General features: G+C 38.5%; 3 protein-coding genes across 8 annotated transcripts; all 3 read right to left on the bottom strand.

The window, feature by feature from the left end:
- Positions 1-1110: 1110 nt before the first annotated feature.
- LOC308695023 (uncharacterized protein) lies at positions 1111-4928 on the bottom strand (the record flags this gene model as incomplete). The annotated part of the gene is made up of 3 exons (XM_081372927.1): positions 1111-2602; positions 3048-3179; positions 4850-4928. The coding sequence occupies 3 exons, from the start codon at positions 4926-4928 to the stop codon at positions 1713-1715; spliced, it is 1101 nt and encodes a 366-aa protein (XP_081229053.1). The 3' UTR covers positions 1111-1712.
- Positions 4929-7976: 3048 nt separating this feature from the next.
- LOC308687575 (uncharacterized protein) lies at positions 7977-21584 on the bottom strand. 6 transcript variants are annotated; one of them, XM_081360195.1, is made up of 6 exons: positions 21522-21575; positions 20262-20452; positions 17185-17331; positions 13341-14808; positions 9897-9990; positions 7977-9634 (listed from the first exon to the last, which is right to left on the bottom strand). In XM_081360195.1, exons 4-5 carry the CDS (start codon positions 14801-14803, stop codon positions 9924-9926), a joined length of 1530 nt encoding a protein of 509 aa, XP_081216321.1. In that variant the 5' UTR covers positions 14804-14808; positions 17185-17331; positions 20262-20452; positions 21522-21575; the 3' UTR covers positions 7977-9634; positions 9897-9923. The 6 variants fall into 6 exon arrangements, with proteins under 6 accessions (XP_081216321.1, XP_081216322.1, XP_081216319.1 ...); XM_081360196.1 differs by having other exon boundaries at positions 20262-20447; positions 21522-21566; XM_081360194.1 differs by having other exon boundaries at positions 9256-9634; positions 9897-9993; positions 21522-21584.
- Positions 21585-28461: 6877 nt separating this feature from the next.
- On the bottom strand, positions 28462-41899 carry LOC308687566 (uncharacterized protein). Its single transcript, XM_081360180.1, has 5 exons — positions 41886-41899; positions 40606-40847; positions 36536-37871; positions 29100-29193; positions 28462-28823 (listed from the first exon to the last, which is right to left on the bottom strand). The coding sequence occupies exons 2-4, from the start codon at positions 40826-40828 to the stop codon at positions 29127-29129; spliced, it is 1626 nt and encodes a 541-aa protein (XP_081216306.1). The 5' UTR covers positions 40829-40847; positions 41886-41899; the 3' UTR covers positions 28462-28823; positions 29100-29126.
- Between the last annotated feature and the right edge of the window lie 30190 nt (positions 41900-72089).

Genomic DNA, 72089 nt, shown 5'->3' on the forward strand with positions numbered 1-72089 from the left:
TCCTATGCTTTCTTAGTCTTATTCTAATAAAAGGTAAAAACATCAGAAAAAAAAAAATTATTATATATATATATATATATATATATATATATATAAATACACTCATGGTATTATAATAAGTGTGGTTTTTGTGTGCTCTTTTACTGTCACATGATGGTCACACACATCTTAAAGATACGTCTTCCACAAAAGCAAGGCATCAGATTGTGTATGATATTGAGTTTGTTGATGGTCTTCGCTGTAGAATCTGAAGTTCAGCTGGATTCAGTCAAACTGGAGGTAGAATAGCATAAGACGAGAGCAGGAGGAAGCTTTCCTTATACACTCCATCTAAACAAGACACTAACGAAATTAGCATTGATTAATACTAGTACTACTAAAAAATTGCATGTTCATTGTTGATCACTTTTATCACACATTTTTAAAAACAACAAAAACTCTCTGAAAGTGTTACATATGAGGTGGTGATCTCAAGATGCATGTACAGAAAGTACAATAGAAATACTTTAATGTTAATCACAGAAAATACTCTCAAGGGAATAAAGTAACAATAACATTTGTTTTTTAAATTCCCCATGGGCGAATTCCCCACCTCGGCTACGCAGAGAAGGTACTATTTTTTTTTTTTAAGTTTAATTTTACAATTATTTCAAATACTCTTTGTTTGCATTAAAACCATGTCAATCTGCAAAACAAAACGTGGTTTCTGCATAAAATTCATTTTCACAGTTAATTAGGGATGTTTTTAAGGAACAACCACATCCACTTTTAAATCCAATATGGGTTTATATTTTAGTGAAATGTTATGGAAATGTCAGATGAGGGATGAAATAACAGTTTAAGTCCGTAAACTGGCACGGACCACATTACAAAACGTTAGTGGACGAAAAGAACGAACAACTCAAACCCGAAGACTCAAGAGGTGAACTAATTATTTGTGTTTCCTCTAGATCTGAGTTGTTAGTTCAACACATCATATCCCCTTAAGCTGAAGCTATCCAGCCTTTACAGGTTTAAACGAGAACACATCAAAACACAACAACACAGCAAACACAGATAAGGGTTACTAATGTAGACAAACAGCCGTCTCATTCTATCTCAGTCATGTGTGGAGGAAAGTATAGTTTATTAGGGAATTAAAGAGCCAACCCAAAAAGCAATTATAATACTTAATGGTTTTCAGATATTATGACAGTAATATCATGATGGTATGATATTATATTTTGCATCTGGGTTTTCTAAATAAATCATAAATGGAAGAACAATTATCATTTTAAAAACAAAAATGAAGAACAAAATAAAAATAAATTGTGTTACAGCCTCTTCTTCAGCTTAAGCGTTTACTTTCCTTCATGAAAGAGTAAGCACAATACTGAGATATATTTGGATTATAAGACAAGTGACCATATATATGAAACTCATAAGCACGCACAACAAAATAATTTATATCATGAAGCAAAATGATATACAAGATTAAACTTTTTGACATTGTTCTTGCGAAGGAACTTTGATCTGAATCCACAGTTGAATCTGCTGGTTTTAAATATTAACTTTAGTCACTGTGAAAACTTAAGAAAAAGTTTCTTAGTCATGTTGGTTATGGCTGGTTATGAAAGATTTATCCAGATTATATTTTATTGCTTGATGCATTATTGTGTCACATTTGGCGAATACATAGTATCAAACCTGAAAGTGTTGGATCTGAAGAGGATCTACTTACAGTGAACGTGTTTTGTATGTTTGAGTAGAGAAGATGGATGATTGAAACACTTCCCACATGCAGTGCAGGGATACGGCTTTTCTCCAGTGTGAATAATCCGGTGCAGTTTTAAATGTGCAGCTGTAATAAAAGTCTTCTCACACTCAAAGCACACATACTCTCTCACACCAGTGTGGATTTTCTGATGTGCACGTAAATATGGCAGCAGTGAAAAACTCTTTCCACACACAGAACATGAATGCGGCTTCTCCTTCGTATGAACTCTCAGGTGTGTCTTCAGGACTGAATTCGATAAAAATGTTTTGCCACATTGATCACATGTGAAGGGCTTCTCTCCGGTGTGGATTTTTATGTGTTCCTTAAGGTGTGTTGATTTAGTAAAGCTCTTTCCACACTGATCACAAATGAACGGTCTCTCTCCAGTGTGAACTCTCATGTGATCCGTAAGAGATGCTTTAACTGTGAAACTCTTTCCGCACTTATCACAAGTGTGCGGCTTCTCTCCAGAGTGGTTCCTCTCATGTCTGTTCAGAGATGTCGACCGACTGAATCTCTTGTCACAGTGTGAACACTTGAAAGGTTTCTCGCCTGTATGAACTTTGTTGTGTTCCTTAAGTCTTCCTTTTTTTACGAAACTCTTCCCGCACTGATCACACGTGAACGGCTTCTCTCCAGTGTGAACACTCATGTGAATCTCAAGATTGCGTTTGGTTGTGTAACTCTTTCCACACTGAGTGCAGGTGAACGATTTCTTGGCTCTTCTTTTCTTTAAATCTTTCTGTTTGGTTTGAAAGTTACTCAAAGGTTTTTCTCCAGTTTTTACATTATTTTTCTCCTCAACTTCAATCAATTCTTCATTCTCCTCGTTTTCTTCAATCAAATCTGAAACAAAGATAAACACGATTAATTTTCACTAACTCAAAAAAAAAAAAATTAAAATGAGAAAAGTGAAGGACATAAAGGTGAGCCCTGATGCAACAGTGGACATTAGGCCATTTCTATTTTAAAAAATCCTAAACAATGCTGATGCATTTTTAGTAAGTATACATCCCTGCAACTTAACCTGAATGAGGTACATTGATCTTACAATTATTATTTTAAACATATTATAGGCACAAATCCCATGTTTCTATGGGGAGAACAATTAAATATGTTTGATCAACTACACAATTATCTAATATACATTTTGTCAGGATTGTCTTTCCACAGTTCATAGAAAGTGTCCCTTATTATTTATTGCTATATTGCTAGATTATTCAACAGCTGTAAAGATTTTTCTTATTACAACAAATCTAAATCTAAAACTGTTTGAAGAATAAACACCAACCTCTTTGTTCTTCAGGATCTTCAGTGTGTTTCATTCTGCAGGGTTCTGGATCACTCATGTTCTCACTGTCCTCTTTAATAAACTCAGTCTTTGCAGATTTCAGCTCTTCCTGATGCTCGTCTTCACTTGCAGCTGATGGGAATTTACAGCATTTATTGGAGAACTGCTGTGGGAGGAGCTTCACTGATGATGTGATTGCTGTGGGAGGAGCTTCACTGATGATGTGATTGCTGTGGGAGTAGCTTCACTGATGATGTGATTGTTGTGGGAGGAGCTGATCTGCCAAAATCAAAAATATATAATTTAATGAGTTTTTTTTTTAATATATATACTAATTGACACATCTAAGAATTTATGTCTGTCTGTCTATTGTAAAGTAACTGGTGCTAATTCACAAATCCAGTGTATTGTTCATCCTAACATTATTCTGCTTCTTCGTTTAAATATATTTAAAATTTTGAAAATAAAATAATGAAAATCCTTACAAATATAAAATGGTAAGAAAAACAGTTGAAAGCATAAACACAGAAATAAATGTACATATTTGTAATCATCAAATACCCTCAGTCTGCTGACATCAATGAAATGAGCTTTAAGTGTCAATTCACAGGAGATCTGAAGACATCAGCATAATAAATGAGGTGAAAACAGGAACTATTGTCATGAAATAAAGAGTGTTTTCAGCAGATATGTTAATATTGATGAGCCTCAGACTATCAACACTCATTCAACAAGCCATTCAGGATCATCAGCAGATCATCGTAACACTTTATTTTACAGTGTCTTTGTTGCATATGTTACATGTACTTACCATAGTAATAACAGTAAATGATGCACAATTACATGAAACTAACCCTCAACCAAACCCTAATCCTACCCTAACCCTATAGTAAGTACATGTAGTTGCTTAATATTACTCAGAACTTAAATATAGAATTACACTGTAACAATGACACCTTAAAATAAAGTGTAACCAAAAGTGGCTAAAGTCTCTTCTGTCCTCACGTACGGTGGCTAAAGATGAAGACTGCTTTTACAGATTTAAGAGAAAGTCTGGATAACAAAGGTTAAGTAAATTCAGCATTTAAACTAAAAATAACCTTAGAAATGCTCCTAGCATCAAATATTTTAGATTGCTGTAATGGTTCTAATTTGGAAAGTAAAGATTTACATTTTAACATTTGTGAATGAATTTAAAAATACATCATGTCTAAGTTACAGTCTTAAGACGGCTCTTGAAAAGATTATGGTAACACTTTATTAAAAGCCTTTATGTATAATGCATTATAAAGGTATTCATAATATATGTTATAATGCATTATCTGTCACAGTGTCTGGTTTATGTTCCCTGGGTCACCACTAGATGTCCTCCTTCCCCACGGTGTCTGTCACTATTCTGAACTGCATTTCCCACAATTCCTGTCTGTCACTGATTGTCAATTGTCTTTCAGCTGTTTCTCGTCACCTTGTCAGAACTTGTGTATATATACCCTGTCTGTTTTAGTGTTGGTCACGGAGTCGTTGTATATGGTCACCACACTTCTGAGGTCTGTCTTTCTTGCTAGTTTCTTGTTTTGTTTATTTGTATTGGATTGCTAACTTGGATTTTGACCTTGCCTGGACGACTATGAGTTGGATTACCCTTTAATAAACACCACTTTCATACTGCTCTTGGATCTCCTGATTCCTGTGTGTATTCGTGACAGAACGACTCCGTCACAGAAGGATCCAGCGGTATGTTTTCGGGCTTCTCTTCCCCGGCCGCCGAGCGGGAGAGGAGAGATTTGTTTAGGTGAACCCGCCTGGTAGTTTTCCGTGGGACCCGTGGAGGTCGCGGAGGACTGGTGGGTCGAGGGGGAGTCCAGCACCGCTCTCCACCATGGCCCCCCTTCGACTCTGGGATGGTGGAGGATCAAGTGGTGCCACCGTCTCGCCGTCGCAGACGGAGAGGGGACAAGATGGCCGCTGGTGAGCCTGTGTCTTTGGACAAGATGGCCGCCGCCGAGCCTGTGTCTTCGGACAAGATGGCCGCCGCCGAGCCTGTGTCTTCGGACAAGATGGCCGCCGCCGAGCCTGTTCACGTCACATTTTCCGAGCCTGTGTCTTCGGACAAGATGGCCGCCGCTGAGCCTGGGTCTTTGGACAAGATGGCCACCGCTGAGCCTGGGTCTTTGGACAAGATGGCCACCGCTGAGCCTGGGTCTTTGGACAAGATGGCCGCTGCCGAGCCTGGGTCTTTGGACAAGATGGCCACCGCTGAGCCTGGGTCTTTGGACAAGATGGCCACCGCTGAGCCTGGGTCTTTGGACAAGATGGCCACCGCTGAGCCTGGGTCTTTGGACAAGATGGCCGCTGCCGAGCCGGAGCCAGTGTCTGTTCCTGAGCCGGAGCCAGTGTCTGTTCCTGAGCCGGAGCCAGTGTCTGTTCCTGAGCCGGAGCCAGTGTCTGTTCCTGAGCCGGAGCCAGTGTCTGTTCCTGAGCCGGAGCCAGTGTCTGTTCCTGAGCCGGAGCCAGTGTCTGTTCCTGAGCCGGAGCCAGTGTCTGTTCCTGAGCCGGAGCCTGTGTCTGTTCCTGAGCCTGTGTTTGTGTTTGTGTCTGTGTCTGTGTCTGTGTCTGTTCCTGAGCCTGAGCCTGAGCCTGTGTCTGTGTCTGTGTCTGTGTTTGTGTCTGTGTTTGTGTCTGTGTTTGTGTCTGTGTTTGTGTCTGTGTCTGTGTTTGTGTCTGTGTTTGTGTCTGTGTTTGTGTTTGTGTCTGTGTTTGTGTCTGTGTCTGTTCCTGAACCTGAGCCTGTGGTGCCAGTTCCAGTGCCTGAGCCGGTGGTGCCAGTTCCAGTGCCTGAGCCGGTGGTGCCAGTTCCAGTGCCTGAGCCGGTGGTGCCAGTTCCAGTGCCCAGGCCGGTGGTGCCAGTTCCAGTGCCCGAGCCGGTGGTGCCAGTTCCAGTGCCCGAGCCGGTGGTGCCAGTTCCAGTGCCTGAGCCGGTGGTGCCAGTTCCAGTGCCCGAGCCGGTGGTGCCAGTTCCAGTAGTTCCAGTGCCTGAGCCGGTGGTGCCAGTTCCAGTGCCTGAGCGGGTGGTACCAGTTCCAGTGCCAGTTCCAGTGCCTGAGCCGTTGGTGCCAGTTCCAGTTCCTGAGCCATTGGTGTCTGTTCCAGTTCCTGTGGCGTGGCCGCCCGAGGGGTCTTCACCGCCCTGGCCGCCCGAGGGGTCTTCACCGCCGTGGCCGCCCGAGGGGTCTTCACCGCCGTGGCCGCCCGAGGGGTCTTCACCGCCGTGGCCGCCCGAGGGGTCTTCACCGCCGTGGCCGCCCGAGGGGTCTTCACCGCCGTGGCCGCCCGAGGGGTCTTCACCGCCGTGGCCGCCCGAGGGGTCTTCACCGCCGTGGCCGCCCGAGGGAAAGTCTCCACCCTGGCCGCCCGATGGACGATCTGCTCCGCCCTGGCCGCCCGATGAATGGTCTGCTCTGCCTTGGCCGCCTGAAGGAAAGTCTCCGCCCTGGCCGCCCGATGGGCCGTCTGCTTCATCCTGGCCGTCCGATGGACTGTCTGTTTCGCCTTGGCAGCTGGCTAAACCGTCATCCTCTGTTCCTGTTCCCCTTCATGGACCTGGCCCCCCATCCCTCCCCCTGATCCTCCACCGTTCCACCTCCCTCCTGAGCTCTTGTTTTGTTTGTTTTTTTGTGGGTCTTGGAGCGTCTGGTAGCCGCTCCGTAGAGGGGGGGGGTTATGTCACAGTGTCTGGTTTATGTTCCCTGGGTCACCACTAGATGTCCTCCTTCCCCACGGTGTCTGTCACTATTCTGAACTGCATTTACCACAATTCCTGTCTGTCACTGATTGTTCATTGTCTTTCAGCTGTTTCTCGTCACCTTGTCAGCACTTGTGTATATATACCCTGTCTGTTTTAGTGTTGGTCACGGAGTCGTTGTATATGGTCACCACACTTCTGAGGTCTGTCTTTCTTGCTAGTTTCTTGTTTTGTTTATTTGTATTGGATTGCTAACTTGGATTTTGACCTTGCCTGGACGACTATGAGTTGGATTACCCTTTAATAAACACCACTTTCATACTGCTCTTGGATCTCCTGATTCCTGTGTGTATTCGTGACATTATCTTTTTATTAAATAATCGTAACCAAAGTTATGATAAATTATAACATTTATAATATTTGCAGATTCCTAGTTACAACTGAAATACATAAGTATTATATTATAACTGTGGTTACAATTAATCATGAGACCATACAATTCATTAAATGTGCATTATAAAGGCTTAAAGTAAAGTATTATCCAACATTTAAATGATATTATAACAAACATCTGAATCTGTTTCCCACAGGGATCTGATGATCCTGATTCGCTAAATCAATACTCTACAGTATGTGAACGAGCGGCACTTTGTTTCTTCACAAGGAGGATTAAAGCTGATTTCCAGACCCTTTACTCCCTCCGTTCCTCTGTGGTGAAACGAGCTGCTAAACTCCATCTGATCTACTGAGATCATCACAACCTTACAAAACAAGGCACTTTCAAAGAAAAAAAATATTTTCTACATTTCACGTCTGCTCTGGTTATTTCTTGGATTGAATTCACTTCAATCATACCTGATTAATGAATGTAATAAAGTTTGATCTCGTTACCTAATCTGCCTAACAGGGCAGGGTTCGCCTAACACTCAGAAATGAGAAAACAAACAATAGCCGTTTGAACTCTTCTCCACTTTATTATATGCAACACATGAGATCACTAACTCTAAAACCCCCGCGACACTTCAGTACCAAAAGTGCACATGACCCATGCCTATCTACGGCATTTCTCGAGATGAAAAATACATTGCATACACGCATGTATACAACGACCATCAGTACATCCAGAATTAATGCATCATAACATAATCCAACAAAGTCTGTTACACAATATAAATGTATTTTTATTTGTCGTTTTGTCGATCTAACACAAAAAGTGCTTCTCCCCATTTTTTGGAAACAACTGTCTCCATTTGTTCATTATGCAACAAAGATTGCTAAAGTCAACAGATTTTACTAACAGACTAACCAATCTCGGTGTAAAAATAAATAATGACGCTTTCATCTTCGTTAAGTAATTTTGTCCCCCTAGTAATTTGTATCCCAGACAGCAACATAGTGTCGGCCCAGATCCGGCCCACATCTGGTAGCACTAGGTTGCTATCTGGGTCTGAATCTCAGGTGAAAATTGTCTTTTAGACCCACCTATAAAACATTGTCATCTCCTTACCGTAGCCTGATTCACAGCGGTAAGCTTTTAATGGGTTCTAATTTGAGTGGTACTGGTAGGTTTCCACAGGAAATATGAGCTTGCCGCAGTTCGTCTCTGCGTCATTACGTTAAGTCTGTATACATAAAGGAGGAGTCCCAGCTAGTAGGCTATTCTGCGTGTGAGGTTGCTGCAGGTGGCCGATCATATATAGCCTTAAATACATACAGTCACGTAGTGTTGATAACAATAACAATTTGAGAACAAAGTATAAAAATGACAATTTGCACGGTTTGACGTGATCTGAGCTAACTTTGCGATCGTTAGATTTAATCACCAGTTGATCAGAACAAAAGTGGTTGACGTTACTTACTTGTTCAGATGACATTTTCCTTCTTATTTTGGACGCGTGTTGGAGAAGCGTGTGCAGATAAATGAAGATATGAAGTAAATGAAGATATAAACAAACCCAAGAATTTATGATTTCTGCGCTTTTCACATTCACAATATAATGTGTTTTAATTCATCTAATAGCTACTTTTTTATTAAATGCAGCATAAACTAGTTTCAGAGCTCTGTACAGGTCATTACACAAAAAACATCTGCAGCGTTTTAACTGGAAAGTTAGTTTACATATTTATATAAACAATAACCATTGGGGAACATTCTATATTTGGTAACTATTTCTATGTTAATATAAAACATTTCTATGTTGTTAAAACTAACTATCCTGCAATGTTTTGGGAATATTATTTTATTGTTGCAACAAAATAAAAAGAGCATTCCTAGAACATTATTATTTAGTTCCCAAAACAATAACCAAACAGGAACCAAATACCAATGTTAGGGGGACGTTCTGTGTTTGCTGGGAAGCCCCTGAAGCAAACGTAATACTTGGCTTTCAGAACTGAAAATTATGGAATTATTCCTGAAGCAAGAAGAATCAGCAGACAATAAAATTGGACAATAAAAACAAGCTTTGGATACAATTATGATTTTAATCAATCATTACTTCAAGTACAAACATTTATACAAATTAAAACTAATGAGACAGATCTCAAACAATGAATGAGTAACAATTAATTTCAGATTCATGTCTCTGTTAAAAGTGTTACGGCCTCTTCTTCAGCTCCTGAACATGAAAGTGTTTTTTCCGGTGTAATATTTCTGGTGCTCTTCTTCTGAATGAGAATGCAGAAGTGATTTCAGAACGAAGGCCCGAGTGAAACTCTTCCCGCATTGATCACATGTGTAAAGTTTCTCTCTGCTGTGGATCCTCTTGTGAACCTTCAGACTTGATTTACATGTGAAGAGCTTTTTAGGCTTCTATTTTTCCTTTCTCGTTCATGTCCATCGGGTCTAAAAGAAACATTAAATCAAGTGAGATTTCAAATGAGAGACAAACGTGAAATGAAAAGTGAAGCTCAAAGTCAAGATCACTGATGAGTTCAATAGTAATTTTAATCCCATCAAATCTGGTCGACAACTGATGTGCACGATTATGATCTATTTTAATGCCATGAAGATGATTTGTGTTATAAAACACTAGTTTGGTCATGAAACAATGTAAATCTGTTCTTCATCATGAAGAATGAATGAGGAATCAAGAATAAACACCAACCTCTTTGTTCTTCAGTATCATGATGTTTCATTCTGCAGGTTCTGGATCACTGGCGATCTCTCGGTCCTCTCCTTCCAGATGCTTTCTGGCAGTTCTGCTAAACACAAACAAGTTTCATTTCCTACAGACATGATGCGAGAGGAATAATCAATATTTCAAGTACTAAGGCTAATCACAAAAATAGTGACCTTGAACATGTAACCTAACAGTGTTGTTCAATAAAACCCAAATTATTACTTACTTTGATACTTTATTTGAACCAATTATTGCTTGTTATTATATATTTGTATTTTAATGGCTGTTGTTTCACTTGGATCTATCTTTATTAACACATTTTTGTTCGATTACTCGATTTATCGGTGGAATAATTGGCAAACTAATTCATTACTAAAATAATCGATAGCTGCAGCCCTACTTTACTTTTGCTTTAAAAAAGGATTTCATAAAAATTTGGATTTCATTTAGTGTTTCACTACTGAAGTCCTGTTTATTTTTTCCATCTAGCTGTGCTGAACAGAAGCCCAGAACATGAGGATATATTGACATTCAGAACATGACTTTCTCAGACTTATTATTGTTATTACTAATATTTATTGTTATTTTATTTTTATTTTATGTTTGAATACAAATTTTTACTAAATTAGTTGATAGATTAATTGATACAAAAATAGTTGTTAGTGGCAGCCCTAGAAAAAAAACTATTATGTAGTGGAAATGGCTTATAAATTAATAAGCGGTCCTCTGCCGCCATCTACTGTTTATAGTACTTTTTAAAGCTACACTGTGTAATTTTTTTAGTTGATTATTAGCAAAAAACACTTAGTTCTTTCAAAAATATATGTTCTCATTAATGTATATTTACTTCTTTCAAGTAATAAAGTATTCTCGTTAGTTTATAATCTACCATTGAAAGTACATACGGGTGAGGGGTTCGAATGTCGGTCGCCATGTTGCCCCTCCATCTTGAAACTACATTAGCCAAAGAGGGACATACCTGTAAATTCAAGCTTCGCCTTTCGCGCTTTACACTCAGTGACACAGAGACGAATGCGAGGGGGATATTACTCGTGACTGCCGGCAGATTTGAAAGATTGCTGATGGAGGATCACGCCTATTTGAGGACATGTAACGTTAGCAGAGTCGCCAAGGAAGCGAAAGAGAGAATTAAAACGTCAACGCGACAGACAAATCAGCAAGACCAAAGTCAATACTGGAGTAACTTTTCCCAGATGGAAAGAGCTCATGAGGAGCAAAGATTTTAAAACAGACGTGTAGTTGCCTGCTTTCTTCTCGACAGGTAATTCAGCCTATTTGTGTAAATTCGAAGTTTTATAGTTGCTTGACTAACCATTGCATGGTTGTGGATAACGCCAGAACGACCTCTAGTATAACTTGTGTTACTTTTCCTCACGTCAATGGTGAAAAAGTATTGTTTACCTTGTAACATAAATCTGTGCTGTGACGGATCACAGGTGACGAATAGTTTTAAAGGCGCAATTGGACGAAGTCGAACTGGAAGCCATGTTAATCTTGGAATAATACGGCCACCGTAGGAGTTAAAACGCTCTCGAAATTGAAAGGAACAGAAACTAATATTCACTGGGTAGTCATATACAATTTCACCACTAGATGGGGGAAAATATCACACAGTGTAGCTTTAAATAAATATGTTGGTTTGCCAAGTATAAGTTTTCCTAGATTTTGAAGTGTTTAGTTTTACAAATGCGGACAATCTTTGAAGCATGAACAAATCATGGTTTTGGTAATCACATAAAAATAACATTAAAACTGGATAATATTTAAAAAAATGAAGTGCTGGAAAAAGTGTGAAGGACTTGAAAGTCCTTGATTAGTGCTTGAATTTTACTCTCAAAAGAATGTACGAACCCTGAAACGAATAATGTAAAACCATTTGTCTATTTCTGCCACAATACCATGGTTATAGTTAGCATTACTACATTAAATCCACAGGGAATATTGGTGATTTGTGGACTTAAAAGCCATATAACTTGAACTTGTTCGTTCATGGCACAATGTTTCTCCTGGCTTCCAAGTCAGTGCTATTTGATCTGATATACAGTATATGTTTAATAACAGAGAAGTGTTGGGTGAGTAAATCATGGACTAATTAAATTTTTGGGGTGAAATATCCCTTTAATTCAGTATTAACAGATGAGGAAGACAGACGGTGGATGTGACACTCTGTTTATTTTTTCATCTAACTGTGCTGAACAGAAGCCCAGAACATGTGGACATATTGACATTCAGAACATGCTGACTTTCTCAGACTTATTATTTTTCATTTTATGTTTGTATACACATTTTTACTAAATTAGTCAATAGATTAATCGATACAAAAATAGTCGTTAGTGGCAGCCCTAGAAAAAACTATTATCGAGTGGACATGGCTTATAAGTCAGTAAGCGGTCCTCTGCCGCCATCTACTGTTTATAGTACATTTTTAAATAAGTATGCAAGGAGAAGTGTTGGGTGAGTAAATCATGGGCTAATTTTCCTTTTTGGGTGAAATATCCCTTTAATTGCCGTCTAAAGGTTACACGGTTGATGATGGACCCTGTTTATCATGACATTTTCTTTTTACTTGTTTTTTTTAGATTTATTTTTATTGTTTCTAACATGTCCTGTTCTGTAGAGTTGCTCTTTATTTATAGTTTTTATACTGTAGTGTACATACAACCAGTAAAACATGTCCTGTTCTGTAGACATGGTTATTATGTATTCATGTCTTACTAGTGATGTTACGTATGACACTGAAGCTTCGATGCGCGTATCACATAAGCGACACAATTTGTAGTGAAGCCCCGTATCGTGGCGTGTATTGGTTTACTAGAGTCACGTGATCGATGACAAACGAAGCCTCACTTTCTGTCCAATCACGTGCGCGTTTCCTCTTTGGGTGAGAGAGAGAGAGAGAGAGAGAGAAGGCCTACATTAAATTTTATTGAATCATATAAGCTTATAAGCTATTATATTTTATTATCACACTTTAATGGGAAAATGAATTTATTTAATGAACAAATCAAACACAAACATGTAAGGCTTTTATTTGTGCACATAACATTGAAACTATGGAGTGTGTTGTGGTTGCTTCATCTGCCAGAGCTTCTAACACAGGCTTCTGGCTGCTTTATTTTAAATAAGCACCAGGTGGCGCTGTTCTCAGCGCTGTTCTCGATACTCTCGAAGCTTTGAATCTTTTCCTGGAACAGTCAGGGGAAAGCCTCAGTGATTCATGAGGCTTCATTTCCCCATCCCTATGTTGTACCAGTCCAATATGACTGTCAGTTTAAATAAACCTTGTGTTTATTTGTTATGAATCTATTTTGATACGTTTTCCCATAACTTTTGTAATTTTACGCGTTTAAAATATCAAAATTAATATCAATATCACTATCACATTTGGTCAATATCGTTCACCCCTACCTTGATCTCTGACTGCGGTGATGTGGTTTCTCCACTGCATGGATCTTCATGTGTTGCTTCAGATCACTTTTAACAGAGAAACTCTTTCCACACTGATCACACGTGTGCGGCTTCTCTCCAGTGTGGATCCTCTCATGTTTTATCAGATGATCTGACTGACTGAATCTCTTGTCACAGTGTGAACACTTGTAAGGTTTTTCTCCAGTGTGGATCCTCTCATGTGTTTTCAGATTTATTAAATGACTGAATCTCTTGTCACAGTGTGAACACTTGTAAGGTTTTTCTCCTGTGTGAATTCTCTGGTGCTGTTTTAAACTGTCCGCTCTAGTAAAAGTCTTCTCACACTCAAAGCACATGTACTCTCTCACACCAGTGTGGATTTTCTGATGTGCATGTAAATGACCCAGTTGTGAAAAACTCTTTCCACACACAGAACATGAATGTGGCTTCTCCTTCATATGAACTGTCAGGTGTGACTTCAGGTTTGATGCACAGACAAATGTTTTGCCGCATTGATCACATGTGTACGGCTTCTCTCCGGTGTGAACTCTCATGTGGCGCTCAATATGTTGTTTGTTTGAGAATCTCTTTTCACACTGATCACACATGAATGGCTTCTCTCCAGTGTGGAACCTCATGTGACCATTAAGATTTTGTTTGTTTGAGAAACTCTTCCCACACTGATCACAAGGGAATGGTTTCTCTCCAGTGTGGATCCTCTCGTGTGTTGTTTTATCTGCCGACTGAATGAATCTCTTGTCACAGTGTGAACACTTGTAAGGTTTTTCTCCAGTGTGTATCCTCTCATGTTTTTTCAGATCTGATGACTGACTGAATCTCTTGTCACAGTGTGAACACTTGTAAGGTTTTTCTCCAGTGTGAATTCTCTGGTGCTGTTTTAAACTGTCCGCTCTAGTAAAAGTCTTCTCACACTCAAAGCACATGTACTCTCTCACACCAGTGTGGATTTTCTGATGTGCATGTAAAGTTTGCAGCAGTGAAAAACTCTTTCCACACACAGAACATGAATGCGGCTTCTCCTTCGTATGAACTGTCAGGTGTGTCTTCAGGGCTGATGCACAGACAAATGTTTTGCTGCATTGATCACATGTGTACGGCTTCTCTCCGGTGTGAATCCTCATGTGTAATTTATGGTGTGAAGATTGACTGAAATCTTTCCCACATTGATCACACTTAAATGGCTTCTCTTCAGTGTGAACTCTCGTGTGAACATCAAGATTCTGTTTGGTTGTGAAACTCTTCCCACACTGATGGCATACATACGGCTTCTCTCCAGTGTGAACTCTCATGTGTCGCTCAAAACTTTGTTTGCTTAATAAACTCTTTCCACACTGAGTGCAGGTGAAAGATTTCTTGGCTCTTCTTTTCTTTAAAAATGTCTTTTTAGTCTTTGAGCGACTCAAAGGTTTTTCTCCAGGTTTGACATGATGTTCCTCTTCCATCAGGTCTTGACATGAAAGAAAAAAATATTAAATTTCATTTTCAGTACATTAACATAATTAAAAGAGAAATATAAAGTGAAAGGACATGAAATTGAACCCTGATGTAATAGTAGAAAGTAGACGGTTATAAAATATTATGATAATTTGATGCCTTTTTATAAATTGATTATATGTCCTTGAAACTTTCCATGAATGAGGTAAATTTATCTTCCAATTATTATTTTTAAAACATAGGCACGAATCCCATGTTTCTTTAACAAAATATATTAAATATATATGATAAATTACACAATTATCTAACATGATATTAACATTAAAGGGGGGGTGAAATGCTCATTTTCACTCAATCTCCTGTTAATCTTGAGTACCTATAGAGTAGTATTGCATCCTTCATATCTCCAAAAAGTCTTTAGTTTTATTATATTTATAAAAAGAAAGATAGGCTGTACCGAGTCTTTCCGGAAAAAAACGAGCGGCTGGAGGCGGGCCGTGTGGGCGGAGCTAAAGCTGTGCTAACGCGCCGAGCTAACAACAACACACAGAGACATTTGAAGCAGTTTTACTCACCGCCCGGTTCCAACGCACGACCGCGAACCTTTATCATTGTGACTGCTCGATCCTTAAGCATTAGACGATCAGCAAATCCGTCGATCTGGCCTTTGTTTATAAAACAAGCATCGTCGAAATGCAGGGAACAAACAGTCTTACACAACTCCGTTTATGCTCAGGAAAAACAAACTCCATCCACTGGTCCCTTAGCGCTGGGTTCTTTGGGAATCTGTGCAGGGTTGTCTTGCCCTGGCAACCAAAAACACACTTCTTTGGTGACATTGACTTCCCTAAAGCCGAGCATAGCGCTTTGATGGGCGTACTGCTTTCGCTCTCTTGCTCTGGTCTACAGTTGCGCGCGCCCGCGGAGAAGTGCCCTTAGGACCCATATAAGGAAATTCCGCTACATCTGACGTCACACATGCCCATACTCGAAAAAAACTTTCCGAAACTTGTGACAAACCGGAAGGAGCATTTTTGGCACAGAAATACTCCTTCAAACGTACAATTTAATTTTTGAAACTTTGTCCATGTTTAGCATGGGAATCCAACTCTTTAACAGTGTAAAAAACTCAGTATGCATGAAATAGCATTTCACCCCCCCTTTAAAATATACAATATTGCCATATTTTGTCACCAACTCTGAAATTGATTTTGACTTTACTAAAAAGGTTTTGAATTATTAGTGGCCATTCACACTAGACTTTTCCTTCATAGACTTCCATTCATGCGCATGTGAAAGTGGGACACCAGAAACACAAGCTCAAGTGAATAACCCTGTGAGAAATAACACAAGCGTTCAGCATTCAAGTGGAGTGGGTTGTTTATTTTTTTAATTATTATTATTATTATTTGTTATATGTTGAACGTGTGTTTGTAAAAAAGCTGCCGCAGAATGTGACGTCATTTCATGACCGTTGCAGTGTCTGTAGAAACTTCACAAGCTCAAAGTGTAGAGTGACTGCAGCTTTAACTAGATTTAAATTAACTATTTTATTAGTACTATCTGTGTCCTACATGTTTCACTCAACCCTGTTACTCCTGACATGATTTCCCTCCTTTCAAAAACATTTCCTAAAACTAGGGCTGCACGATATTGAAGAAAAATGTGATATGAGATATGATAATGCTTAAAGTGAGTAAAATAAACTTGATATAAGATGATATATAAGATGATATAAGATGATATATTCAAAGATGATATAACCAACATACATGTTTCACCTTATTTTTGTGACAAGAAAACATCCCTACAGCTTCAGAAAGTGAACATCAGTGTTTTACTGTAACATTAGAAGTGTTATTGTAACATCAGTGTAAACCACGGGGTTTATGGTGAATCCACTGCTGCTTCAGTGAAAATGTATTGAGTGATTATAATCAAGGTATTAATCAATATTTTTCCTTCTAAATATCAAATGAGTTGAATGACTTCTGTGAGGATTTTACTTTGTTATAGAAGTTACCAGTGATAATATCGCAATATGATGAAACACGATTTTTTACTGCGTTGTAAAAAACGTTGATTTTTTACTGCGTTGTTTTACTGCGTTTTTTACTGTATTGTCACGTGACACGCGAGAGAAAAGCAGTCTGCAGATGTAGCATCAACTTGGCACACTACACATATAGGCCTGGTATACAGGAAAGAACACTTCTTTTTAATATATATAATATATACTAACAAACTACATCTTATATTTCAAAATAGGTTTGCACTGGCTACCTCTCGCTGCTCGCATCAAGTTCAAGGCATTGACGCTTGCTTACAGATCTATCACAGACTCAGCTCCCTCCTACTTTCTCTCACTCTTACGAGTCTATATCCCTACCAGAAGCCTACGATCGGTCAACGAGCGACGTCTCGTGGTTACATCGCAGAGAGCCACAAGATCACTTTCCAGAACCTTCTCATTCACAGTTCCATGCTGGTGGAATGATCTCCTCATCTCCTCACCCTCATCCGGAATGCAGAATCCCTGACAACATTCAAAAGACAGCTGAAAACCCTTCTCTTCCGTGAACACTTAACCTAAAATAAAAAAAAAAAAATAAAAAAAACCCCCACAACTTTCATTTTCCTTTAATCCTCGCTTATCGGGCTTATGCTACTCTGAACTCCGTATTTTGAGCACTTCTTGTGTTGCTTTTGCCTCGTCATGATGACTCGCTTAATTTTGTCCTAATTTGTAAGTCGCTTGGGACAAAAGCGTCTGCTAAATGACTAAATGTAAATGTAAAAGAGATCTGTGCATTAGGCCCTGTCCACACTACTGCGTTTTAGTTTAGAAACAGAGAATTAAAATGAATACGATCTCTGTCCACACCAGCATTTTAGCTGCGTATTAGAATTGATCTCCGTCCACATTAAAACGACTGAAAACGCGGATCACGTGACCATTCACCAAAACTGGGCATGCGCGTGCCGGTGTAAACACAACTTCATTGATAAAATTATCCCACCATGCGCTGGTTCTTTCCAGGTTAACCCAAAACCGACTCTCCATGTAGGGTCGATACTGCCGCTGCACACGGGACTTGTCACAGATCGCTCGAATAATAGCTTGCCTCCGGCACATGTAGGCAGTTATAGCATTGTAAAATGCAGAATTTACTTGGACAACAGCAAAGATTTACGCCATGACTGATGACACCCAATCATAGAGCCGAGCGTGAGCCTATACTACGTCATAGTTTTTAAAGTCCTCCGTTTTGACCCGTCCACACTAAAACGCCCTCCGGAGATTCAAAACGAAAAATGGGTCGGCAGTGTTTCTAAACTTCTCCGTTTTGGGTCTCCGTTTTTGCCGTTTTAGTGTGGACGGGATGTGCAAACGTAGCAAAAGGTCTCCGTTTTTACATCTTATATTTCAAAAGAGATCTGAGCATTAGTGTGAATGCAGCTTATCATATCTAAACTGAGAAAAAAATAAAATCACTCACAGCTCTTGAACAGAAAGCGTTCACTTTTAAATACTGAAATTAGTGCATGTAATATGTTTTTTTTTTGTTCCTTTTTGTTATTTACTAGCTTTTGTATTTTGAAGCTATATTAGTTTATATAGCCTATTTAAAATTCTTAACATATTAATTTAATAATTGTTTTTGATAATGCATATAATGACACATGTAATTAAATAATGATTTTAAGTGTTATTAATAAGATTAAGAAAAATAGTAGATCATGAGGTGCCTAAAGATTCCCATCCCTCTACTATACAATGATTTATTGCTTGTCTTTGTCGAATAATACAGAAGATAAAGAACTTAAAAAGTAATCACATATTAAATCGCAATATTGGTAAAAAAAAAAAGAAAGAAAAAATTTGCAATTACAATTAGATTATTTTCCAAAATCGTTCAGCCCTACTTTGCGATATTTCGATATATTTGATATATTGTGCAGCCCTACTTAAAACTGTGACACACAGGAAGTGACATCCTCTGGGGTCTTTCTGCAGCATGATGGGAAGAGAAGAAAATAATCTCAATCCATTGTCTCAGTTTTTACACACACTCTACAGTGTTGATCACATTCATCAACTCTGTTACCAGTTACTGTAAGAAGAATCTATATAACTATGAATAACTTGTATGATATTTGACAAATACAACTTTAGCAGTAACTTGATGTTTACTGATGAATCCTAAAAAAAGGGGGGGGGGGGGCATGTGTCCAAATTTTAATCTTAACCATTCTATTTCATCAGAAACGATCTGTAAACAGGGCTTTAAGTGTAAAATACCGAACTTGTCCTTTAAGCTTTTCTTTGAGAAAAGAGCAAATAACAGCACTTCAGTCATTCCTAAAAAAGGAAGATGTGTTCGTCGTTTTGCCGGCCAGATTCAAAAGTTGAATCTATCAACTAACGTTAGCTCCGCTGTTGGGAAAACGCTCTGGTTGGTTGAAGCGCTGTCCTATTGTGTGCAGAGGGAATCTGAAAGACAGCCGTTTATCCCGCCCCTCGGATTGAGCCGTGTCTATGGTGAGTGTAATGGAAATTTTACATTTAGATGTGTTCTTTTACTTTTAGATGTGTTCTTTTACTTTTAGATGTGTTTTTACTTCTGGGTGTGTACAACTTGTATTAATGTTGAACATTTATTTTTACTCATAAGCATTTAAAGAAATATAATCATATAAGCTAAAGCACATTATTAAAGATATGTAACCAAGCTTTTAGAAATGCATAAGTTAAGACAAGCTTGCAGGAACAAAATGTTCTGGGTTATAGAAGACCACGTAGCAAAGGGACTATGTGTACTCCAAGTGTGAAAAATATGTGCGCAGCTTTGATCGAACGAGAGATAGGCAAAATGTGTGAATTCGAGCAGCTTCTAAGAACAGGAAACTTTTGCAGACATGGTATTGTTCTGTCTAGATAGAATTTATGTCAGGCAAGAGATCTTGAACAAAGACGCTTCCTTTTAAGGTAAACAAGGCAATCTTTTGAGACAGATGCAGCCTACCCAGGATGTGTTAGGGGTATATAACCTTGGCAAAGGGAACTAACCCCTTGCCTTCTCATATCAGATGCTCTCTGTATGTGAATGCCAATTTCTTGCAAGAAATAAACTTTTTGATACTTTGACTTTTCAAAGGTTCCACTTGTCTCCTTCCTCCTCACTTTTCGAATAGAATTATTTCCACAACACTTGCCATGCTAGCAAATTGGGAACCAGATATAAAATAAATGTCAAATAAAACAGATAAAATAGTATTTAGCTTGATCTGATGTTGACAATCAATATACAAATGTCTCAAACCTCCCTTTACTGAACATTTGTTGAAAACAAACAAAAAACATTCTGTACCGTTTCATAGTGTAACTGTTTATCTAAATGTGCTTGAATGTGTCTAACATGAATGTCCTTCAGCATCATGAATGAATGAAGAATAAACACCAACCTCTTTGTTCTTCAGGATCTTCAGTGTGTTTCATTCTGCAGGGTTCTGGATCCCTTATGTTCTCACTGTCCTCTTTAATAAACTCAGTCTTTGCAGATTTCAGCTCTTCCTGATGCTCTGATGCTCGTCTTTACTTGTAGCTGATGGGAATTTACAGCATTTATTGGGGAACTGATGTGGGAGGAGCTGATCTGACAAAAAAAAATAAAAAATCAGTTCCTGAATTTGTTTTTATACTATCACATCTAAGCATTTGCGTCTGTCTGTCTGAAGTAAAGTAACTGATGCAAATGTATATCTTATGTTATGGCTTACCAGAATAGTCTCCTGCTTTTTGCATTACAATATAGACAGAAAAATAGAAATGATGAAGAAAACAAACATCATAATGTCTTCCAAATATTAACAATGAAAAGAACAAGAATCAAAGAAAAAAAAAAACAGTTTAAAGTATGGACACAGAAATAAACGTATATTTTTGAGCAACAAATACAGTCTGTTGACACCAATGAAATGAGCTTTAAGTGTCAATTCACAGGAGATCTGGAGACATCAGCATAATAAATGAGGTGAAAACAGGAACTATTGTCATGAAATAAAGAGTGTTTTCAGCAGATCTGTTAATATTGATGAGCCTCAGACTATCAACACTCATTCAACAAGCCATTCAGGATATCAGCAGATCATCTCACTTTATTCTGAGTGTTTGCTGTTAGAAACACATTATTTGAGTCAGGATACATGATAAAAGCCTGTAAAACTGCTCTATTGAAAGAAAATACTGTTGCTTCTCACCATCTGACACAAATGAAACATAAAACCAAAAAAAACTTAATTAACCACCTCATCTAAATAACTACAACAGCATAATGTTAATATCTAAAATATATTTTGATTTTCTAGTGATTACAATCATTGCATTAATGTTCAAAACTGACAATGATCCTAAAAAAACTCTAATTATAAGCTCATTCCCCTCACAGATCTCAAACTTTAACTCTTGACTTGACATTTAGTAACAGTTCTCACACAAACATCGAGACAATCACACAAACGAACACAAAATCGCTCAGGTCTGAATGAACTCCACATATTCTCCTCATGCTCGCTGCTGCTGCACTAAATGTTTATTTCAGAAGGAAGACGCCAGAAAAGACGCACAAGTATCGCTGTGATCGATTAAAACAATACAGAAATGAGTCTGTCGCTTAATCAAACTGTATAAAGTGTGTTTGATGGTTGTGTAAATGTGAGAAATACCGTGAACTGCTCTCCTCAGGACTCCTTCTTCTTCTTCTTCTTCTTCTTTCTAGTGATGGCCGGATCGTGCCTGAAATGTAGTCGAGAGTAGGAGCTGCAGTGAGGGGAGGAGGAGTGAAAAAAGTGCAGGCAAGCCGGACAGTTCTCTCTTCTCGTAGTGGATCTGACACCTGTGAGATCACAGATGAATATCACTGGATTCTCGCTCGTGAACAGTGTTGGTAAAACTGGATGTAATTTAAGTTCTGTTGCTTTATATGAACAAGACACCCAAAGAACTTGTTATTTAATTCCATTCCAGATACATGTTTATCCATCATTTTTACTTTAATACAGACATATGTTTATATTTTTTTATAAAATTACATCACATAACCCATAGAGATCACACTGTCAGAAAGTTTGGGTATATTCCCTTATAATTTATACACATAAAAACATGATATCAGAGTTTTAAAATAAAGGAGCGAGAAAACGAGGATATTGAGAAGCACCCAGAGGTTCTCGAAAGAGGCATGTTCGACTCGGTCGGTGTATGACATAAAAGTATCACGAGAGCGATTACAGAACTGATGGCTCCATATGCTTTCTAATCGCTCTCGCAGTATTTTCTGCGTAGCGCCGGCGCCTCCTCTTACAATGCAGGCTGCAGCGCCCCCTGACGACAGCGGTTTCACTACATTGGAATTTAAGATGACATGACTTTTAAATAACTTTTTGTTTTTAAACCTGTTTTGGTTTTATGACTAAAATAAATTAATATATCATAAGGCCAGGCCCAGAGTGGGTAATCGGGAGAGTCGGGAGAATTCCCGGTGGGCCACGGGAGAGTCGGGAGAATTCCCGGTGGGCCGCTTCACTTTTGGGCCGGTCGAGGAATTATTTTTTTTTTTTTCACATTTCAGTGTCACGTTAGTTACATTAGGGCTACACACATTCCGCATTCTGACAGCGCAGTGCGCAGCCTCTGCATGGGTTGTACCATGTGATAGATTTCTCCCCTCCCCTCCTATAGAGTTGGTTGGGTCCATAGCCCGTCTTTTCCAAAACGTTTTCTCAGGTAGGCTCAGGTAGGCACCGCCGGCACCTACCGATAGCTGAGTCGGCCCTACAGTGACGGTACGCGTCAGGGAGGATGGATGGGAGGAAGAGGCCAGGAGGTATGGAAGCTTTGTTTCGGCCACAGAATAAAACATTTTAAAAGATAATTGTGACTTTTTATCTCACAAATGCGAGTTTACATCTCGTAATTCTGACTTTATTTCTCAGAATTGCGTGATATAAAGTCAGAATTGCGAGATATAAAGTCAGAATTGCGTGAAATAAAGTCGCAATTGCGTGTTATAAAGTCAGAATTGCGAGATATAGAGTCAGAATTGCGTGATATAAAGTCGCAATTGTGTGTTATAAAGTCAGAATTGCAAGATATAAAGTCAGAATTGTGTGATATAAAGTCGCAATTGCGTGTTATAAAGTCAGAATTGCGAGATATAAAGTCAGAATTGTGTGAAATAAAGTCACAATTGCTTAAAGTCTAAGTGAATTATTATTTAACCTTTAGGCTACATTATTTGTTAAGCCATGGTATTAATACAAACTACACAATAGTACGAGTTGAACTGTTGCTTCATTTATCCAATTTAGAAAAAGTGCTAATTTGGAATTCCACCATGGAAACAGTGGGCCGGTCTTGGGCCTGAAACTCCCGGGCTGAAAAGAGGCCCCACTCCGGCCCTGCATAAGGCAATAAGCCGATCTCGCATGGAGTGAGTGACGTGACATTCATTTAATGCATGTGAAAAAACTAAATATAGACGTACTGACTAAATCATTAATCGGCATTAGGGGCTGTTCACACAGAACGTCAATCATTCCACTCTGCTACTTTTCCATTGTTTTTCAGTGTGAACGCACTACTCGTGTTTAACTGTTGTGCTCGAGTCTCGTGCATGACATAGCATTCAAAACGCAGCACTCAAGTTTAAATAAGTTCAACTAAAACGAGACCTTGTGGTTTCCCCCCGTTCCACTGCCCGCGTTTGGCGTCTTGCGTTTTCGCTTTGAAAGATTATGTTTTTGTGTGATAAGGTAATATGCAGATTTGTGTGCTGTGCTTTTTAAAATGTAATTTAAAATGCCCCGCAATATCAAGCCCCAACGATTAAGCCCCGCCCCCAGCATCCGCCTGATAAAATATGTTCCCGCGGCTCTGCCGAAAACTGTTTCTTTCGGACGCTTCCGACATTCTGAGAACTGATGAGTTGGAGATACTGAGCTTGCGTGTAATTATTTTCCCCGGACGAAATACATGCTACTTTATTATTTTGTTGCAAACCAAAAAGGGTTACAAAATGAAACATATTGGAAATGTTCATGACTTAATTACTGTATTATCACTGTATGAGTTTTTGAAACAACTGGTGGAGTGAAAGTATTAAATTGTTTTTTGTTTTTTTTAAATCTTGTCTTAAACGACTGTGCATTGTTTTAGTTGAAGATGCTGTTGAAGGCTACATGAAGGGTGTTTTACGATCTCAATAAGGGATTTTGGACAAAAACAACTGAGTTACAGTATAGGCTGTTTTAACAGGAAGCAAGGGTGATTTATGAAATTCCAGTACTGTAATTATAGTTAATGACACATTCACAAATTTAGTTTGTATTAAGAAACTGTTTTAATAAACTGTCAAAGTTTTTCAAACAATACACCATTAAAATTGAACAAAGAAGAATTGTTGAAAACTAGTGCACTTGCACACTACACTGTATTTAACTCAGGCAATGCTTGTTATTATCTTGCATTATCAGAAAAAAGTGCACTTGCACACGTTTAACTCTTCAGGCAATGACTTATATTGCATTATATAAAAAAGTGCTCTTGCACATTTAACGCTTCAGGCAATACCTGTTTTTATCTGTAAATAACAAATGTCATTTTGAATTATCAAAAAAAAAAAGTACAAAAACTGTTTTAAACCAGTGCAGTGAAAAGACAATAAAAGATACAAAAGTAACAATATGCAACTTAGTCATTTGACCCTCTCTTTGGTGCGTTGTCTTACAAGGGTAGGTTTGCATTCAGAAAAACAATCTGCCTAACTTTGGACTCAGTCTGTTTCGTCTTTCTGAAATAATCTGACCTGTTTTGGAAAACACTCTCTCTGAAGGCACAGAGGTAGCTACTATGCAAAGTCTCTTTTTCATCACTGCTGTGTTAACCCTTAATGGTTAGACACAGCACCCCTGCAATCGCTGGACAACTTTTTGCAGTCCCCTTGCAATCAAAATGACCTTGGATGCAGTCACAAATCTGTTTCAATAAAAACACAAAAGAACTAAGTCAGATCTAATAAGTTATCACTGTTTATGAGAAGGGGAAAAAAAGAGGATTGAAATATGACAAAATCATTCACTTATTTCAAATATTTCACTAGTGGAAGCAGTTCTATGTTAAATTAAATTATACATACCTTTCACCACTAATTTCAACAGTGACTTCTTCAAGGGGGCTTAAAAATCTCACAAACATCCTTAATCATGCCCCATTTGTCAAGTGTCAGGGTTGGAAGGGGTTTACCAGTGCAATTGTAGCAATGATTGCTTCCTTCTGCAGCCAAAATCTGTTTAGCATGTAATGCGTGGACTTCCATCTTGTAATTACATCTGGCTTGAGCCTCAGCTCTTCAAGGCCCATTTGTTTTGTGTTGCCTTTAGTCTTTCTGTTGCAACAGTGCTTCTGTTGACATACTCAACAACACTTTTGACTTTTGTCACTGTCCCTTGAATGTGTTTTAAGCTTTCCCTCACAATCAGATTCAATGTGTGGGCAAAGCATGGCAAGTGCTTCCATTCAGCTTTCTGGAAAGCTGCTTTCATGTTGCTGGCATTGTCAGTAACACAAGCAACCACTTTGTTTGTGATTCCCCACTGTTCACATATCTTTTGGAATTCGGCTGCCAGATTGTCAGCAGTATGTCGGTCAGTGAATGAAAAGCAGTCAGGAAGAGGTGATGAAAGAGTAAAATGTTCATCGATAAAATGATAAGTGACTGCCATAAAACTTGTAGTTGTCCGTGCCGTCCAGGTATCAGTCGTCAGACACACAGCAGAGGCATTGCTGACTTTCACCTTCGCCTCTTCTTTAATTCTGCTGTAGAGCTGTGGCATCAGAGTGTTTGATATAGTCTTTCGGTTCGGAAAATGTACGATGGATCAATTGCCTTCGAGAATCTTCTAAATCCAGTGTCACTGACGATTGATAAAGGTTGAAAATCCATAGCAATCATTTTAACTAACTCCTCATCCACTTTGCTTTGTTTGACAGGGCCAATTGGTGTTCTCACAAAGCTTGTCATCTGACTTTGTCTTGTCCTTTGGACACTGGTGCCAGATGAGGACGCAGTAGAGGCAATAACAGAGGACACAGCAGCCGTAGAAGCACTACTACCTGATTCTGATGCAGATTCTGTAGATTCTTGCCTTACTTGCACAAACAATGCAGCTGGATGTTTTGTCTGAAGATATCTTCTGAAATCTGAAGTTGTTCCCCCTTGGCCTGACAAAATATTGTTGCAAAGCTTGCACTTTGCTATTGCTCCTCTTTCTGGAGGTCATCTTCAAAAATGGCTTCTTTTTCTACCGGTCTCTGCCTTGTTGTTAGTGAACTCTGGAGTCAGAGGTGTCAAAAGTGGTGTGGCTTAAGTTACCCTAAGTTCCAGTAGCACCTCAATGCAGAACACGAGATCCGGGGGGCGGAGTTGGATCCAGATATAAGGGGTGGAGATTGTATAGGTTTAGGGGTGGGTTTAGGGATTAAGGGGTGGAGATAGGTAGGTTTAGGTATATGTAAGGTGGAAGGAGTTGGATTTTATCCGACTCCTCCCCGTGGATTTCATGTTCCGCAGTGAGGACCATCTCCTAAGTTCTGTAACAGTATACAGCAGCTGTGGGGGAAGGGGTAGTTCATGCCCTTTGACTTGAGGTAACACCCAGTCTCCCTTGGCAACAGGGGAGAGCCTTTAGTAGAATAAAAAGCCTAGCCAAGAGATAACAGTTTGCTCTATATTCCTCTTAATATATCCTTTTAATTTATAATTATTTATAATTTATCCTTGCAAGTATTTTTAGGCATTTACTTTAATACTGTAAAGAAAAAAACAAAATGTAAAATACAAAAAAAAGTTTATTGTGCTTTTCCAAATATACACACAAATAGCATAATAGCAAACAGAATATATACTGTACACACAAGAAGCTACATATGCAACATGAACATAAATAATTGAACACAGATTTAATTAGGCTATCTAACTTTGAGAAATATGAATGTTGTTTATCAAGCATTACAGCAAAATAATTAACATGAAAGCACAACTGCTACATTTTAAAGGTTTGAAACAATTAATGTTTTGTAAAACTGTCAAACTAAACATTTAGGCTATTTGTGTTAACATTAATGCATGATATTTTCAGGAACAGCTTATTTTTATATAAGTTAATTAAAGTACAGCAAGAGCGGTTCGCAAGCATATGGAGGCGCCAGCTCTCTCGCGCCGTTTTGCTACAGCGATTCTCAAGAATTGTTGCAGTTTCGAATCACCAGTACACTGAACCGAAAACTGTGTCTTTCGGACACGTCCGACCATCTAAGAAACCGATGATCATGAGTTTATCCTGACTGAGCATGCGTGCTGTAAAAAGTTGATTAAGACTAGTTTATTAACTATCATTTAGATATGTAAAACATCCACGTTTGAACTTTAGTGCCTGTATTGGACAATTTAGTTGCTAAACTTAAATGAAACTTATCCAAGATGATTATTGTTATTATTTAACTACGTTATTTACAAATTACTTAATTTAAATATGTTTAAAGGGAAACTTCACTTTAAAATTAAAATTCTGTCATCATTTACTCACCCTCAAGTTGATTCAAACCTGTATGAATTTCTTCTGCTGCACAGAAAGTAACCAGACTGTTAACTGGAACCATTGACTTCCATAGTAGGAAAAAAATGTACTATGGAAGTCAATGGTTCCAGTTAACTGGTTGGTTACTGACATTCTTCAAAATATCTATCTTCCCATTGGGCACCTAGAAATAAGAAAAAAGTATAAGACATGAGGACTGGGAATGGTAACTTTAGATGGCCAGCTGGCATCTCACTTTGTTGCTTGTCAATAAAGTTAATTATTTTGACCTGGAACTTCAACTCTGAGAGCTTTTTTGAGACCTGAACCAAAAAGGACTTTGACCAGAACAGATGCTAGTCACGTGAGCAGCACAACGCATGTGTGTGATCCAGACACAGAACTGGCCAATAATGAGGCAGCATTCTGACGTAGATCCCGGAAACACTGCAGTGTGTACAAAAACGTGTGTTGGACAAGCGTGTGCAGAGCAGAGGTGCAGTAAATGAAGATATAAACAAACCCAAGAATTTATGCGTTATGAATATTTTCACATTCACAATATAATGCGATTTGATTTATCAGATAGCTACTTTTTATTAAATGCTGTATAAACTAGTTTCAAAGCTCTGTACAGGTCATTATACATAAACATCTACGTGTTTTAATTGGAAAGTTGGTTTACATATTTATATAAACAATAACCATTGGGGAACGTTTTATATTTGGTAATTATTTCTATGTTAATATAAAAAATGTCTATGTTGTTAAAAATAACTATCCTGCAATGTTTTAGGAACATTATTTTATTGCTGCAAAAAAATAAAAAGAGCATTCCTAGAACATTATTATTTAGTTCCCAAAACAATAACCAAACAGGAACCAAATACCAATGTTAGGGGAACGTTCTGTGTTTGCTGGGAAGCCCCAGAAGCAAACGTAATACTTGGCTTTCAGAACTGAAAATTATGGAATTATCCCTGAAGCAAGAAGAATCTGCAGATAATAAAATTGGACAATAACAACAAGCTGTTGATAAAATTAAAATGAGTTTAATCAATCATTATTTCAAGTACAAAAATGTATAAAAATTCAAACTGAGACGAGTTAAAATTAATATCAGATTCATATCTCTGCTAAAAGTGTTACAGCCTCTTCTTCAGCTCCTGAACATGAAAGTGTTTTTTTCCGGTGTAATTTTTCTGATGCTCTTCTTCTGAATGAGAAGGAAGAAGTGATTTCAGAACGAAGGCCCGAGTGAAACTCTTCCCACATTGATCACATGTAAAGTTTCTCTCCGCTGTGGATCCTCATGTGAATCTTCAGAATTGATTTACATGTGAAGAGTTTTTTAGACTTCTGTTTTTCCTTTCTCGTTCACGTCCATCAGGTCTAAAAGAAACAATAAATCAAGTGAGATTTCAAATGAGAGACAAATGTGAAATGAAAAGTGAAGCTCAAAGTCAAGATCACTGATGAGTTCAACAGTCATTTTAATCTCATCAAATCTGGTGGACAACTGCTGTCACGATTATGATCTATTTTAATGTCATGAAGATGATTTGTGTTATAAAACACTAGTTTGGTCATGAAACAGTGTAAGTCTGGTGAGCATCAGCATGTTCTTCATCATGAAGAATGAATGAGGAATCAAGAATAAACACCAGCCTCTTTGTTCTTCAGAATCATTATGTTTCATTCTGCAGGTTCTGGATCACTGGCGTTCTCTCCGTCCTCTCCTTCCAGATGCTTTCTGGCAGTTCTGCTGAAAACAAACAAGTTTAATTTCTTACACACATGATGCGAGAGGAATAATCAATATTTCAAGTAAGAAGGCTAATCACATTTAAAAAAAAAAATAGTGACCTTGATCGTGTAACCTAACAGTGCTGTTCAATAAAACCCAAATTACTACTTACTTTGATTCTTTATTTGAACCAATTATTGCTTGTTATTATATATTTGTATTTTAATAGCTGTTGTTTCACTTGGATATTACATTTTTTGCTCGATTACTCGATTTATCGGTGGAATAATTGGTAAATACTCAATTACTAAAATAATCGATAGCTGCAGCCCTACTTTACTTTTGCTTTAAAAAAAGGATTTAATAGAAATTTGGGTTTCATTTGGCGTTTCACTACTGAAGTCCTGTTTATTTTTTCCATCTAGCTGTGCTGAACAGAAGCCCAGAACATGTGGATATATTGACATTCAGAACATATTGACTTTCCCAGACTTACTATTGTTTTAACTAACATTTACTGTTATTTTTATTTTATATCTGAACACACATTTTTACTAAATTACAAAAATAGTCGTTATTGGCAGCCTAGAAAAAAACTATTATGGAGTGGAAATGGCTTATAAGTCAATAAGCGGTCCTCTGCCGCCATCTACTGTTTATAGTACATTTTTAAATGAATATGTTGGTTTGCCAAGTATAAGTTTTCCTACATTTTGAAGCGTTTAGTTTTACAAATGGGGACAATCTTTGAAGCATGAACAAATCATGGTTTTGGTCATCACATTAAAAATAACATTAAAACTGAATTAAGTGCTGGAAAAAGTGTGATGGACTTGAAAGTCCTTGATTAGTGCTTGAATTTTACTCTCAAAAGGATGTACGAACCCTGAAATAAATAATGTAAAAACATTTGTCTATTTCTGCCACAATATCATTTTTACAGTTTGCATTACTAAATGAAATCCAAAGGGAATATTGGTGATTTGTGGACTTAAAGCCATATTACTTAAAACTTTATGAACTTGTTCGTTCATGGCACAATGTTTGTCCTGGCTTCCAAGTCAGTGCTGTTTGATCTGATATAAAGTATATGGTTAATAACAGAGAATTATGTGTTGTGTTGTTAATACTTCATTGAATTCAAATGCTTTCTCACTAGATCTTGCTGCAATGTTATTAATACTGAATTAAAGTGATATTTCACCCAAAAATTAAAATTAGCACATGATTTACTCACCCTTAAGTCATCCTATGTGTATATGACATTCTCCTCAGAAGGCCTTTATTAACCCCCGGAGAAATGAGGAGCACTTTTTATGGACTTCAAAAATGAAACTGCAGTTGACTGCCATTTTAAAGTTTGGAAGAGCTAGGACATTTTTTAATATAACTCTGATTCTATTCGTCTGAAAGAAGAATGTCAAATACACCTAGGATGACATGAGGATGAGTAAATCATGGGCTAATTTTCCTTTTTGGGTGAACTATCGGTTCACGAGTAAACCGCTGTCTAGTATTGCTCCGAGCGGATAAACTGTTTGCGCTGTGCAGCTCAAATGAGTAGTGTGGTTTCATTCTGCTTTCGTTTGCCGTGTGATGTTTCTCGTATGCGGTAGAAATGGCAGCTCTCTTTTAAAAAAGTTTGCAAAGTGTGACCATTTAGCCTACTCGCAGTCTAGAGCCCTGTATAGGGCTGTGATGCAACTTCCTGTTGTCGAATGCGTATGCGTCGCGTCTGAACGCGTTGTTGTCTTTGGAGCTCTATCGATTTGATTTATAATTCTTGATTTTACTCTTTAAACTTACTTACAACAAACATTTTCTACTTTTCCTCACTGAGAAGCACTACTGCTCAAACCTCATAGTTACAACGCGGACTGTTGAGCAGACGTGTCTCAAGCCTGTTAGTGATCCAACGCTGGATACTCTTATAGGTTACTCCCGGGGATCACGGCTGAACGCGTCTTCTCAACACTCACTTACAAACATTTTTCACCTATCGTGCGTCTACTCTACACCCGTACCACTAAAAAGACGGATTATATCTAAGACGTTTGTCAGAAATTAGTATTAATTGATAGCATCACTGGTAGTGTCGTTGCTAACTTACTGTCCATCTGTTAAAATGGCGAATATATCAGATGTATGTAGTCTACCTTTTGGTGCAGGTGAGGACACATTTGAGCTGCACGCGGTACAGTCTGAGCTGGAAGCTGTTGAGAAACAGATCCACGACCTTTTAGTGAGACAGGCCGAGCTAAGAGACCGGCGTTTGGCTCTTGAAACATCACGCGCCGATGCTCACAAATCAGAGATTAATGTTACTAACCCGCTGACTCCGACCTCGTCTACTCCGTGCGTTACTCAGCATCGGTCCCGAGCGCCAAGGTCGCGATCAGCCAAGGTCTCGTTCACTCCAGCTCCAACACGCCACCACGAAGCCTGGATATTTCCGCAGCGGAAGACGCGAGTCAGGTCTAGACCAAGACCCTCTCCGACCCTCCCGGTTTTCGAGTTATCCACACAAAACCGCTTCTCCGCTCTTCGCGAAACAGAACGCGATGCTGTGATCATCTGTGATTCCATTGTTCGGCACGTCCATGCTACATCAGGTAAAAATAAGGTGCACAGTCACTGCTTTCCTGGTGCTCGTGTTTCTGAAATCGCTGCTCGCGTTCCCGAGATTCTGAACGATAACGAGCGCGTCGGAACTTTGGTATTGCACGCGGGAGTGAACAACATCAGGCTGCGCCAGACGGAAGTTCTGAAGAAAGACTTCAGGAATCTGATCGATACGGTACGCAGCACATCGCCTGATTTAACGATCATAGTGTCAGGACCGCTTCCCACGTACCGTCTAGGACATGACAAGTTTAGTAGATTATTCGCGCTAAATGAATGGTTAATGTCATGGTGCAATGAGCAGAAACTGCTCTTTGTAAATAATTGGAATCTGTTTTGGGAGCGTCCTAGGCTTTACCGTGCTGATGGCTTACACCCAAGCAGATTCGGAGCGGATCTTCTGTCGGATAACATCTCCAAAATGTTAAATACCTTTTGACTAGTAACCAAAAGTCCAAATCACAGTCTCTGCTGCACCAAATTAACTGATATAAATACTAGCGTAGAATATTGTATAGAAATGGTGTCTATTCCTCGTTTAGTGCGATCAAATAATAAATCTACTGCAGGATCTAGGAAAAATCTAATTGTTATTAAAACAGAAAATGTTGCTATTAGTAAACAAAAACAATTTCTAAAGCTAGGTCTTTTAAACATTAGATCACTCACACCTAAGGCAGTTATTGTAAATGAAATAGTCACAGATAATAGCATCGATGTACTTTGCCTTACTGAAACCTGGCTTAAACCAAATGATTATTTCGGTCTAAATTAGTCTACTCCATCAGGATACTCCTATAAGCATGAGCCCCGTCTGATTGGTCGTGGCGGCGGTATTGCAACTATCTATAGAGATATTCTCAATGTTACTCAGAAAACGGGTTATAAGTTTATTTCATTTGAAGTACTTGTACTAAATGTTACGCTCTTAGATGATAGAAAAACATCCCTATTATCTTTAGCCTTGGCTACCGTATATAGACCGCCAGGGCCTTACGCTGATTTCCTAAAAGAATTTGCAAATTTTCTCTCAGATCTATTGGTCAATGTTGATAAAATATTAATTGTTGGAGATTTTAACATACACGTAGATAATCAAAATGATACGTTAGGGGCTGCGTTTATAGACTTATTAAACTCCTTGGGGGTTAAGCAAAATGTTACCGGACCAACTCATCGTTTTAATCATACACTCGATTTAATTATATCACATGGAACCGATCCAACCGATATAGATATCATTCCGCAAAGTGATGATGTAACTGACCATTACATGGTAACTTGCATATTACGTACCCCGGTAATATATCATGCTGCGCCGCGTTATCGATTAGGCAGAACAATCCTTCCATCCACCATAGATAATTTTTCAAATTGCTTATCGGATCTGTCTCAGCTGCTGCCTGAACCTAAACAAACAGATGAACTAGACGAACTAACCAGCACTATGAGCACCATTCTCTCTGGAAAATTGGATATTGTTGCACCTATGAGACTAAAAAAGGTCAGAGAGAAAATTAAAGCACCATGGTACAACAATACTACTCGTGTTCTAAAGAGAGAAACCCGTAATTTAGAGCGTAAATGGAAACAAACTAATTTAGAGGTTTTTAGAATCGCTTGGAAAGACAGTACGTCACGCTATAAAAAGGCCCTAAAAGCGGCCAGGGCTGAGCACCTCCGCAAACTAATAGAAAATAACCAAAACAATCCTAGGTTCTTATTTAACACCGTGGCTAGACTAACAAATAAACAAGCGTCACCTGAACAAAATATTCCGTTACAGTTTAGTAGTAATGATTTCATGAATTTTTTCACTGAGAAAATAGAAAACATCAGATCCACAATTGTAAACGTTCAATCTTCAATCGCGCCTTATAATTCAGCCTCGATTATCACCCCGCAAGAACAATTACAGTGCTTTACAACTATAGAACAAAAAGAGTTAAATAAACTTATCATTTCCTCTAAAACAACAACATGTTTATTAGATCCCATACCAACTAAACTATTGAAAGAAGTGTTACCTGTAGTGGAAGAGTCTCTCCTCAATATTATTAACTCGTCTTTATCTTTAGGTCATGTTCCAAGAACATTTAAATTGGCAGTTATAAAACCTCTCATTAAGAAACCACAATTAGACCCAAATAACCTAGCAAATTATAGACCCATTTCAAATCTTCCTTTTATGTCCAAAATATTAGAAAAAGTTGTGTCTGCCCAACTGGGCTCTTTCTTACAAGAAAATGACACCTATGAAAAGTTTCAGTCTGGGTTCAGGCCGCATCATAGCACTGAAACTGCGCTCGTTAAAATCACAAATGATTTACTCTTAGCTTCTGACCAAGGCTGCATCTCAATACTAGTTTTACTTGATCTTAGTGCTGCGTTCGATACTATAGATCACACAATACTCTTAGATCGACTACAAAACTATACGGGTGTTCAAGGACAAGCATTAAGCTGGTTCAGTAAACTCCAGTAAACTATGGAGTGCCGCAGGGATCTGTGTTAGGCCCTCTGTTATTCTCAATATATATGATGCCACTTGGAAATATTATAAGGAAACATGGAATTAGTTTCCATTGTTATGCTGATGACACTCAACTATATATTTCATCACGGCCGGATGAAAACGCTAAATTATCCAAATTGACAGAGTGTGTTAAAGATATAAAAGATTGGATGACGCACAATTTTCTTTTATTAAATCCAGATAAGACAGAGGTAATACTTATCGGTTCAAAAAACCGCCCACAAAACCTCTTACAATACAACTTTGACATAGTAGGGTGTCCTGTTACTTTATCCTCTACAGTAAAAGATCTGGGTGTTATACTAGACTGCAACCTGTCTTTCGAAAATCATATTTTATATGTTACAAGAACAGCCTTTTTCCACCTTAGAAACATTGCTAAGTTACGTAACATGCTATCAGTTTCTGATGCAGAAAAGTTAGTTCATGCATTCATGACCTCGAGACTAGATTACTGTAATGCTTTATTAGCTGGTTGTCCTGCATCCTCAATAAACAAGCTACAGTTAGTCCAAAATGCCGCCGCTAGAGTTCTTACTAGATCAAGAAAGTTTGACCATATAACACCAATTTTATCATCACTACATTGGTTACCTATAAAGTTCCGTATTAATTACAAGGTATTGCTACTGACTTATAAAGCCCTAAACGGCTTAGCTCCAGTCTATTTAACGGATCTTCTATCGCCCTATAATCCATTGCGCTCTTTAAGATCACTAAATTCGAGGCTTTTGGTTATACTTAGGATATCCAGATCCACCAAAGGAGGGAGAGCATTTTCACATTTAGCTCCAAAACTCTGGAATAGCCTTCCTGATACTGTTCGTTGCTCAGACTCGCTCTCCCAGTTTAAAACTAGATTAAAGACGCATCTCTTCAGCCAGGCATTCATATAATATTTTAATCTTACAGTTAAATCCGGTCTCTACTTCATAAACGCCAGAGGAGAACTGGCCCCCGACTGAGCCTGGGTTCTCCCAAGGTTTTTTTTTTTTTCTCCATTAGGTCACCTGATGGAGTTTTTTGGTTCCTTGCCACTGTTGCCTTTGGCTTGCTCAGTTGGGGATACTTAATTTGATTAATCGATTCAGCAGTGCTATTGATCAGCATTACCAAACGTAGATGTTTTACACCAGAAACAAACACTGATGTACTATTTTATTTAATACTGTGAAGCTGCTTTGATACAATCTGTATTGTGAAAAGCGCTATATAAATAAAGTTGACTTGACTTGACTTGTATAGTGCTTTATTTCTGCTTTACATGAGCGCCACCTACTGTCAGAAAGCAAATTGTGTTTTTTTGCATTGATCTAAACTGACAAATGAGATATTCCTGTTGGTTGAACACGAGTTATATCAATCAATCAACAAAGTGTCCTGTGCTCACCACACACCGGCTATAGGTGGAGAGGAGAGATTTGGCTATAGGGTGATGTGTGTCTAACTTACACTGAAGAGACTGTGTTGCTCAGCCCATTAAAATAAACTACTCACCGCAATCTAGCGGTGCACGATATATAGACTCAATATCATTATCACGATATCACGTTGCCCGATATTATATCGAAATTCTCCCGATAATTATGCAATATTTAGTTTATGATACGTCCCGTCCGACATGTACCTATCGTAAAATACACGTCGCTTGGAGAGGGTTAACTTTTCATGCTACAGATTTTCATGCTACAGAGTCGCTACTCGCCGTCAACAACCAGATGCATTTACACTTGTCCAGTTTCGCCTGGAATGTGGCCCAGACCTCCTCCTGAAGTAGTTTGAGTGCGATCGGATTCAAATCCGTCTCGAATGTGTTTCGGAGGGCACTTACACCTGGTCTTTTCACGATCGGATAGCTATCCCATCACAGAAAACGCATGAAGTTTCCAGGTTTAAACAGCCCCTTCCATACGGCCAAATCTCTACCTGTGAGTTGCCGGGAAAAGTGCAAATTGCCGTCTAAAGGTTACACGGATGTTGATGGGCCCTGTTTATCATGACATTTTCTTTTTACTTTTTTTTTTTTTTTTTTTTTTTCTAACATGTCCTGTTCTGTATCAGTTGAAATAAACGTGTGTTGTAAGAAAACTTGTTTTATTTGTTATGAATCTATTTTGATGCGGTTTCCCATAACTTTTGTAATTTTACATGTTTCCTATAATCACAATATCACATTTGGTCAATATCATGCACCCCTACCGTGATCTCAGACTGCGGTGATGTGGTTTCTCCACTGCATGGATCTTCATGTGTTGCTTCAGGTCTCTTTTATCAGAGAAACTCTTTCCAAACTGATCACACATGAATGGCTTCTCTCCAGTGTGGATCCTCTCATGTGATCTCAGATGTCCTGACTGACTGAATCTCTTGTCACAGTGTGAACACTTGTAAGGTTTTTCTCCAGTGTGAATTCTCTGGTGCAGTTTTAACTTGTACGCTGTAATAAAAGTCTTCTCACACTCAAAGCACATGTACTCTCTCACACCAGTGTGAATTTTCTCATGTGCATGTAAATGTTGCAGCCGTGAAAAACTCTTTCCACACACAGAACATGAATGTGGCTTCTCCTTCGTATGAACTCTCAGGTGTGTCTTTAGGGCTGATGCACAGACAAATGTTTTGCCGCATTGATCACATGTGAAGGGCTTCTCTCCGGTGTGGATCCTCATGTGAATCTCAAGACTTTGTTTGTTTGAGAATCTCTTTTCACATTGATCACACATGAATGGCTTCTCTCCGGTGTGGATCCTCATGTGAACATTAAGATGTTGTTTGTTTGAGAAACTCTTCCCACACTGATCACAAGGGAACGGCTTCTCTCCGGTGTGGTTCCTCTCATGTGTTTTCAGATATGATGAGTCACTGAATCTCTTGTCACAGTGTGAACACTTGTAAGGTTTTTCTCCAGTGTGGATCCTCTCATGTGTTTTCAGATTTGCTGACAGACTGAATCTCTTGTCACAGTGTGAACACTTGTAAGGCTTTTCTCCAGTGTGGATCATCTCATGTCTTTTCAGATGTGCTGACAGACTGAATCTCTTGTCACAGTGTGAACACTTGTAAGGTTTTTCTCCAGTGTGAATTCTCTGGTGCTGTTTTAAACAGTTCGCTCTAGTAAAAGTCTTCTTACACTCAAAGCACATGTACTCTCTCACACCAGTGTGTATTTTCTGATGTGCATGTAAATATAGCAGGAGTGAAAAACTCTTTCCACACACAGAACATGAATGCGGCTTCTCCTTCATATGAACTATCAGGTGTGTCTTCAGGTGTGATGTACAAATAAATGTTTTGCCGCATTGATCACATGAGAACGGCTTCTCTCCGGTGTGGATCCTCATGTGAATCTCAAGATTTTGTTTGGTTGTGAAACTCTTTCCACACTGAGTGCAGGTGAAAGATTTCTTGGCTCCTCTTTTCTTTAAAAAAATATTTTGAGTCTCTGAGCGACTCAAAGTTTTTTCTCCAGGTTTGACATGATGTTCCTCCTTCACTACACTCAGTCCTTCACTCTCCTCCTCCACTTCCATCAGGTCTGACATGAAAGAAAAAAATATTAAATTTCATTTTCAGTACATTAACATAATTAAAAGAGAAATATAAAGTGAAAGGACATGAAAGTGTAGATAGCAGAAAGTAGACAACGGTTTTAAAATATTATAATAATTTGATGCCTTTTTATAAATTGATAATATGCCCATGAAATTTTCCATGAATGAGGTAAATGTATCTTCCAATTATTAGTTTTAAAACATAGGCACAAATCCCATGTTTCTTTAGAAAACATTATTAAATATATTTGATCAATGACACAATTATCTGACATATTAACATAAAAATATACAATACTGCCATATTTTGTCACCAACTTTGAGATTGATATTTATTTTACTAAAACGTTTTAATTATTAATGGCCATTTACACTAGACTTTTCACAAGCACAAGTAGAAATTTCACAAGCTCAAAGTGTAGAGTGAAAGCAGCTTTAACTAGCCTGGTAATACCAAACTCTGCTACTTCGCTTTTCTTCGTAGACAAAGTCTGGAATGGCATAATAGAGAAGTGTTTTCTTTCTCGCGGGGGGGCGCTTGTCTGAAGTTTAAAATCATTGGTTACCTGTAAGCCAATCACATGACGTTTGGTTATGGCGTGTGTTATGCGCAGGCTCAGCCGCATCTAACTTCCACTGTAAACACATGTATGATGCGAAAACAAAACCATCGAGCGAAATACCGGAGTGAACATGGCTGTGAACGACTTTTGCAGATTATGTGAAGTAAATCTACGCATCCACGGTACAGTCAGTGTCTACGTCGTCACGGCTCTCAGCCCGCCCTCTGTTCGTTGATTGGCCGGCTGTTTTCAGGCCGGAGGAAAACAGAAAGATAGGTCGCAGACTGAGTACAGAAGCGAAATTAAATTGAGCGGAAGTACGAAGTCTGACGTAGTCAGGCTAAGCTTTAACTAGATTTAAATTAACTATTTTATTAGCATTATCTGTGTCCTACATGTTTCACTCAACCCTGTTACTCCTGACATGATTTTCCCCCTTTCAAAAACTGATCATTTCTTAAAACTAGGGCTGCGCGATACTGAAGAAAAATGCGATATGCGATATCATAATGCTTAAAGTGTGTAAAATAAACTTAAATTATCTTTAAAATGTATTTAAAATGATATAACCAACATACGTGTTTCACATTATTTTTGTGACAAGAAAACATCCCTACAGCTTCAGAAAGTGAACATCAGTGTTTTACTGTAACATTAGAAGTGTTATTGTAACATCAGTGTAAACCACAGGGTTCAGGGTTTCAGGTTATCTTACATTAGGGTTATTAAACAACAGAAACTGAAAGAATACTTTCATTTTTGTAATATTATGTCATAATATATATATAATTAATATATAATGATATATTATGTTATTGATTCTCTCTCCTCAGAATCGAGTCTGAGCTTAGTTTTTAAACACAGATGCGTGATGACACACACTGTGCTCTCTCTCTCTCTCTCTCTCTCACTCTCTCACTCTCTCTCTCTCTCTCTCACACACACACACATACACTCAAAACTTCCGAAAAATAATCTTTCATAAAGTTTGGAAAAGGTTTAAGCGAATTACAAGGACATTCGCTGGCTTTATCGCACAGGTTATGTCGCTTTGCTTGATGTTCCTCTTGCAGTGTGGGTCTCGCCCGCCAGAATTTTTCTCACAAATGCTGAGGCATCATTAATGTCTTTTGGAATGCAGTTGGTTTATATATTAAAGATATGAAAATCATTGAGAAGGCTGCTTTCAATTTAAAATACTCATGCAGATGCGCATGCGGCTGTGAGCGACTCATTGGTTAAATGTACTTGCATCTGAAAATACTTTTATGATGCGAAATTAATGTAAACACGGTCAGTTATATCTTAAACCAACAGGATAAACTACATCTTATATTTCAAAAGAGATCTGAGCATTAGTGTGAATGCAGCTTATCGTATCTAAACTGAGAAATAAAATCACTCACAGCTCTTGAAAAGAAAGCGTTCAGACAGCCTACTTTTAAATACTGAAAGCACTCTGTTTATTGCTTGTAATGTTTTTTTTGTTCCTCTTTCTTATTTACTAGCCTTTGTATTTTGAAGCTATATTAGTTTATATAGCCAATTTAAAATTCTTAACATGTTAATTTAATTATTTTTAAAAATGCCTATAATGACACATGTAATTAAATAATGATTTTAAGTGTTATTAATAAGATTAATTAAGAAAAATAGTAGATCATGAGGTGCCTAAAGATTCCCATCCATACTATACAATGATGTATTGCTTGTCTTTGTCGAATAACACAGAACTTAAAAAGTAATTGCACATTTAATCGCAATATTGGTTAAAAAAAAAAAAATGCAATTAGATTATTTTCCAAAATCGTTCAGCCCTACTTTGCGATATTTTTATATATTTAATATATTGTGCAGCCCTACTCAAAACTGTGACAACCAGGAAGTGACATCATCTGGGGTCTTTCTGCTGCATGATGGGAGGACAAGAAAATAATCTCAATCCATTGTCTCAGTTTTTACACACACTACAGTGTTGATCACATTCATCAACCCTGTTACCAAAGTTACTGTAAGAAGAATCTCTATAACTATGAATAACGTGTATGATATTTGACAAATACAACTTTATCAGTAACTTGGTGTTTACTGATTATTCCTCAAGAAAGTATGAATGTTCTTCAGCATCATGAATGAATGAAGAATAAACACCAACCTCTTTGTTCTTCAGGATCTTCCGTGTGTTTCATTCTGCAGGGTTCTGGATCACTCATGTTCTCACTGTCCTCTTTAATAAACTCAGTCTTTGCAGATTTCAGCTCTTCCTGATGCTCGTCTTCACTTGTAGCTGATGGGAATTTACAGCATTTATTGGAGAAATGCTGTGGGAGGAGCTTCACTGATGATGTAATTACTGTGGGAGGAGCTTCACTGACCATGTGACTGATGTGGGAGGAGCTGATCTGACAAAATATAAAAATATATCAGTTCCTGATTTAGTTTTTATACTAAATATCACATCTAAGCATTTATGTCTGTCTGAAGTAAAGTAACTGATGCAAATGTATATCTTATGTTATGGCTAACCAGAACACTCTCCTAAATGATAAAGAATATAAACATCATAATGTCTCCCAAATATTAACAATGGTCAGAAAAAGAAAGAAAAAACAGTTTAAAGTATGGACACAGAAATAAATGTATATTTTTGAGAAACAAATACAGTCTGTTGACACCAATTAATTCAGCTTTAAGTGCCAATTTACAGGAGATCTGAAGACATCAGCATAATAAATGAGGTGAAAACAGGAACTATTGTCATGAAATAAAGAGTGTTTTCAGCAGATCTGTTAATATTGATGAGCCTCAGACTATCAACACTCATTCAACAAGCCATTCAGGATCATCAGCAGATCATCTCACTTCATTCTGAGTGTTTGCTGTTAGAAACACATTATTGAGTCAGGATAGATGTTAAAAGCCTGTAAAACTGCCCCATTGAAAGATAATACTGTTGCTTGTCACCATGACACAAATAAAACATAAAATATATATAAAAACAAACCAAACTTAATTAAACACCTCATCTAAATAACTACAGCAGTATAATGTTAATATCTAAAATATATTTTGATTTTCTAGTAATTACAATCATTGATAATGTTCAAAACTGACAATGATCCTAAAAAACTCATTATAAGCTCATGACATCAATTCCCTCATAGACCTCAAACTTTAACTCTTGACTTGACATTTAGTAACAGTTCTCACTCCAAACATCGAGACAATCACACAAACGAACACAAACTCGCTCAGGTCTGAATGAACTCAACATATTCTCCTCATGCTCGCTGCTGCTGCACTAAATGTTTATTTCAGAAGGAAGACGCCAGAAAAGACGCACAAGTATCTCGATGAAAATAATACAGAAATGAGCCTGTCGCCTCATCAAACTGTAAAGTGTGTGTGATATGGTTGTGTAAATATGAGATATACCGCAAACTGCTCTCCTCACCTCAGGACTCCTTCTTCTTCTTCTTTCTGGTGATGGTCGGTTCGTGAACGAATCGTTCTTTTGAACCGGTCAGTCGAACACTAAATCGGACTGAATCGTTTAAAACAGTTCGCGTCTTGCGTCAGCGCTGATCCACAAATAACTAAAGTTATCACTTTTGGACATGCCTGACACAGTCCCTCCGACTCGAAATAAACAATATCCCTGAGTATATGTTACTCCAGTTACTCCAACAGTTTACTGAACTGAACTGAGACATGTTGTCCTGAGAGAAGTGATGAGCACGAGCAGCTCATGCACGCACTATTTATAATATAATACAATTAGTCATTTTGAACCTTGCAAACCAATGTAAAGTCTGCTAGATTACAAACCAACACTGACCTGGTCCATGCATGGATGATTTCTTTGGCCTTTTTCTTCCCCTTATTCTGCATCTTCTTCCGGAAACATGTCAGTAAATGCAGCACAAGTTTTGACAAACACCAACATTTTTATTTTTAATTCATATTGGCCCAAATTCACACCTTAGTATCTCACACTTTGCCCCTTAAAGAGCTTTACAGACTTCCTGCACTGTGCTAGTGTAGAAGTTTGAATTGTGCATGGTTTTCTTGAACAATTTACACTAATACACTGGCTGAGTGCATCATGGCTGCAAAACTCTGTGATGGGGGGGGGTTGAAGACTGTGAGACCATGAGGTGTCAGTGGGGGTAGGGATGGAGAAGTGTGTAGGTTTGTGTGTGTAGAGGGGGAACTAAACAAATACATACCTTTTGCTGTGTGCCAGATGTCAAACTGATGTTGGACATTAGGAAATTGTTCCCTCATTATTTTTTGAATAGATGTGGAGCGATCTGTGGCCATCACCTGCACGTCAAGGCCCTGGTCCATCAGCTCAGTCATCTTTTGAAAGCTAGTGGTTCCATGGTAACAGAGCTTGTGGCCTCAGTAACCTAAAGTCAAGTTCGAATCATAATTTTACAAATAACATCTGTAATTTTCCATTATTATAATTTTGCTGCTATTTATATTTATTTTACCTGCACCAGTTCTGTGTGGAGTATCTCCTTTGTGTCATCCAACATAAATGTGTAGTTGCAGTATTTTGCACTGAAACCTGGCGTGTCACACCGGCCATCGCCCGTCAAGTGTAGCCTCTTTCCATCCTCCTGTTCTAAATACACGCTTGCCAAGAGTTCTGTTCTTTTTTCACTATACACTTCCTCGATAGCAGGGTGCAAGTATACCTTCTGGTATACTCAAGTATACCAACAATAGTCTTTGACGAAATTGGTTTCCCGCACATCTGGCAAAATTTGAAGAGTGACATGAGGCTGGACTCATTGACAATTAGCTTCTTTTCATGCCAGTCCTTTTCACCTTCATCATCTAATGATGATGATGTTGATGTGAGGGTGATGGTTGACTCAGGCTGATAGCTTTCATCATCTTCTCCTACAGCTTCAATGCTGCTGATGGTGGTACTGAGGCCCACAGGTGTACTTAGGCACGGTGACTTTAAAACAAACAAGAATAAAAAATAAAATAAAAAGTCATACAGTTGCTTTTGAATTCATTTAGAAATAATAAGGTGTGAAGTATGTTGGTTCTTGAGAAACTTACAAATTGTTCTTGGACAGAAGCAGAAATTTTGACCGGTGTTGAGGTCAGCAGGGTTTTTTCTTCATCTTCCGACGACACTAACGCAGCAGACGCGATTGGAGTCTGAAATGACAAGTTCAGTAACGTTACATAACATTTCAATGAACTGATGTTATTCTGAAGTGAAAACAATGTGGGTTTTTTCGTTGCCCAAATAAGAAGGCAATACCTCTAACATAGGCTATGCGTGTTTGAGGTTACTTACGGACATAGATCAAAGATTTTACCAAAAGTGGGTGTCAATTATATTTTTAAGCTTACAGTAATTAACATTATTTTGTTCTAGTCTACACTACATCAGGGGTTCATCTCGCAAATTTATCTGTCTCTGCAGTCATCTCAACCAATACAGCAACAGGCTTGTGTGGTAACGTTAGCATAAATCAACAAATAGGCTAACTCAGTTTTACAGAACAGTGGCTTTACTTTGATAACAGTCAACTTATATGTAATTGTCTATCTAACGTTACTTTGCTAACTTAGCTGTTTTACTGCTAACAACTACAACACTATATATATAGGCTACTGTGTGGTCAGAAATAGAGTCGAGTATTAGTGAGAGTCTTACCTCTAGGGGAATGCGTTTAGTACCAGATGGCACAAGCAGGCTTGGTGGTTTCCTGACTCGTTGCGGCCTACCCCTCATTTGGCCATTAACAATCCTACCTTCACTCCATGAAGCATGTTCCCTCGTGTTCCATTGTCGGCACACCAGTGTAATTTAAAGGGATAGTTCATCCAAAATTGAAAATTCTGTCAGTAATTACTCACCCTCATGTTGTTCCAACCTCGTAAGACTTCCGTTCATCTTCGGAACACACATTTTTGATTAAATCTGAGAGCTGAATCACTACTCCATAGGCTTATAAGAGATTGAAACTTGCCGGCCCAGAAAAGTTATTAAAGACATTGTTAATATAGTCCAAGTGACTACAGTGGCTCAACCATAAGTTTATCAAGCGACGAGAATATGTTTTGTGCACAAAAAACAAACAAAAATAACAACTTTATTCAACTATTCATTTTCCGAAGATGAACGGAAGTCTTACGGGTTTGGAACAACATAAGGGTGAGTAATTACTGACAGAATTTGCATTTTCGGGTGAACTAACCCTTAAAAACAGGCACCCTGTCCATGCCGCTGGAGTTTTCAGGTTCCTCCGCGAAAAGACTAGACAGGTCCAGGTCGAGTTCAGTTCCATCGGCTTCCAGGTTTGGTGTAGGAACTTCCTGAGGTTGCCAGCCTTCTGAGTCCTTAAAGGGTCATGAAACCCCCCTATTTCAGCGCAAGTCTAGCTCACACTGTTTTTGAAAAATGCAACTGAAATGGGCGTGGATGGCTGTGAGAAGGGGAGGGGAGTGTGGGTGTGGTATTGCACGGCAGGGATAACTGTTATTGCATATCATTACAAATGTGTCGTAAAACGTAAGCAAAAAACGTGACTGTGGAGGAAAACATGGGCGAACCGGAGGCCGCGCGGATGGGAGAAGTGTCAGAATGGTAGCGACTTATCAGATAACAAAACCCATTCTGCAGGCAAAAGTCCGACCTGAAATTAGCCTAACGTTTTTATTCATAAACGTATAATTTTGCAACAGGTGTACCTGTGGTCACTGTACCAGACTGTCTCCAAGAGAAAACTTGTGCTGTAGGGAAGTTGCACAGGTAAACGCATCTTGACACTCCTTCACTGTATTGCATTTTAGTATCATTACATTTTTATATATATATATATATATATATATATATATATATATATATATATATATATATATATATATATATATATATATGCATTCATATAATATACACAGATACACCAATATATTTATGGAGAAATATACATATATCGTATACATTTTTTTTATTTTAGATTCTACTTTTATTTCCTAACATGTAGGTGATGCACAGATGTGATCAGGTTGGTGGGGCAGCATGCATAACTGCTCATCCAGGTTTTGAACCTGTCGCCTTAAACACATTTGTTTTGCAAGCTGTTTATGGCACATATCGCCAGCTATTCGGTGACATGGATAACACAGTACTCAATAGGTTAGTAATAATCTTACCTGGTGTTAACTAAACATATCATTTCAAAAATTACCATACATTTACAATGTATCTCAGTTGTTACAGACACCTCGCCTACAGGAATTTTGTCCGGTGGTGCTGGGGATACCTTGGCCGACACATTAGGGTGGTGATTCCCTCATGTGCTGTTACCCGCATCAGAGAGCAGTTCCCTGACAACATATACAGGTTATCAACCTCCTCCACTTGACTAAATAAAAATAAATAAAAAAAACAATTCCATTTTGCCATGTAATTTTTTTATTTACTTTCAATCACAACTGATCACAGACAGAGGGTGGCCTAAATCGTGACGTGTGTTGTGCAACAGCTTCACTCTTTTCTGGTCTTTGAAATTGTGAGCACAGGTGGTCAGGAACTTTCAGTTCCTTCAGAGATTCCTGAAACAGCTGTGGCTGCTCCAACACACTCTCAAAAAGCAAATCCTGCAATCTTTCAACATAATCTGCAAAACATTAAAATAAAATTGTATACACAGGTGCTTCTCAATAAATTACAATGTTGTGGAAAAGTTAATTTAGTTCAGGAATACAACTAAAAAAGCTGAAACTAATATATACACTCACCAAAAGATTATTAGGAACCCCATACTAATACTGTGTTTGACTGAAATACAGGAATACTGTGCATTCCTGAAATACATCATCTTTACCACGACATTCTTATTTTTTGAGAAGCACATTTACAATGATATATATAGATAGACGGATAGATAGACAGATATAGACAAAGACAGACAAATGAATAGATGGATACCTGTAGACACAGACAGATAGATAGATGTACAGAGACACAGATAGACAGACACAGACAGAAATATACTGTAAAGACAGACAGACAGACAGACAAACAAAAGCAGACAAATAGATAGATATATACAAACAGATTGATAAATAGACAAATAGACAGACATAAACATAGATAGACAAAGACAGATAGACTGAGTGAAAATACCAAATGTTGGATTTCTTTTCATGAGTCGTAGAGTGTGCTCTCCTCTTCTGTAGCGGGGGTACTGTATGTGCCATCGGAGCTCCCCTGAAGCTGTTGTTGCTTGTTGTCTACCACTGTTTTCGTTGTAGTGCATGGCAGCAAGTTGAGTACTAAAAAGTAAGAGCTGAAACATCAGATCTGGTTGTGCATGATCAGATAAAATACAGAAATGTGTCTAAAAATAAACTATGAAAATTTTAAATGCAATTCAACTTAGAACAGACAACTTTGAATAAGAAACTCAACATACCGGCACAACATCCCCACAAAAGAGAATGCCACGCTTTTTGGTGCAAACCTGAGGATCAGGCTGTGATAAGACTCCAGTCCAGACGTCTGGTAGTTAGAACTCAGGTTCTCCAAGTCTTTCAGCAACTTGGGTGCCAAGATGACCTGTGTTAGCTTTTCGCATGCAGCAGTACCTAAATGTAAAATAAAGTAAAACCATGAAATGATAAATTACTAGTTTATATAAAATACAAAATTTAATTAATTAAACTAATTTTTTTTTTAAATTTTTCATTACTTGGTTTAAGCCACAGTCTTGCCTGGTCACCAACAAGAGGAGGATGCTGGCATCTTTGGAATCCCCCTTCATGCTCATGTATGTCCTGTACATGGTTGACAACAGATCTCCATTTTGCCACGATTTCTTTTCCTGTTGATGATGAGGCTCCACACCAGTATAGGTGATTCACAATGCTTTTTTTTCCACGGGCCAACCTCTTTGCAGATTCTCTGTTTTGCAAGCTCATCAATTTTCTTGCCAACACCTAGATTAAGCCAAAGCATTAATACGATAGACATTCCAACACATACATAACATATAATTATGAAACATTGTTTTTAAACTCTCAGATAGCTTTAGCTATTATTAAATCTTAAATGATTTACCTTTTGCCATGTGCCATGCATCATATCTGTGCAAAATATTGGGCCTATTTTCTCTGATGAACTTCATCACACCAGGATGTCTATCAGTTACAATCATGTGCACAGTCACTCCTCTCTGCTCTAGTTGTCTCAGACTTCTCTCAAAGCCCTCCTTCTCCATCCGCTGACTGTTGCCGACTTCATTGCTCTATATAATCATATCAAACTTGTTAAAAAACTAGAAGTATAATTGTGTTCAAGGAAACTTTTTATGATCTACTTTCCACTCATTCAACCGTAATAAAAAAAATGTAATGCAACCATACCTGAATGAGCTGAATGTCCATAATCTTGTTTGCTCTAAGGTCCATCATCGAGTATGTTCCATACTTTGCACTGTGTCCTAAAGAATGGCATATTAGCATGTATATTTTTACTGCTTGTCTCTGTAATCTGAGTCTGTCTGTAGTCATTTAAAACAGCACATTTATATACAGTCAACATTGGAAACGTTATATTATCAACATAACTGCACATACCAGGGGAGTCAGCACGCATGTCCCCACCCAGAACTAGATTCCTTCCTTTGAGTGCTTCTGCAATCACTGAATTTTGATGCTGTTTCCACTGCCAATTGATAGTTGGTAATAGGAAAGTCCTTTGGTGTTTCAGGTACGTAGTGTGGCAAATCCCCTGAATGTTGAATGCCTGCATAAACTGACCCCCCCCCCCCAAAAAAAAAAAAATTATTTTAAAATTGATTAGTAAGCAAATCACACATGTTATTAGAGAATACATAAATCTTACCTTGGTGACCTGCAAGAAGGATGAGTCAGTAAAGAGAACAGCAGCAGCAAGCTGTAGATTTCCAGCTGGTATGTTATTGACATACGGCTGGCTGGTCCAAACTTTGTGAAATTCACAATGAGCACAGGTCTGGTCCACATGTAAAACCGTGCCCACTGTTCTGCTCTTTATTTCACAGTGTCTTGAGCAGACAGGACAATTCTTGAATAGCTCCATAAGCTTTTCCTCATAAACAATGAATTTTTTCATTATATGTGGAGGTGTTGCAATTACAGTGCTACAACAAACAACATTTAAAAACATTATTAACAATAATCAATTATTAATGTATGTTTAAATAGAAACTAAAGTAAAAAAGCATGAACGGTCTAGGAGTACCTCTCATTATAGATGCTGCTTTCACTCATTCCTGGTTGGAAACTAAAGTCCGAATCCTCAGCCTCTTTTCTGGGCCTTTTCAAGGGGGTAGAGGTAGCAAGAGGATCGTTCTCTAGTGGAATACATGGCGTGGAAGTGTTGCAACCAACATGCCTTTTATGTAGCTTCACCTGAGTGCCTATAACAATAGATATTTCGAAATTAATTAAATACAATTGTGCCATAATACACTACAATTAAAAGAAAATACAACTGGTAAAGATTTTTTATGTTCAATACTGTAAAATGTGCAACATACTCTTGCTCCTTCGTTCAGGTTTCCAACGATGTTGCGTTGATATGTGCTTCATGTCTGGATGTGTTTGACATGAAGCATCTTTTTTGGCGGGCTGTTCAGTCTGACAAGCCATCTCGCAACACAGTTTAGGCTGACAATACAGACATATTAATTTCCAAAGACATATTTCACAAACAAATATGTGTTTTATATATATGATGTATTATCGAAATATCAAAACTTTTAAGAAATGCTTATTTAACAAAGTCATGTAAAGCAATTAGTAACAATTTAGACACACACATACCTCTGAAGGGTTAGAAAAGTCATCGGGACTTGGTACCGCATTGCTTGAAAGACGCAAGGTGGATTTGTCGTCAACAAGGCCGAAGTCCAACATTCTCCAGTTCGCGAAGCTCTCTCGAGAAAAATGTTTGCTGCATATATATAAATTAGATGTGTCCGTTGTGGATGGCCAACCAGCCGCACGGAGCCAGACTCTAGCCCTGGCAGCATCGCGGGGAAAGCTATGCAATGCGCTTGAACTTTTGCACCACGCATACAAACACTTGCGTCCCATGATCGCCTCTCTCATCGACTACGCAATATCACAGTTTGTTTGACAGGTCTATCATTGAAAAGATCCACGTGGTATCATGATTAATTCAGTGAAATGTCTTCTCATTGGATATGAAGGCTCAGCCTCATTAATAATTATGAGAGAACGATGAGTCATCACTGTACGATCCGTACAGAAAAACGTCACATCCTGTGACGTGGACTTGATGAAGATTTCAAACCCGGAAGACGAAAATAGCCGATACAAACTCAAATTTAACCATTTATATCCTATTATTAAATTTTACAGATTATAACATTGTCTTCTATGGTGTTAAACACACCTACCTCTGTTAAAATCTCAGAAAAATTGGTTTAGGGTTTCATGACCCTTTAAACACCCAGCTGTTCTCCTAGGGCTGAATGGTAAGGTTTGAACTTGTCATGGTGGACGACTTTTACTTTGGTCCTTGGGCTCTTCTGGATCCTGTACAATAAATCGTCCAGATGTCCGAGGATGAAGTAAGTACCATCGTAGTTGGGAAGAAATTTCCTGATCTTGCTTTTTACCCGTTTAGTTCCCTTAACCCTTTGGAACCTGAAGCTAAAATAGGTGTTTTTAAAATTCTTAAAAGACTGTAAAATTTTAAACCAATGTGCTATCTTCATGTGCAAGGTGTCATCTTTTTCAGAAAAAAGATTAGCTTTCAACAGATTACAGTTATTGACCATTACTGTGTGTGGTGAGTTTGTAAATAGAATATAAATAGACAAAAAAAAAAAGATTTTTTTTTTATTGATTTTTATTTAGAAAAGAAAAACAGAAAAATCATGAACAAAAGAAACTAACACTTTAAAGTTAAAAAATGAGCTATAATATATACAAGTCTTTTTTGTGACATTGGGTTGCACAGTATTCATTCAGGACACTTTTTTTTATACACACACACACACACACACACACATACAAATGCATGCATACATAGGCACGCACACATACACATGCACACACCACATGCTAAGATACGTGAAAGAGTAATGGCCGTCCGCCACTCAAGTTTCATTAAAAATCATCCCAATACCCTCTTCTGCTGTCTAACACTTCTTTCGCCATGTATTTGAGCATGGGGGTGTTTGAGCTGATGTATCGTTGGGGGGCATTCCTGCAACTAGATCAATGGGCTCAGTTAGCTCCCGGCCAAAGATCTTTATGTTTGGGATAAAGCCAGTTGAACTGTGCTTGGTTGCTCAATAAGCCATTACAGCGTAAGGAACCATAAGATCCCACTCCCAATGACAACGCTCTAAGGTTGTAGCTAGGATTTTCTGAAGAGTGGCGTTGAACCGCCCGACCTGGCCGGAAAGGTGTTGTGCGGGGTCTTTTCTATGTCTAAGAGTTCACACATTGTTCTGAAGACCTCAGATTCAAAATTAGGGCCTTGGTCACTATGCAAAGTAATTGGTGGTCCATAATGGCAGACCCATTCAGCGACCACTAGGATATAACGATTGAAATGTTCCATCTCATTCATGGGCCCCATCAAATCAACAGCAATCCTTTCCATGGGAACATCTACTTGTACGGTACCCATGGGCGATTGAGGCCTCTTTGATGGTCGAGCCTTGGACGCACAGCTGACACAGGTACGCAGTGGTGGACGAAGTACACATACCATGTACTTGAGTAAAAGTAAAGATACTCAAGGTAAAATATTACTCAAGTAAAAGTAGAAGTGCTGCCTTTAAACATTCACTTGAGTAAAAGTACAAAAGTATTTGCCTTCAAATGTACTTAAGTATCCAAGTACTATGATTTTTTTATGACTATAATATCCTATTATAATTTTTGTCACAAGACTCTTGCTTAACTCAGTCTACGTGAAGACTCCAATGTCACTCTTGGCACATCAATCTATTAATAAAATGACATTAATTAGTCTATATATATATTATATATATACTTGAATTGAATACATTTTTTGTTTGTTTAATTTTGGACGGAAGGGCACTGTTCCCATAAGGTATAATACATTTACAGTATTTACTGTATATATTTTGGAAGACTATATATATATATATATATATATATATATATACATATATATATATATATATATATATATATATATATATATATATATATATATATATAAATTCTACGTTATGGGAGTAGCCCTCCAAAATTAAACACCAAAACGTAATGCAGTGTTTCTGCTACTCCCCAGAAAAAAAATGCTATTATATGCATGTAATTTTAGTGTCAACGTAATAAGCAATGTTCATTATGCGTCAATATTTACCGATAATTGCTGCAATAATAGCTGCTGCTCTCTGCCCCGCTTAAAATCATTGGCAACGCGATTTGTTTGGAACTATTGAGAGCTACACGAATCACGTGACCGCGCGGCGGCGAGATCACAGCGGCTGCACACTGCACAGACCATTCGGTGAATGATATTAAAATACTGCGAGATCAATTAGAGTGTACTAGTGTAGACGGCTCTGTATGCTTTTCAATCACTCTCGCGATGTCATAAACTGATCGGTCTGTGCAGCTCCGGTTCAAGTCGAACAAGCCTAGTGTGTCGCAACCTTATAGCCTACTGTCTATGGTCGCAACTCTCATATTTAACGGCTCTGGTTCACGCAGATAGTGCCAAGGCAAGTTCAAAACAAAGCACGCACGTTAGGCTAGTGATTGGTGGCTCGTTTGACCAGTTAAGTTTTTATCCACTCATAAATAAAAAGGAACGACTGATTTTGAAAATGTAGTAGAGTAAAAAGTAAGATATTTGACTTTGAAATGTAGTGGAGTTAAAGTAAAAGTCTTCCAAAATTTAATTACTTAAGTAAAGTACAGATACGCAAAAAAACTACTTAAGTACAGTAACGAATTACATTTACTTCGTTACTGTCCACCACTGCAGGTACGACACCAGAGTGAAACATCTTCTCGCATCTTGTACCAATAATACCTTGTCTGCAGTCATGACAGCATCCGCTCTACACCAAAGTGTCCACCCACTGGCCCTTCATGCATCTGCTGCATGACATCTTTTCTGAACACTCGCGGGAGAATGATCTGTGGACAAAACTCGGGACCTTCCATCAGGTATAAAACGTTGTACCAGAACGTCATCCTTTAGGTAGAGCCTCTTCCACTGGCTCCAGTAGGCTTTTGTTGCTGGCCTGTAGGGGGACACATCTTTCCAGGAGGGCCGCTCCTCGCCTCTCTCCATCCACCTTCTAATGGGAGAAATATCAGGGTCATCCGCTTGGGCAGAGCACAGTTCCTCACCCAACGAATGGAGCAACACTTGCGGTGAGGACGGGTGCACTTCCCCCACTGGACAGGACTCCAGGGTAACTGTTCCAGGCTAACATTTCCTTAACTCGTTTCTAATGCAATACTTCCAAGTGCACATAAAAACAAGGTGATGGAAACATAGCTAATGATATGGAAAATATATTTTTGTATTTATTTGTGTGGAACGGTTCATTTTAAAGCACTTTGTTCAGTGTCAAACATAATACTTCTTTATGGACTTGGTTGGTTTCTGGATGCCACTGTACAGTTCAGCTCACTTTCTGATCCAGAGCTTTTCAAAGTTAGCACAGTTTCACACCAGAGATCTTTCTGATCTCTTCTTTAACTGTGTCATAGAGTCAGGACTAAACACTCAGCTGATGAGATCAGAGGAAGTAACCAACCAGAGGAGGAGCTGATGATGTGTAAAGGAAGAGCTGTAACTATATATAATGAAGAGAAAGACTGACAGAAACACAAAATGGCTGACAAGTGTGATCTGTGTCTGCTGGGACTGATCATTCTCTCTTCACTTCTCACAGGTAAAGAAATCTGTATTTTCTCTAAAGACATTTAGTGGAATTAGTCTGGAAAGAGTTCATTTGAACATGCTCAGTTTATTCTTGCACACATTCATGTTGTGATCTCCTGAACTACGATGGAGTCATTATGGATTCACGCGTGAATAAAGGCAGCCTTAACGACATGTTTGTACATGTTTTATAGTTAATGCATTCATTAACATTTATGGTAAACCAAATCAAACTGCCTCTTTAAGAAGGAATAAGAAGTACCCTGACTGCACCTCCGTTCTCTGACTTCTGGAAAAGTTTGTTTATTTAAGGGACAAAATTTAAGATGGTAGGGAAAAAAAGGTAAAATCTTTTGCTTTCCTTCTCAAAACTTTTACGTTTCTTCGCAAAAATATTTGCGTTCCCTCGCAAAACCTGTTGTGAGCTCGGACAAGCGCGTCCTGTTTAATGTCCCGCTGGCAGTGTTTCAGAGATACGTACGTTAACAATGTGCCGTTCACGGAGTTCAGTATATTGTTAGACGTGGACTCCAACATTATGTCTCTAAACAATTATGGTTGAAAATAAAAATTGTTTAGTTTTTCTCTGGCTGCTGGAACTGTGTGTTATGGCAAGAACAGTAAGAGAAAATGTGATCAGATGATGTCATCTACTTGATGATGATGATAATGATATAATCCTCATTTAGTGTTCTGATCAGCTGATCTCTTCTAAAATGTCAAATGTGTTATTAATTTCATATAATTGATTATAGCAATTACATCACTGTAATTAATGACATCCAACATTTTTTAATTAAAAAAAATATATATTTTAAGAGGTTCAGTCCTGTGTCTGCTGGGAAACTTCCTGCTAAAACTTCATAAGAATATTATGGGATAGTGTTCTTTCAGTGTTACCACTAAACATGTCTAAAATGTTTTTAGAGAGTGTTATCCTTCCTTTAGGAGAACATTCTGGTAACCAAAATAAAATTATTGATAGAACAACAACATTTCTATCTGGGATGAGCTCATATTGTGGCCACAGAGAGTGCGCTGTGAGTTACACTTTTAGAGTTACACTTTTACCTCTCTGTGACTCACATTGATGACCTTGTGCCCACATGGTGAGATCACTGTGAGATTAAAGTGTTGACTGGGCAAGTAAAGTCACGACAAAATAATGCATTAACAAATATGATTAAACATGCACTAGGAAAATATTTGTATTCCTTTACACCACCAGTACAAAAAAAAGATAAAGGTTATTTGTAGTTCTTTTATTATTTATTTACATCATTAAACATATATAGACTCAAAATAAAGCCCATATAGACTAGACGGATTTCAGAAAAATGGCCTTCTATAAGAAGTGAGGAGCATTTATGGGTACAAGTCGGGAACCGTCCTACCTTACATATTTCAAGGGTGCTGAGTCCAAAAAAAAATGGTACCCAAGCGAAATTTTGAGTTTTTTACCTTCTAATTTGCATATCAAAATGGCCGCCAAATTGCCTATCTTGCTCAGTCGTTGGACCATTTTCCCCTAGTTTTTTTGTAAGTAGGCAATCAAGATGAGGAAATTAAGTTTCTAGATCGATAGTCAAGGGTCAGAGCAAAGATATAATGGAGGCACGCTGCCTTTTTTATGTATATATATGCAAAATACCAACTTTTAAGGTGAAATTAAGCATTATTTGAGTCATTTTTTAAGGCCGACATACTTATTCAATCAATATCACTCTTAAATGTTCCCAGTGTATATATGATATGTGATGTATTCCATATTACATAATAACTAAGAAAAACACCATTGCAAGTTGTCTGAGATTTCATTTTTTTATGCAAATTAAGTATTTGTTCTCTAAATTCTAAGACGGGAAAAACCCAGGTGAATAGGGGAAAAAACACTATGAAACTTCCCTTGAACAGATCTACAGATCACATCTTGTTTCTGTATATTTTTGCTTCCGTGTCTCTGAATGGCGCATATGGCGGCCTGTTTCATTTACCTCACACACACACACACACACACACACACTACGGTTATAATCGTTAACGAAAACTAACGAAAAAATTAAAACTAGGTGGGAAAAAACATTGTCGTTAACTGAAATAAATGTTGTTTTCTGGTGGAACTACATGGATATGGTCTCAACACTGTTGCAGTTTACACAAGCTCAGCGTGGTGGACTCTGGGAGCTTCATCTTCACTCCTTCAGCTGGATGTTGCCGTACTTCATGCAATATGACCACCTGAACTGCGCAAGATGGGGGCCAGTGTATATTGCTGAGATGCACCAACTCCCAGAACCTGTACTATCGGAGTTCCAAAGGGGCAACTTTGTTGTGAAGCGGTCCGATCAACGATTCAACCAGGTCAATCCAGACCAAGCAATGGAGTGGATCAATGGAACAGGGAAAAAAGGAGGGGGGATCATTGGCATTACTAAGACACTTTCAGCCCTTTCCAGATGGACACTCTCCTACAACATGAGGTCCCATGTAGCAGAAGAGCAGGGTTGCCAACTTTTGAGTTTAGCTCGGAGTGAGACTTCTCCAACGAGGGGGGGGGGGTGGAATATATTTCAACGGGGGGGGGGGGGGGGGGTATTCCAACCCAAATTTTTTGGGGGTATTTTTATTTAAAGGAATTAATTCTAAAAGCGATTTAACCCATTTAAGCCCAGTACATAGTTGTCATTTTCCTTTTGTAAATATTTTTCTAGATGTTGTCCATGTTTTATTTCTCAATGAAATGCAAGCAAACAACCAAATAAAGGATTTCAAGAAAAAAAAAAGGTATTCACTTCCTCCCTGTCACATGAGGCTGTCAACTTCCTACCCCTACTTCCAGGAAGCAGGGCGAAGGCAAACCCTCCCAAAGAAAGGTCATTTTCATGTTACTAATAAGTATTTTTTGTTGACATATATATATCTACATAATCATGAAGGTCTCTAGAATCAGCCAAACAAAACAAATCTTACAAGAGATCTATAGTTTTTTGTAAACTTAGTCAAAAGTCCAAGCGGCAACTATAGTTGCCGGTGGGCAAATGCCTTGTAAGTACATATATCATGGGAAAATGGGGTATACTGTGTTAATAGGTTAATAAATCAAGTTTATTGGTCTTGTTTAGTGCATAAACATAACTTAACCCTTTAAATGACATCTCTATATAGATATATTTTTTTCTTCATTCTATTTATTTGTATTTATTTATTTCATTTAACTTTTTGATACACAATGCCCTGTTATGGCTGCACTTTGTTCTGCACTATGTTCCACAACTTTAACCCTTGTGCGCTGTTTGTTTGCGGCTTACAGTCAGGCTGTTTGGGGTCTGAGAGACCCCAGGCAACAAAATGTTATTTTGTAACAATATATATATTTTAAACCAATGTAATTTTACTCAGTTTCTTAATGTTTTTACTCTACATTTGGACATTTTTACTCAACAGAAAAATTCCCCCCCAAAAAATAAAAAAATAAATAAATAAAAAAATTTGCCTTATAAAATACCCACATTTCTAACTTTCATTCATGGGGATAACATGGATAATTTGACATGGTTTAGTGTAAGTTTTTTGGCCAAATCTCGGAAAATGCAGTTTTAAAAGTTAAAAAAAAAAAAAAAAAAAAAAATCACTTTAACCAGTAGATGGATGCAGAGCTCTAAAAGTACTAAAAGTTTCAAACTAAAAGACATCTTTTCACAAGTTTTTCCAGTTAGATTCATATCTACATATAATGAAATCACAATTATAACAATAAAAGTTACTTTTTGTCAAAGTTTGGCAGTATTTGTACTGAAAAAAAAAATCTGTTTTTCAATAATGTTCCATTATGATTAGAATCAAACCTGATCAGGATGTTACAAAGAGAAAAGTTGGAGTTTATCCTTTATTTCAAACATCTGTTTTTCATATAATTCTACAAATTTAAAGTGTGCCACTTCATTTCTGTCTGTGTGTTCTGTGTTGTTTCAGATTTTGAGGATGAATTTTGTCCATTGATCAAATTCATTTGATTCTAATCATAATATAACATTACTGATTTTTTTTCAGTATAAAAAGTAACTTTTATTATTATAATTGTGATTTCATTATATGTAGATCTGAGTACAACTGGAAAAACTTGTGAAAAGATGTCTTTCAGTTAGTCAAAAAGCAAATAGCAAATAGTGGTGCTCTGCAGCCATCTACTGGTTAAAGTGATAAATTGTTACTTTTAGAACAGCATTTTCCAAAAGATGGGCAAAAATCTTTTAAAAATACTTACCCATGTCAAATTATCCATGTTATCCCCATGAATGAAAGTCAGAAATGTGGGTCAAAAAGACCCTGAACAGCGCACAATGGTTAAGGCAAATGGATTTGTTGTTTGTTGTGTTTTCATATTCAAGAGATTATAAGCTAGATGCAGTTTTTTTTGGGTCTGCATCAAATGTTCTTCGACTTTTATACATAATAAATTTGTTTATGAATAAAGATTGATCTGTTGAAAGCAGTTATTTTGAGATAAATGCCAAATGTTCTCCTCCTATTCATATTTTACATTGAAGGGGTGCATACAACATATTTGCCCACCGGCAACTATAGTTGCCGCACATTCAAATATGATTTTCAAGAAAGAAAAAAAAAACCTGGAGAAAATAAATGCAGAACATGTTCACATAGGACACTATTAACAGGATTATATGCATGAAACCATTCAGAAAAATTTGGGCACAAATGGGTTAAGGGAATAAAGAAAAAAAAGCTTATTGTATTAGTGAAATAATTGTAACTATTTGCAAATAATATTTTATTTTTTATTATGCATGCATTCTCTCTAAATGAATCAAAGAAATTATAGCATATTTTCCATTCAAAAAGGCTAAATTTAGTAAATAAATAAAAAAAAGTTGAGTAATTCGCGTCACCGGATACTGTCGGTAGTTGAACATTTCTATTGTAAAACAGTCAAATATTAAATGTTTTCCACTTACATTTTGCCAGGCATTCGTTCACTTCTTTAATCATTCTGACATTGAAGAGCTAGACCGCTGAACTTTTAGTCATCCTAACACCAAACAGAGCGGTGCGTAATGGAGCGCATCAGAACAGCATCAAGAATATCAAATACATTGCAGTGAATCTTTTATTTGCATCTTAAGTTTATAGGCAATAATAATGACAGGTTTGCGAAAGTGTAGAACTCGGTGAGCTCACGCAAAACACATCTTCAGGACAGCGACTCATTTAAACGCCTCTGATTGGCCAATGCGTTCAACAGACATGTCAGTGATTGGCTACAATGCTCAACGCTGCCGTATGCCGTGTGTGCGCTACGGTTTCTGTCTCGCATGCGTGCTCGCTCTAGATTCCGGGAGATTTTAACTAATTTGCGCCATAAATAGTGGTCCATCCAGTAGTTAAGAGCCTGAATTGTTTATAGTAATTCTGAAATTTAGATCACACGAGTGAAAAAAAAATACAGCAAAGAAGAATGACTAATTTAGCGTGAGATTTCTTTGTTAAGCGTGAGAGCGTGAGATTGAGGCTGAATGCGTGACTGTCACGCCAGATGCGTGAGAGTTGGCAACCCTGAGAAGAGACACATTTGATGTTCAGCAACACATCTGAGAAAACATACGTCCACAATGAGGCTACCAAATCCCGTGAAAGAGAGACAACAGAGATGAAATGGCATTGGTTTTAGTCTTCAAAGGATTCAAAGTGTTTGGTTCAGTCTCACCAGGCTCATTGCAAAATCTCGCCACGAAAGACGTTGCCACAGAGGCTATCCAAAGCTCATTACTTTCTGCCAAAGACCTAGGACAAGAAAAAGTGAATTCATTCATTGAGAAAAGGATGATTGTTCCTGAGGACAAAGATAAACCAGAGGTCCCAATCCATGCAACCCTACATAAGAGCAAAGCTAAAACATTTGCATCACTGTATGAAGTGGCCAAAAATCCTAAAATCAAAGACAACAGAACCGTCGTAAAGGCTGACCGAAACGTCCTCAAACGCCTTGTTACGGCCTATGAGGCAGGTCGTCCAGTTGACTTACCAGCTGTCCTAAAATACAAGCTTCTGCCAGTTCCCATATCCCTTGCTGAAATAAATGGGACCCTTCGCACTGGAAACAAGTCTGTATTGGTAAATAAGTTAACAGAAGACATAGTCTGTCCTGAGGCTATTGAACTTCCCGACATGTCATCTTGCCTCATCATAGATGGACAGGCACTGGTGGTTGCCCTAGGAAAGCCAGACAAAGCAGTAACATTTGGAGATTTGGCTGACACATTTGTCAGAGCAGTATTGAAAGCAGGATGTTCTTATAAACGGATAGACGTTGTGTTTGACAGATACAGAGAAGAGACCATCAAGGTCTACCAGGACACGACGCACAAAAGCAGCTCAACCAATCAGACGACTTGATGAGGGTCATGATGTGCATTTTCCGAAAAACTGGACCAACTTCCTGCCCCTCCCTGATAACAAAGCTGATCTTGCCAATCTACGCTCTGAAGAACTATGTGTTCAGGCACCAGATGATAAAGAGATAGTTGTTGCTGGTGGGTTCAGAGACAAAGAAACGGAGGTTAGGTCATCGAAAGCAACAACCAACCTGACTCATCTGAGAGCCACACACGAAGAGGCAGATACCCGATTGGTATTACATGCAGTGCACTGCCAGTCAGACACAGTAGTCGTGTCATCTAGAGACACTGATGTGCTTGTGATTCTGGTTTCCCATTTCCCACACTAGCATGTAAAAAACTCTGGCTGTTGTCTGGAACCACAAGGAAGCCACAATATATACCCATTGATGCTGTTTTTAACAAACTGCCAAAGGATTCAGCACCAAGCCTTGTAGCATTTCATGCACTAACTGGTTGTGATTAGGCTTGGGAATCGGTTCCAGGTTCCGGTTTGGAACCGGTTCCAAACATTCTGATCCATCGGAATCGTACACGTCCACATGTTAACGATTCCACTAACGATTCCGAACGTTCCGTTCCGTCCCGTCCATTCCCGCGTCGCGGCATGACGTCACAGTATGTGACTGGATTTTTAAATCCCCAAAAAGCGCCATTCCCGCGTGCAATATTTTTTTTCCCCAGGATGGTAGGAGAAGGTACCACCTTTTTCACCTCTGATTGGCTAGAAGGGCTCCTCCGATTGTTTATTTGATTTGGCCGTGAAACGTCATCTCTGATGAGAGAGAGAGAGAGAGAGAGAGAGAGAGAGAGAGATGGTAGTGGTGGTGATGCTGTCGGCTCGCGCGCTAGTCTGTTTTGATCTTCTTTACCGCCAACAGAAGTAAACAAAGTCAATCCAACAGTGTGATAAGTGCGTGCCGTCAGATTTATATTCCAAGTTCACATTTTCATAGCCTGTTTAGATCGAATCCATGAACCGCATTATTACACCGTTTTCTAAGGTTACGCGATCTATTTAAAACAAGTTACAATCATAAAATAGCAGAGTGCTATCATGAAATCGTAAAGGCTGTGATATCCGCAAAAAATATATGCACTGTTTTTTTTTTACAGAGAAGCACGAGGCTTTAATTATTTATATGCGTGCAGATCAGCTCCGTTCATAGTAAACGCTGCTCCACATATACTCAGTCTCCTCATGTGCTGTTTGTTTAGGTTTCCGATAATGTACGTTTGGGAACGCAAAACCTCGGACGCATATTTCATATAACTGTCATCATTTATGCGTGTCAGCATCTCAGGGGGGAGCACAACAAATATGCTCAAACATTTAAATAACATCCATGGCATTAAATACCAGGAGTGCACTATATCTGACTGTTGTATATTGTGTTACCGCTGTATTGTGACTGCATTTCCCATGATACACTTTTGTCCCCGTGTTCCCGGATCTTCCGGTGATATGTCAGAGCACGTCTAAAAGTAAACAGAGCAGTTCCGAATAACTCCGTGTGTGTGTGTCATATTTGCCTGCATTACACCGTTATACTCTTCTACAAGACACAATAAAGTGGCGACGAGGATCACGTAATCCGCGTGTGAGATGTAAATGCGGAAATGAAGCAGCTTGACGGCGAGATCGCTGGAAATGATCAATAATACGAGCCTGACGCTAATCCACGTCTTGACTGAAGAGGGGGAAGAAACACAACGATTCAGATGAGTGATTGAATTGATTAAAAACGACAGAGAACGGTACAAAATGGCAGCGTTTTTTGGCAATATCGGTCCTTTTGATGAAAATAGTGAGCAGTGGAGCTCTTACACAGAAAGATTTGGGTACTTTGTAGCAGCAAATGCTATTGAAGAAGATAAAGTTGTACCCACCTTTTTAAGTGTGATGGGACCAAAGACATATACACTTCTGCGTAACCTCTTGCAACCAGAAAAACCGGGAGAGAAAACGTATGTTCAAATTGTTGAAACTCTCAAAACGCATTTCTCTCCAAAGCCCTTAGTAATTGCAGAGCGATTTCGATTTCACCGACGAAATCAGCTAGAAGGAGAAACTGTGGCAATGTTTGTAGCGGTGCTAAAAAAATTAGCTGAACATTGCGAATTTGGTGAAGTGCTAAATGACACACTTCGAGACAGATTAGTCTGCGGACTCCGCTGCGAGGGCATTCAAAAAAGACTGTTAACGGAGAGCAACTTGACACTAAAAAGATTAATTGAACTGAGCGTGTCGATGGAACTGGCTGCGAAAGAAGCACAGCAACTGAGCTCAAACAGTAAAGTGTATAAAATGGAGTCAGAAAAACCAACTGAAAATAAAGGCCCATGCTTTCGCTGTGGTAAGACGGGACATTCACCTGTTGCGTGCTGGTTTAAAGATGCAGAGTGCCGCAGCTGTAAGAAAAAGGGCCACATTGAACGTGCATGTAAAAATAAGGCAGAAAGGAGGAAACCACAGCAGAAACAAGTATTCAGAAGGAAGCAAAAGCAACGCGTTTTTGCAGTTGGGCAGGAAAACAAGGAGGTTACTGACACATCTGATGATGAATTTCCTTTGCATGTGCTCACTGTTGCAGGGGGAACAAAGGCTTATAAGGTCACTGCGCTGCTGGAAGGACAACCTGTAAAAATGGAGATTGACACAGGTGCTGCTGTGTCGCTCGTGTCGGATGCGGTATACAGCAAAATACTGAGCCACCTGCCACTCACACCACCAGATGTGGTGCTTAAGACTTACACTGGGGAAGCGGTAACTATGAAAGGAATCACTCAGGTAACAGTTGAACTGAATGGACAAACAAAAACACTGCCATTGTATGTGGTTTTGGGTGGTTACCCATCGTTGATGGGACGTTCTTGGCTGGAGCAGCTCAAGGTGGACTGGTCAGCCATACATATGTTGACAACTAAAGCACTGGACCTCGAAGGTATTCTTCGAAAACACAGTGATGTTTTCAAACAGGAATTGGGTAGCATGGAGGGAATCAAGGTGAACTTAAATGTAGAGCCGGAAAGTCAGCCAAAATTCTTAAAGGCCCGACCCCTTCCATATGCGTTAAAACCCAAAGTAGAGGCAAGCTTAGCTGAGCTCATGAAGGAGGGTGTACTGGAACCAGTCAGTCTGAGTAAGTGGGCAACACCCATTGTTCCAGTTTTAAAGAAAGACGGAGGCATAAGGATCTGTGGAGATTTTAAAGTCACCGTAAATCCAGTCTTGTCAGCAGAACAATACCCCTTGCCTCACATCAATGATATTTTTGCTGGGTTGACAGGAGGGCAAAAATTCAGCAAAATCGACCTAAACCAAGCATACCTGCAGATGCATGTCGAAGAACAGTCCAGAGAACTTCTCACCATCAACACCCACAAAGGCTTATTTCGGTATAAACGGTTACCATTTGGAATCACGTCGGCACCATCCATTTTTCAGCGAGCAATGGATCAGATTCTGGCAGGCCTTCCAGGAGTGGTGTGTTACTTAGATGATATTCTAGTGACTGGCACTGATGAAGAATCGCACTTACAGCACCTGGATGCTACCCTTAAGAAACTGAAAGAATACGGATTGAGAGTGCGCAAGGAGAAATGTGAATTTTTCCAGGGTTCAGTCAAGTACTTAGGGCATGTCATTGATGCCTCTGGGTTGCATACATCCCCATCCAAGGTTAACCCTCAGAGGTCGGAGATCACGCCGGCGTGATCTGCTCGCTTTTTTCCTTATGAGTTGAATTGAGACCCAAAATACTCTTTTGACTTTGATTTTACAAAACAAGTTTCATACATCAATCGATTCTGTTAAATGTGTATTATTTTTGTGTATACTCACAATAAAAACAAAGTGTTGTGCTTTTTGCCAAATAAAGAAAAATAAACGTGATGCGAGTTCTGCCTTCTATCTGCCAGTGTCGTCCATTCTGAAACGCGTCCGAAAATGAACAATAACTCAGCGAATACTCAGTCAAACAGGCAAACAGACATACAGGCATGAAGCTTGAATTCTCTTCTCTTAAATGAAGTAATTTATATAAAAAACAAATATTCTCATGTTGTGAAATCTGTATTAAAAGAGAGCGATTCCAGTCGACCTCATTAGAGCTAATTCAAATGTAATGTGACTCCGCCTACGGAGAGCGCGCACTATTCAAACGCAAATGAATGAGGCAATCCAAGCAAACCTGTGAACGCCCACATATCAGTTTATTCAGATCATTACTTTAACACCGTCTCAGCAGCGCTGTGAGCAATAACAATAATGAAAAAAGTACCTCAGAAGTGCGGGTATATCGAGGAGCGAGCTGAGGAATACTGTAAGTTTTTTTTTCTTCTCACGTGAATCGGGTTTCTGTTTTTGATGAATGAACGGCAGAGATGCGCGCTGTTTACCACAGCTCGCAAAAAGACAGTTTAAATTTAAATCGCGTGTGTGAATGAATGAGGATGTTTTAGCAAACTGTATTACTATGAGTAAAAATCGACTGAAATATGTTGAAATAAAATGTAGGCTATTTGTACGTATTTGTACGTAGCAATACGTATTAAACTGCAATTTTATATGCCCTAATATTTCATAAAAACAACGTTACAGTCAGGCGAAATATGAAAGACAACATTTTGTTGACTAGATTTGAGTACAGTTTTTACTGTAGAATATACTGCCACATAAGCTTTTGATGAAAAAAGTAGCCTACCTCAGAAGTGCGGGTATATCGAGGAGCGAGCTGAGGAATACTGTAAGTTTTTTTTTCTTCTCACGTGAATCGGGTTTCTGTTTTTGATGAATGAACGGCAGAGATGCGCGCTGTTTACCACAGCTCGCAAAAAGACAGTTTAATGAATGATGATGTTTTAGCAAACTGTATTGCTATACTGAGATGAGTAAAAATCGACTGAAATATGTTGAAATAAAATGTAGGCTATTTGTATAAGCAATACGTATTAAACTGCAAATTAACATTTATATGCCCTAATATTTCATAAAAACAACGTTACAGTCAGGCGAAAAATGAAAGACAACATTTTGTTGACTAGATTTGAGTACAGTTTTTACTGTAGAATATACTGAATATATATATCAAATAAGCTTTTGTTTAGCAATTTTTATATATATATATATATATATTATATATATAAAATAAAGTCATCAACTAAGATGTTAGCTGTTCCAATTTTGGCTATATTCAAACTAATGAATACATAGATAGGCCTAAAATGTAGGCCTATAATCTTTTTTTTTTTTACAAAGAAAGAGTACACTTGAAATATTGTTGAAATTTTAATTATTGTTGTAATTGTAACCTTTTTAATAAAATAGCAAAACATATTTACAAGATAGATGTAAGCAAAATCTTAAATGGTCAATATAAGTCTTCTAATTTTTTGTCCTTGCATTGTGGCTCAGTCAGTCAGAGTCACACCTGAATGAATGGCTAATTATGCAGAGTCATTATGCATAATGGGTGGGACATTTTGTATTCCAAGGTGTAAACCACTCCTCGTTCACGCCCACTCGCATAATGGCTTTCCAAGCAAAACCTGTTTTACATCAATTTAAATTAATGTATTGTTTTATCTGAACGATAAAGCAAGACTATTTTCACATAATTTTGAAGCCAGAACTCAAAGGAAGAACATCCATTTCTCAAAAGTCTTATTCATGCATATTTATTATGAGTTTTGAGGTCTTCTTTCAGCAACTTTCATTTTTAATTTTTTCAATAACCACGCATAAGCATTATTCTCTTAAAAATAAAAAAATATACATGCATGGTGATCACATATTTTGGTAGCCCTGTTTGTGCTATATAGAGTGAATTTACACCTTTGCCATTAACATGTTTATAAATAACTGAAAAAAGCACAAATGTCAGAGCATGTCAGAACACCTCCAGTGCCCAGAAAACACCTCAGACTCCAGAGGGTTAAGGCCATTGTGGATGCTCCAGTGCCCGAAAATGTAAGCCAGCTACGGTCTTTCCTCGGGTTACTAAATTATTATGGGCGTTTCATTCCCAACATTGCTACGCTACTGAAACCTTTGCACAAATTGTTGTGTCATGAGAAAAATTGGAGGTGGACCTCTGAATGCCAGGATGCATTCAAAAGAGCAAAAGAGACACTTTTAAAGTCAAATGCTCTCACTTATTTTGACCCTGCTCTTCCCATCCAGTTAGCCTGCGACGCTTCTCCATATGGTGTGGGAGCTGTCTTGTCCCACATCATGCCAAATGGTCAAGAGAGGCCGATCGCATTTGCTTCTAGGAGTCTGAGTAAAGCAGAAGCAAACTATGCTCAGATCGAGCGTGTAGGATTGAGTGCGAAACAAACACAAATGAATCTTCCAGGTGAATTGTTCAAACATAATTTCTCACAGAACTGAACATTCCAGACACCAAATCACCAACCCCAGAGCCATAAAAGAAGGCTCCAGCCAGCCAGTCTCCGCTGACCAACGAAAACCCCCAGCTAAGAACTTTATGGCCATGCAAGCTTCAAAGAAGATGAGCCCAACTAAAAAAAAAGAACTGGTCAATGTAAGATAGCTTGGAAAAGAATGATTGGCTCAGAGATAGCACAATTCAGCCCGATCAAGATAACAGCAGAAGCTGCTCGAGCCCACAACATTCCAGACTCCCCCCTCCGTAAGGACCTCTGATAGACCTCAGGGTGTAAAATCGTTTCAAACCACAGAGCTGAGATTTTACCTATAACATAAATAAAATCATTCAAGAACAATTTTCAATGGACTTATAGATCAAGCATCATGCAACAACATGATTCTATATTGTTCCTACAATAGATGGGTGTATCTGATGTGCTTAGATGCCATACAATTCATGTAATTGTTATAATTGTTAGATTTTTGAATGAAAATGTGTTGTGTTTCATATCGATGTGATCATATGTTCTTAATTCAAAGGATGGCTTGATTGAAATCTGTGGAAAATGTTTCGGATTCTTATAATAGTAATAATGTCTTAGCTGTGGCCTCTGTACTCTTTGCTAGAGCTTAGAGAGTAAGGAGAGCACAGATAAGCTTGATTTATGATAAGAAGTGAAGAGAACGCCACCTCCTAAACAAAGACAGTGTCTAATTGGTTAGAACTGATCCAGGAGGCTGGGCGGACATTTGAGTTTAAAATCTTAACACCAGAACAAAGTTTTAGAGTTTCAGTGCAGAACCAAAAATGCAGCGGGAGATGAAGATCTAAGACAGATCAGTAACCATGTAAAACGCGCAGACGAAATAACCCAAATCAAGATCTGAAGAACATGGGTTAAACAGCTTCATTCAAGCCATCATCTACTCTTCTCAATTTTTCCTTTCTTTTCTTAGTTTCCTTTCTTTTCCGTTGTGAGTCTCGGTTCTAAGTTAAGTTTTGCGACAAGATTTCGAGCCACGTTTCTTCTGCAAAGCCAGCTTCAAACAAAGACTTTCATTCCGCCAGCACGCCACGTGACTGACCACGTGACCCAGACATCAGGCACGGAGACCAGCCAACAAACGGACCGGGAAAACCCTTTCACGCAACAAAAAGGGAATCCCCAAAAGCAAAGACAAGCAAGTACTGCCTCCAGACTCTTAAACTGAACTGGTGTATTTGATACTGATTTAATAACCTAGGAAACGATAAAAGGGTTAAACTAATGATTGATGGTTCATTCAGGTTGTGTTTTATCAGTGCATAGAAACTTGGGATTACACCATCTCACTCTTAAACTCACTCTTAAAACTTAATCTTTCCTTACTCTTTCTTTCTGCAACGCGTATGAATGTGTGTGTCTGTGTTAGATATTAGTTGTATGTGTTAGAATAATCAATAAAGTCTTGTTTGTATTTTAAAGAGAAATATTACTTGTGTTATTGTGCTTACAAAATTTAATGTCTTAAACTTCTGATCTAAGTTACCTTGCTAACTATATAGTGTTTCACTATAGTTCGGATATTTATATCCGTTGCAGAGTTGATAATTGCAGCCAGTTCAAATGAACCGCGAACGAGTCATTTGCTCGGTTGTAATAAGTGACTCTTTTGAATTCCCTATAAATTAATTAATAATTCCTTTGAGCTAAATTGTAATCACTACAAATTACAAATATCTTACATATTGGTGGAGAATGCGGGCAGTTTAACCTAAAATTGTAAGCATATACGAAGTAATTATATTTTCATAGTAGCCTATGCGGAGAGATCCGAACCTCCGAGTCTGTGTGTATGAGGTATGCAGCGCGCGCCGCGCGCTCTGTTTGAATGAATGACCTGCTGCTTGAGCTGTTGTCTAGTCTGCCTCCCCATTTTATTCTTTTTATTTGTTATTTTATTCAAACTGCAGTAAAATAACCCAAGATATAAGATCCCACGCAATGATAAGGTAACAATTGAGCGTGTCCCTCGATTCTGAAATACTTTAATTATAGCTTAAGACATCTGCGTGTTCCAGAGTCTTTCAAATAGCTATAACGTTATGTGTGTTTGTATCAGTCAGAGAGCTGAATGAAATTAAAACTGCAGTAATTAAAATAACCATGTAAAGGACGGACGAGCGTGTCCCTCGTCTAACGTGAACGTTAGTCCTTATTTATCTGATCGTCACTCAGTGCGTGTTCCACTGGGACGAATATTCTCCTCACAGATTAGTCTTTGTTTCTCAGGTTGTCTGTGCGTGTCCCACGGCAATCCCAGTGATAAACTATAAGCTTATCTGTGTCTGTTCAATTAATTCTCGTGTAAACACTGCGTATGTCCGAGTATAGTTGAATAGGAATTATTTAAAGTTGTGTTCAAGTAAAGCTTGACGTTGAAACTCAACCAACAGTAAAAAAACCCTGTTGTTTTTGTGTGCTCAGATAACATTGCACAGAGACGATCCACTGAGATCGTTATTCCATCTATTATACAGCGAAAAGCTGCTGTTGCTTCCTTTAAAGTTAAAACTCACTCTAAAAAAAAAAAAGGAAAAACTGAGTGAAGCCCCACGTCGTAAAACAGCTACGAGTGGCGTCCCATTTGTACAGGTTGAAATACGCCGACGTTTCACGTAATATTATCAACTGTACGTGCATATTTCTTTGAACATTGTTGAAATGCGCCGACATTTCATGTAACATGCATTACTGTTACAAACTGTAATTCACATGTTTGCCACTAGAGTTTGTTTTGTCGCCATAGTTACAATCGTGACACGGAAGTCTTAACCAACGCTTCCGGAAGAACTCTGAACCCAACAAACTTCTTTGGTGGCTAGGCTAGCTAAGCTAAAGCTAAGCTAAGTAGCTGTTTACCATTGAGGCCTAACCTATGCTAAAGCCTCAAGCATTATTTACGGTTATCATTAATATTAACATCTGTGGTTAATGTGTCTGTTTGAACAACGTTAAAGTGATTTAACCATTTAAACACCTCGACTGTTACACCTGTTGGTCTTCTCTTCTTTCCTATTTTACCTGTCTCATACTTTACCCATATTTTTTTCTGTGAAAAGGAAATTTCGGTTCACAATTATTAATTTCATTTACCTGCATTTTACTTGAAAAGAAAATACTGGTTTATGATTATTAATTGCCAAATTCTAATTTGATTTAAAAAAAGGAAATATTAAATCAAGATTGAAGTTTTATTTTTCTAAACAGGTAATTTCTAACAATTTCTAGATTTATTTTTAATAAATCTGATTTCATAATTTTCATAATTTCTAAATTTCTCTTTTGATTCCTAGCTTGGGAGTGAAACACCTGAGCCTCAATAGGAGACATTGGCATCTCACTACAAGTTTCAAATAAATCAGAGATAAACCTCTCTTACAAAGTTTTATTTTTGAATGTTTAGTTGTTGGCAACTATTAATTCTATACTCGTAGTTCGACAAAGGCTCCAGAGCCATTTGTGGATCCAATCTCCTTCCCTCCTTTCCTTCTTACATCCTTCCTGTTCTGTCCTGCGTTCCCATCCTTCACATTTGTGAGAAACAAACCTGGAAGAGAACCATCAATCGAGTCTAAAGAAAGAGAAAGATAATTTTTCCAAAGAAAACAATTATTAGGTATTTGATTGGTAATCACACCCTCTCTTGTTCTCCATACTCTCTCTGTCTTTGTAAACACAATTTACAATTTAACATCTTATCCAAGATTAATTAACAGAGACAAGTGTTGAGCAATCGTCGCCTTCATAGCATCCCGGCTGTAAGCGGTCCAACTGACGGTGTGTGGTGTCAATCCTGTAAAACTCGGAAAAAGGTATCCGCATTATTATTGTATTATTTTTCCTTGTAAACATAAACAATAATATTGTTTACCTTTCTGGAAATAGATTCTCACCGATAGGAAGCATTTACGAGAAAAATAATATTTCTCCTACTTAAGAATTTTCTTTCTTGTTTTATTGAAATTGGTTTTAACCTCTCTCTCTTTTCCCCTTTTCTCAGTGACACATCACAAGTTTAAACCAGCTTTTCATTGATAGAAAATATTTATAAAAATATTTCTCCCATTGAAAAAAAAATCCTTTCAATTGAGATTTGTTTTAACCTTTTTCTCTCTTTTTCCCTCACTCAGTTGAGTGACGAAGTTTCCACATCACTAACCTACCTGTCTACACTGAGACCAACACTTAGACATTACAACACTTCACTATTTGTTGTACAGTCACTTAAACGACACTTAGCTGTTCAACCACATAGGCTTACACCCCACACAGATCTGTGTCAGTCTCTTCACCCCAGCGTGCCAACATGTCGCGGACAACAAACCCCACTGACGTGGACGCCATGCTCAGAGGCATTACAAAGTGCCTCACACCAAAGACAATTGAACTGTTATTATTTTTAATAATAATCATAATTCTGAGAAGACTCCTGACACATGATTCAAGCCAGAATCAGAACCACAACCACGTGGAACTAACCAAGATCATCTGTTCCCTAAGCAATGCCTTCACAGCCCAGCTGACACTAAGCGACAAGCACATCACCCACCTTCAGGAGGAGCTGACACGTGCCCAGAGCCGCATGGACAAGCTGGAAGTGAAAGTCCAGGACGACTTCAAGCGTCAGACCACTGAGTTCCCGAGAGAGCTGATGCACACTCAACGCGGCACAGACCAGCTCAAAACGAAAGCTCAAGACAAACTCATGCCTGATGTAGTGGAGCAAGAAACAAAGAAGCAAGTTGACAGGCTCCAAGAAGCCCTTGCAGTCACTGAATGTGACAAACAAGAATTAAAGACTGTCCAGATGCACCTGGTAAAACAACTCCAGTCTGCTGAACATCAGCTAGAGAAAGCTAAAGCTGACATTAAAGACAAGAACTCTAAAATTAATGCTCTGAAAGACAACCTGGAAAGGTGCAGTGCTGACATTGATCGTATGACCCAACAGCGAGATGACGCCAACGACGAGCTCTACGCGGTCAGAGATGAACTCCAGCACATTTTCCAACAGAAACCAGAGCCAAGAAGGGAGAGACCTCCCTCAGCATCACCACTGCTGAACAGAACAGAGTCCTCCGTCCAAGAACTGCCATACAACAGAAAAGGTGAATGGCCGCAACCCAGAACATCACCAGCCTTCATCACAGAACCGTTCACTGCCAACAAACAAAGAGAGCTCATCCAGGCAGACTCCAAAGCTGCACAGGGGATGACCTTTAAAGATCTCAACCAGCTGGTTAAGAATATCACTCAGTTCAACCCGAACTCCACGGAGGGCCAAGACATTGAAGCCTACATCCGAGATATCAACTTCCATCTAGAGGTGAGACCACATGTGACTGACAGAGACAGGTTATACCTCCTCCGATCCACATCCGGTCCAGAGGTACGAAGCTTCCTAGACCGACAACCTGCTCATGTAAAGTCAAACTTCCAGCTACTATGTGAGACACTGATAAAAGAATTCACAGGCCCAGAGTCAGAACACGGTGTGTTAATCGCCTTGGAAACCAAACAAGGTCGACACAAGACTCCCCAAGCCTACTACCAGCGTTTTCGACAAGCCTTCTTTGGTGCACATAACTCACCTGAACATGAAGAGGATGTGAATTTCAAAACCCTTTTTCTGAGGAACCTGCATCCCGGATTGAGTCATCATCTTCATGTCATGGCCAGCGCAGACACAATGACAATTCAACAGCTGCGTGACCTGACGCACAAAGCCTACATCAAACAAAAGATGTCCTCAAAGAAAGGTTTGAAAACATCCACAGTGTCAAACTCCTTCAGCCAAGACACAAGCTATGCACTGGAAGACACCCAGTGGCATGACAACACCACAGTCCT

Source organism: Scardinius erythrophthalmus (genome assembly GCF_964197995.2).
Source record: "Scardinius erythrophthalmus genome assembly, chromosome: 1".
NCBI lineage: Eukaryota > Metazoa > Chordata > Actinopteri > Cypriniformes > Leuciscidae > Scardinius > Scardinius erythrophthalmus.

Coding starts and splice junctions, on each gene's coding strand:
- LOC308687566 (XM_081360180.1), bottom strand. CDS start 40,828: ATGGTCAGTGAAGCTCCTCCCACAGTAATTACATCATCAGTGAAGCTC. Junction 37,872..40,605: donor AGATCCTGAAGAACAAAGAG/GTTGGTGTTTAT, acceptor CTTTCATGTCAG/ACCTGATGGAAGTGGAGGAG. Junction 29,194..36,535: donor CACCGCAGTCTGAGATCACG/GTAGGGGTGCAT, acceptor TGTTTTCAGCAG/AACTGCCAGAAAGCATCTGG.
- LOC308687575 (XM_081360191.1), bottom strand. CDS start 20,295: ATGAAACACACTGAAGATCCTGAAGAACAAAGAG. Junction 14,809..20,261: donor AGATCCTGAAGAACAAAGAG/GTTGGTGTTTAT, acceptor TTTCATGTCAAG/ACCTGATGGAAGAGGAACAT. Junction 9,994..13,340: donor CACCGCAGTCAGAGATCAAG/GTAGGGGTGAAC, acceptor GTTTGTGTTTAG/CAGAACTGCCAGAAAGCATC.